Source organism: Lactuca saligna, chromosome 7 (genome assembly GCF_052625555.1).
Source record: "Lactuca saligna cultivar CGN05327 chromosome 7, ASM5262555v1, whole genome shotgun sequence".
Classification (NCBI taxonomy): domain Eukaryota; kingdom Viridiplantae; phylum Streptophyta; class Magnoliopsida; order Asterales; family Asteraceae; genus Lactuca; species Lactuca saligna.
In genome coordinates, this window is record NC_136423.1 from 33,834,976 (window position 1) to 33,903,841 (window position 68,866).

The 68,866-nt window shown below is 37.0% G+C and overlaps 3 protein-coding genes across 4 annotated transcripts; 1 reads left to right on the forward strand and 2 right to left on the reverse strand.

Moving 5' to 3' along the window:
* Positions 1 to 2,212: 2,212 nt before the first annotated feature.
* Positions 2,213 to 3,735, reverse strand: LOC145005570 (high mobility group B protein 14-like). The gene is made up of 6 exons (XM_078964677.1): positions 3,604 to 3,735; positions 3,241 to 3,393; positions 2,872 to 2,929; positions 2,721 to 2,765; positions 2,553 to 2,633; positions 2,213 to 2,408 (listed from the first exon to the last, which is right to left on the reverse strand). The coding sequence occupies exons 1-6, from the start codon at positions 3,660 to 3,662 to the stop codon at positions 2,358 to 2,360; spliced, it is 447 nt and encodes a 148-aa protein (XP_078820803.1). The 5' UTR covers positions 3,663 to 3,735; the 3' UTR covers positions 2,213 to 2,357.
* A 421-nt stretch (positions 3,736 to 4,156) lies between these two features.
* Positions 4,157 to 8,325, reverse strand: LOC145005569 (uncharacterized). 2 transcript variants are annotated; one of them, XM_078964675.1, is made up of 11 exons: positions 8,022 to 8,325; positions 6,684 to 6,820; positions 6,527 to 6,587; positions 6,350 to 6,420; positions 6,030 to 6,094; positions 5,824 to 5,868; positions 5,657 to 5,737; positions 5,501 to 5,568; positions 5,350 to 5,398; positions 5,119 to 5,267; positions 4,157 to 4,513 (listed from the first exon to the last, which is right to left on the reverse strand). In XM_078964675.1, exons 2-11 carry the CDS (start codon positions 6,805 to 6,807, stop codon positions 4,444 to 4,446), a joined length of 783 nt encoding a protein of 260 aa, XP_078820801.1. In that variant the 5' UTR covers positions 6,808 to 6,820; positions 8,022 to 8,325; the 3' UTR covers positions 4,157 to 4,443. The 2 variants fall into 2 exon arrangements, with proteins under 2 accessions (XP_078820801.1, XP_078820802.1); XM_078964676.1 differs by lacking the exon at positions 6,684 to 6,820 and having other exon boundaries at positions 8,022 to 8,320.
* A 25,103-nt stretch (positions 8,326 to 33,428) lies between these two features.
* On the forward strand, positions 33,429 to 39,632 carry LOC145004737 (leucine-rich repeat receptor protein kinase HPCA1-like). Its single transcript, XM_078963719.1, has 19 exons — positions 33,429 to 33,637; positions 33,740 to 33,857; positions 34,061 to 34,132; positions 34,250 to 34,324; positions 34,428 to 34,499; positions 34,594 to 34,755; positions 34,838 to 34,912; positions 35,006 to 35,077; positions 35,369 to 35,440; positions 35,543 to 35,611; positions 35,702 to 35,776; positions 35,892 to 35,963; positions 36,207 to 36,341; positions 36,502 to 36,971; positions 37,290 to 37,439; positions 37,546 to 37,688; positions 37,855 to 38,074; positions 38,337 to 38,572; positions 38,969 to 39,632. The coding sequence occupies exons 1-19, from the start codon at positions 33,544 to 33,546 to the stop codon at positions 39,458 to 39,460; spliced, it is 2,874 nt and encodes a 957-aa protein (XP_078819845.1). The 5' UTR covers positions 33,429 to 33,543; the 3' UTR covers positions 39,461 to 39,632.
* The last annotated feature ends 29,234 nt before the right edge of the window (positions 39,633 to 68,866 follow it).

Here is a 68,866-nt window from a genome sequence, read left to right on the forward strand (position 1 = left end):
ACTTGGGCCCAATTGGGAAAATTGGGCCATAGATGGGCCATAGTTGGTCCTTGGTCCATTATTAGACTTTTGGGCCTTTGGATTGGGTAAAGTAGTCTTTTACCCCAAGCATGGACTTATGGGTATACACGTTGGGACCCAATTATTAATTGGGTGTTATTTTGATATTGACAGACCGGAAATCTGTCATCCAACAACTATGGTTTTTTCAGCGGGACTCCCGCAGTGTGAGGTAAGTTTCCTTCCAGTAGGAACGGGTCTACGGCCACAATGTCGGCCCATTTAGATAACAATAGCTCAATATGTTTGATGTCTTTGTGATTCAGGCATGTCTAGGTGTTATGTGTTTCGGGCCGTGGTCCGATGCAGTATGCAATATATGTGTTAGTGTTATATGTTATGATATGTTCAGTCAGTTCCGGACTCCGGTCCGATGCAGTGGTCAAGGCCCTAGTTAGTTCCGAACTTCGGTCCGATGCAGTGGGCAAGGCCCTAGTTAGTTCCGGACTTCGGTCCGATGCAGTGGGCAAGGCCCTGGTTAGTTCCAGACTTCGGTTCGATGCAGTGGGCAAGGCCCTAGTCAGTTATGGGCTCCGGTCTAATGTAGAGGGCGAGACCCTAGTCAGTTCTAGACTTCGGTCTGATGCAGTGGAATTAAAGCGTAAAAACATCATTTTATTACTTTTTAATTTTTATGTGATGTAATTTTTAAGGTTTGTCTTCATTTATCTTATAGTGATATATTTATTTTTATGATAAAAACATGATGTGTTATTATAAAAAATATGTTATTATAGAAAATAAAAATATTATATATATATATATATATATATATATATATATATATGTATAATGAGTTAAACATAATTAATGTTATATGAAATGGAATTAAACAAAAATAATATGACATTAATTGCGTTAAAAAAATATTTTTCATTAAATAAAATGTATTAAAGAGAATTTAATGTCATATTATTCATATAATTATTTATTTTAGCATGTGTAGCAGCGAACTTAATTATTAACTAATAGACATTTTTTAGTTTTGATTTGAAATGTTTTTTTCTTATTAAGAAATATAATTAAAATTTGATAAAACTAAATATTTTTTTAAAATTAAATATCAAAATTTTATATCAAAGCAATATAAAATTTATTGTACTTATATTATGAAATCAAAACCGGAATATATTTTTATCTTTAACTCAAAATTACATACTTATATTTTTAAAATAAAATATGTTATTACAGGAATAATAGTATTTTACTATTTTATTTTAAAAGTATACGTTATTATAGAAATAATAGTATGTTAGGATATGGATGATCCGAATTAAAAAAAAATTATTAGATACCAAAACATTAAGATAACCATAAACTATATATACCATCCTTGTAATTTACCCTACAATTAATTGCTCCTTTTTCCTTATAAAATTACAGTCTTCTGTTTTGAGTTGTTTTCAGAAACATCTTTTATCTAATTATATAATTATATTAATTTATGTAGTAATTATGAAATATGAATAGTCCGTATTTGACACTTCACAATTTGGTCACAATATTTTTTGAGTTGTCATTTTTGGTCCATGTCTTATTGTTTCATACAATTGTGGTCAAGAGTTACCGTTCATTCTAGAAGTTTTGCCATAACTTACATAAATAGTTCCTGTAATTTGCTCATTTATTTAGAAATTATCCACTTTTCGAAGTCAATAAAATGTAGAAATAATTACAGTAGACAACCGCATGTCTGGATGCTATTTCCTACAATTTGCCTCCCAAAGCTCTCACAGGCAAGCTGCATTTAGCAAAATCATTACTTTCTATATTCAATCAAATATCCATAACAATAATATGGGCATAAAAATAAAACACCATAAAAAAAACATTTGTATTTATTAAAAATCAACATATAGCACAAAACCGATGAGCCAAATTAAAGTTTAACAATTTCTAACAGTATGTTTTCTATGTAAAAAAAGGTTTTAAGGACCTATGTTGAACAAACTGAAAAATACATTTTAAATTTGCCTTTAACCTTAGTAATTTAAATAAAGTTGCATAAAAACATTACCACTAATACGAATGTAAAACAATATAAAAAAAATACAATAAACCATTTACATAAGAATCATTTTGGGGACAAAAACGACAACCAATGTAACATAAGGACCATACACATAAAAACCAATAAACCACAAGGACGATATTTGTAACTTTTCCAAAAAGATGAATTGAAATGATTTACATAAAATCAGTTTCAAAAAAACATGTTTTGAATTTTGATATTCACTATACAAAATATCCATCACTACTACCATTGTTCCTATGTCATACATCAAATGCAAACTTATTCATTCATCAAAATCCGAGTCTTCATCAAACTCATCATATTCTCCACTTTCCTGAAATTTGTTCATACTACAACATTACATTTTGAAAGAGTAAAATGCAAAAAATAATATCATACTTCTACTTCAACTGATTTGTTGAAAATACAATGCTATAATTGTTTAGATTAACAGAAAAACATTAAATAAAAAAGTTACCTTTTTTTGGTGATAGCAAGCCATAGCTTTCTCAAACTCTGCTCTTTTCTCAGTTGCTACATCATAATACTGAACTTTCTCCTATCACAACATTTAAGTTTTAATATTCTTTTTGACTTAATGCAGAAAGAATGACTTAATAGTTAAGACAAAGTACAAACTACAAACCTCATAAGTCATGATCTTCCATTTCTCTCCACATGCTTTGCCAACCTGGAAGATGGAAAATGAAGAACACAAATCATATATTTTTATGAAGAAAAGAAGGTGCATGAATCATGAAGAAGGATAAGATATAAGTTATATAGATAGTGCACACCTCACGCATTGATTTGACATCTGGATTCTGCTCTTGGAATTCTTTACGAAAATCCTCCCTTAAATAATTCAAGAAAAACATCAATTGTTTATGTTATGTAACCCTAAATGGTGAGAGACTATACAAGATATTTAGGGCTGTTTTCAATGATGATGATCATCATCATGAGGAGGAGGAGGAGGAGAGATTTCATATCTTTTACACAGGCTATGAATGCAAATTACATATTCCACCAAATTGCTAATCTATGTTCATGTAGCTTTTCCCCAATATTTTATGAAGCTCTATATTCAATTCAATTTGAATATCAAAAGTAAGAAACGCACATATATGCAGGAGATCAAATCGTAGAACTAAGAGAAGACATACAAGAAATAGAAGAACGCAGTGGGAGGTTTTTTGGGTTTATTAGCATCTAATTTGGATGCTTTCTTCTTAGCCGCCGCCGCCGTCGTCTTCGGCCTCTTCGCTGCACTGTTTTGTTTCACGGCCACCGACGATTTTGGTCTCAACGCCGTTTTCCTGGAAAATTGAAAACGAGTTACGATTTAGGTATCCATCAATGACTGAAATCCATAATACTCTTGACTTCAAAATCGACTGTATCTGTAATTCTTTTACAGTTGTAGGAGAGAAACTAAAGCGAATGTGTTAAACTAAAACATTCATTTTCAATTTGGAGTTTGAAATCGCTAGGTTTAGGTCGATTGAAATTATGAATTTGAAGAATACCTATGAGCAGTTTTTGGAGAGGTTTCAGCAGAAGCTGAAGCTGAAGCTATCTTCACCATGGCCAGGGCTGTATTTGCTTCGTGAAGAGGAACGCAATGAAGAGTGAATCCCTCTCATTTGTCACCAAAATTTCTAAATTAGTCCCTCAACTATGTCCATGTTTCAATTTAGCGACTGTATTGTATATTTTCAAAATAAAGAATACAAAATTACATGTTTGGTCCCTAATGTTTCTTTTAATGCGCTTTCCATCAAACTATGGAAAACATTGCAATTTTAGTCCTCATAACACTTGACACTCTCCTTCTTCCTGAACCTCTCTCATCCTCTACATGAGGACATTTTAGTCTTTTTACAACCATTTACCATATTAACCTAAAGAGAAGGGTTTCAACATTGATCGTGAATACTTGGAACCAAAAGCTAAGATGATCTTGAAGAACAAATTTATTTTACAAAATTGTTGTCAATGTGGAGCATGAACATTCAAGTTTCTGATAGTGATTTAAACGTGCAAGTCAGTTATGATAAGGTGATCATGGGGGAATAATAATTTGATAAACGATGTTTGTTATTTTAAACATACAAGCAAAGCATTATCCATGAATACAATGATTAAAAAGATTCATTAAAATGAACTATGATCATATTAGGTTTGAAGCTATAGAGATAATCTTAAAAATACATGTGAAGAATTATATCCTATCATGTCACATAACTACATTGTACAAATCGAATGAGAATGAACCTATAGAGAAATTTTTAATTTCCTAAAAACAATAAAAAAATAAATAAATCAAATGTAACTTTTGAAGTACACCATAGAACTTGATCCTTTACTCATTTGTTGATCTTCCTCAAAGTGTTGACATACGTATAACTAGAAAATGAAACAAAAAGTTTCCGAAACCTGAAAATAATGGTATTAAACATCTAATAAAAATCCAAAATCAACTTTGAAAATTTTACAATTTTTTTTTGACCTCAAAAATTGTATTATTATTATTATTATTATTGAATAAAACAGGACTACAATATACAAAACAATCTTATACTGAGCTTGACATGAATTGGAAGACAGGAACCAATGTCAGTGGGACAGGACTCATTCTCGATCTCTTGTCTGTATAAAAGACGAAAATGCCCTTCTCATCATCATCATCATCGAAAATAGCTTTAAAAAGCTTGCCCCGTCCCATCATGCCACATGTAACAAACGCGGCCCGCGTTTGTTACAAGCGACAAGGATGTATGGGACTGGACAAGCTTTTTAGGCGATTTTCGATGAAGAGGATGAGAAGGGCATTTTCGTCTTTTATACAGACAAGAGATCGAGTGTGAGTCCGTGACCTACTCGTTCCACTTTTTTGGGTGGGACAAAAAACTTTAATGTTTGTCCCATCAACATCAGTCCCAGTTCAATATCTGTCAAACACAGTACAATCTGTTTTCTTCTGTTGTGACAGATAGGACATTAAGGTGGGAGATGATGATGATGATGATGATGATACATACCATACCCATTGACTTAGGTGCTGTGACATGGCAGCATAGCTTCTAAGTGGATGTTCATTTACCAAACAATGCATTTCTCCTTTCAGAGTCCAAAAAGACAACCATATATCAATGGGCCCACTGTACTTTCGTACTATGTTACTACTCACCTGAAAAAAAAACATATCATGGAATGGAGTCACTCATTCCATTCCGTTCCTTACTAATTCCATACAGGAAATAAGAACATACCAGTTCCCATGCTTCAATGTCTTTTTCTGAAGTATCAAGTGTAAACCTTCTGATAAAAGAGAAAGAAAACAATTAATTTAAAATTTTTATTCTTATAATTTATCATGAAAAATGTAACTTTTTTTATTAAAAAAAAAGGACTTTCACTTACCGTACTCCTTGGTGTACATCGCGGTGATTACAATGACCCGAAACACCATAATTATCAAAGGTAATAATCTGGAAAAAATTAAAAGAAAAAACAATTTATCAAAATACATAATCTTATAACATAAAAATACTAAATTTTAGTATTTTTATATCTTACCATGTCAATTGCATGAGCAAGAATTTTCTTTTCCAAAATCTTTGATAGTTTACTACTATTCCATACTTTACCAAAACCATCCTTGTATAAAAAAAACACAAATATATATTATTCATGTATTTAATATAAACAACATATAATGATTTTTCAGATGAAAAAAAAAAAACCTGAAAATCTGGATGATCAATTGTTGTCACTTGTTGAAGAGGAACCTGCATGATCAAATACAATGTGTAGCTTTATACATTATACATTATTTAGTAGAAAGTATTAATCTTTTTATCTACAAAAGGTTAAAATTTAAACATATTTAAAGCTCATAAAATTCCCAAAAGAAAATAATAAAGAATCAAGCAGATTATATTTATATCACCTTAAGGATTACAGAAGCCTTATAAAGCTCTTCTTTTCTAACATCTCCAATACCATCTGCATTACCTACAATCAAATAGCACAAATTTTATTTCACTAAGGTTTATTTTTATATAAAATAGTGATATGAAAAAACTGTGCTTCAAATAGTGATGAAATAAAGTTGCTAAATTTATCACTTAGGCAAAAAGAAAAACAAATACATGAAACTTGTATGTAAGATTTACGTTCACAGTTGAACAATAGATCTTTATTAATTTACAACTAAAGCTCAATTTATGTAATGTAAAAAAAAAAAAAGTAAAATTAAGAAATTGTTACCAGTTGACATGCACAATATGTGAATGTTATGCCCTCTTGAAGTCAGATGATTAATTGTTGGAGAAAAAAACCTGCCAATTACAATCAATAAGAAAACAAAATTAAAAGTACAAATGCTATAATTGGGTAGATTTTTCAAATAATAAGAAAAACATTGGAAAGAAATAAAAGTATTACATGGATTCATCATCAGGGTGTGCAATGACAAACAATACATTTTTCTTCTGAATAGATCCAGCTGATTGATACATTCAGACAAAAGATATTAACATTAACACCAACATAATTACATATAAAAATAAATGACATATTATAAATATTATATATTACTAACCATTATTATTATTATTATTATTTAAGAAGGAAGATTGGTGTGGATAGAATGATGAATGGAGAATTTTGCAGAGAGAAGCCAACCATACAACAGCTACAGATACAAATATCAGAAACCACTCCATCTACTATAGTCTCCTACATAAATAAAATAAAAATTATATATATATATATATATATATATATATATATATATATATATATATATATATATATATATATATATATATATATAAAATAGTTTAAAAGGATTTGGAATCTGTTAAAGGAATTGGAGTATGTCAAGGGAATTCAATTCTATGATATGTTTCTGTTTGGTTTGTAACTCTTTTACCGGATTTGCAATGTAAATACTAACTTCGGACAAATGACACAATTACCCTTTATTAACTTTTTGTTGTAAATTATTTTTAAAATCTATTTTCTTGAAATATATAATGTATCTAGTTCTCAAAGATCAAAACATAGGCAAATAATCTATTAATTCTAACATGCAAAACAGCTTGTTCATGAAATTTCCCACCTTCAACATATTATTCAAAATCATGAAACAAATAACAACTAATTAACTACATGACTACTTTGGACATATTGAAGAAGTCCCCAAACTTGCACTAAAAAGCTTCTATCTTCTTAATTCGTGAACTAATGCAACGTCTTCCATAACACTAACTTACAGTGGATCTTGTGAAGCCACGTGGTTTAGGGTTTAAATCATTTTAATTTCAAAAAAAGTTTAAGGTATAAAACCATTATAATCGCATTTATCTAATAAATAAAAATGGACATTTTGAAGTAGATAAAAAGGTGAAGTTCTGGATTCAAATATGGTAAGAATGCTAAATCACAAACTAGCTTTAGAGCTTATTGTCAATAGAAATGTCAATTATGTGATCTAATAGTAGCCATGAAATGGAATATAATCAACAACAATGAGAAGTGTAGATATTTGCATACCTTGTCGACTGAAAATAGGAATCACAGTAGCAAAATAATAGTTTATAACAGGCAACATAGTTTATTTTTACAATTAGCCAAACTCCAAGGATTTCTGAACTATAACATAAGATAAAGAATGATTTTTTTTTTTTCACATTGCACTACCATGAGATAATTTGCATCCTTTATCTACTGAATAACAGGTGAATTGACTTGGTAACTTTAGATGTCCTTTATAAGATATTCTCACACAATCAACTTGGATTCTTAAATAGGTTGTTTATGTTGGGATTCAATTTTGGTCTTTCTAGCAGAGAACGAGTAGACTACGTAGAGTAACAGAGCAATGTGAAAGAACTTTTATCGTGAAATCAACAAAAAGAAAAGTGAAGGAACTAACCTGGTATCGATAGAGCGCGCAGAGGAAAGAAATCGCAGCAGTTCCTGGATGTGAGGGTTAAATTAGATGCGGGTTAAAAGCATATGCGGCGGCTGTCGATGATGTAGCAGCGTATTCGATAGAAATTACAGGAGGTAGTTGGTTGATTGAGGGTTACAGTGTATGCAGTAGCAGCAATTTGGGATCGAAGGTGAGAGCATCGATAGAGAAGACGATGGAAGTCGTTTTCTATCTGCGGTTAATTGTTATTAGCAGCGTGATTGTTTGAGATTAAATGGATCCCGATCCACCCGACAAACCTGTAATTTGATTATTTATGGAACTCGACCCGTATAAGGAAATCGGTTATGGTTTGGTTACGAGTACGATGCGGTTAATCGGATTTATAATTGTTTTCAACTAGATTTAGGGTTTTGAACCGGGTTGGAGCCGGATTTGGATTATGAAACCGAATCTACTATAATAAATAAAGGTTTTTTTGCCACATGTCCTCTTTTCATTCATTTGGACACATGGCATTTTCTAGAATTTTTAAATATTCTATGAAGGGTTGGAGCCGGATTTTGACATTTATTACTATTTTTATCTATATATATTTTTAAATATACCGACTGTGGTTTCCACAGGTTATAACCTAGTTTGCTAACATAAAAAAGTTTATCTATCTCTTTAATAAATGAAATCTAAAAATGATACATATCAGTTTTTTAGAATGTTTCTTTGACACGCGATATTTTTCTATGATTTTTATTATTTTCTTTTTTTGGTAACAAATCAAATTCAATTCAAAATTTGAAAATACAAAATCATATCCTAATAATATTATTATGTTTATTTTGCTTAACAAATTAATTTATAATTACTTACAATCGATAAGATCTTGGTTTATTTTGACATTTATTATTTTTTTATCTATATATAAAAATTTTAAATATACTAACCGTGATTTTCACGTGTTATAACCTAGTTTGTTAACATAAAAAGTTTATTATTAAAAAAACAACTTTGATACACTTTCGTCGTGCAAAATAATGAACTATAAGAAAGGTTGTTTAAGAAAAAAAAAACAACTTTGATACACCCTTTTTAAGGGCATGTATATATATATATATATATATATATATATATATATATATATATATATATATATATATATATAGAGAGAGAGAGAGAGAGAGAGAGAGAGAGAGAGAGAGATGATCAAATGAGAAAACCTAAAAGGTTGAGAACGCATATGTAACATCCCAAAAATCACAACTAAAATTTTCTTTTTAAAACATTACTAAAAACCATATTCATAAAAACTGTAACATAAATCATAACATAATTTCGTAGCATTAATTCGAAATACAACTTATTATCAGAGTAGAACATCCCATACTAGCTGACTATGGTGTGTGCACTGCAATCTTTCCGAGCTCCTCTTTTGAAAACTGAGTACCTGAAACCAAAAACTAAACTGTAAGCACGAAGCTTAGTGAGCTCCCCCAAACTACCACATACCATACAATAACATATAAAGCACATACTGGGCCTTGCCCACTGCATCGGACCGAGGTCCGGACTAACTGGGGCCTTGCCCCCTGCATCGGACCGAAGTCCGGAAACTGACTGGGACCTTGTCCCCTGCATCGGACCGAAGTCCGGACTAACTGGGGCCTTGTCCCATGCATCAGACCGAAGTCTGGAAACTGACTGGGACCTTGTCCCCTGCATCGGACCGAAGTCCGGACTAACTGGGGCCTTGCCCCCTGCATCGGACCAAAGTCCGGAAACTGACTGAACATAGCATAGCATAACATATCAACTAGCATAAACACATATATTGCATACTGCATCGGGCCGTTGCCCGGAACACATAACACATAACACATAACACATAAATCCTGTCTGAGCCACGAAGGCATCAGACATACTAACTACTGCATCGGACTGAAGTCCAGAAACTACTGCTAACTGAACGGGCCGGCATTGTGGCCTTAGACCCATTCCTACTGGAAGGAAACTCACCTGAACTGCTGAATTATGTTGGTAACCCTCGGACTGCTAACCAACCACCGTCTGAAACGCTGCTCCTCTAACTCTCCGAGCTACCAATAACAAAGAAACACTTAGCCTGTCAGACCTCTAAAATTCAACTAACTCAACTCCGATCAAAGTCAAAGTCCTGGCCAAAGTCAAGCTTCCATGTTGACCCTACTCGCCGAGTCAGTCTACTGACTCGCCGAGTTCACTGATTTCCGAGTTCTGACCTGTCCAACTCACCGAGTCCCCACTCAACTCGCTAAACTGAGCCTTGACTCGAAGGGTTTGGGGTTCGCGACTTGACTCGCCGAGTCCAAGAGCAGACTCGCCAAGTCCAAGGCAAATCTTCAACCGACTCGCCGAGTTGTTCATCCAACTCGTCAAGTTCGCCTCCATCTTTATTCTACTCGCCGAGTCCCTCAAAGGACTCGCCGAGTCTATTCAGTCCTTAATCCATGCAGTGGCTTTTCGAGCCAAACAGGGCTTCCAACTAATAGATCCATACTTCTAGGGCCTATCCCTCACGTAAAGTGGCAAACTTTACGTGTAGATCAAGAGATCTAGGCTTAAAACAATCCAAACTAGGGTTTAAGACAAAGAGGCTTCACTATCAACCTAAAAATAGATGCTTTATGACTTTTTAGGCCAAGATACACTCAGATCTGAAGTAGCAACTTCAGATCTGGGCTTCAAACTCAAAATAGTTCTTAAGCATGGCATAAAAGCTCCAAATCTCATAGCCAAAGTTGATCTATTAAACAAAAGAGGGAAGGTAACGATTTATTACCTTTAAATGCTCAGAAATACTCCACCAACTCTGGATCCAAGGCCCCCTTCTTGCTCCACAATGACTATCCTCTCTCTCAAGCTCCAAAAAGCTTCACCAAGGGTTAGATCTTGCTCCAAAACGATTATAGCGGCTAGTGTTTATTGTTATGAGTGATAGAGGCACTAAAGGAGCCTTAGGGAAGAGAATGAGGCATTTAAATAAGCTCCAAGTCCTGGATTTAGGGTTTTCCTTGCCCAGACCAGACTCGCCGAGTCACCTAAATCGACTCGCCGGGTCGGTCGCTTACACCTCGACCCGGATCCCGCTCGGACTCGCCGAGTCCCTCCTTGGACTCGCCGAGTCTCCCCTTAAAATTGGGGTTTTCTTTCTTTTCTTGGATTTTCGAACTTTGGGTGTTACAACTCTCCCCCACTTAAACTAAACTTCGTCCTCGAAGTTTGCTACGATCCACCGACTGCGATCTGCCTCCAATACCCAACCGCTCATTCTAACACCAACTGCCTACCTTCGCTGGCCTTCCGCTCAGTTATTCAGACCAATGATAATCCTTACCGATAATAATCTCGGGTCCATCCTGACCCTGAACATTCTGGAAACGCAACTCACTCAACCGACAATCTTTTTGATACTCTCCAAATACTACACTGACCTCGTAGGGGTTCACCCCTTCTTTCCTTGCACAATTTCCTTGCCTTCCCAAGGCGATGCTCCATAAATACCTACCTCTTCCGTCACTATGAAGACCCTGTCTCCACCAAATCTATTACTCCCGCTACTCCCAGTACGGGTCATCGTCGCCAGTATCCACTGGGCATTCTTTCTACTACCATTTGGTGTCGCGCACCCCACGAACAACAGACTGAAACCTACCATACGCTGCATACTCGCACTGCTACCGACTGAAAGTTCTGCTATTCCAAATCTGGCTTCCGGATGAACTGAGACCACCCAGGTCCAACTAATAAGGCTGAACTTGCAGTCTGACACAAAATTATACTGTCCAAAAATACTGCAAACATCTGAAACACTGAACCGCCTGAAACACTGGACTGCCTGAAACACTGGACTGCCTGCAACACTGAACTGCCTGAAACACTGATCTGCCTGAAACACTGAACTGCCTGAAACACTGGACTGCCTGCAACACTGAACTGCCTGAAACACTGATCTGCCTGAAACATTGAACTGCCTGAAACACTGGACTACCTGCAACACTGAACTACCTGAAACACTGGACTGCCTGCAACACTGAACTGCCTGAAACACTGATCTGCCTGAAACACTGAACTGCCTGAAACACTGGACTACCTGCAACACTGAACTACCTGAAACACTGGACTGCCTGAAAGAAACCTTTCTTTGGAACTAATTTCCACTAGTCATCCTGTTATTGTGGTCCTAACGACCTCCCGATTCAACTGACCGGGTCCAAACGTCAACAAATCCAAGACTATAATGATGGATCCCAGGCTAATGGTAGTCCTTAACATACATGAATCCCAAAGGTTCACTGCTTCCCTGATCTCATGACTGTGTTGACGATCCATCTGTCGCATGGCTGGCTCAACTATGACTAAACTCTGGAGAATTCGAAATCCAACCCGTGGATTTCTATATGCTCTTTGTTGCACACGAACTGGTGGGTACTACTGCTCCCCCCCCCTTTGCATCCAAAACAACGTGCTCATTCTGACTACTAACCTGGTGAATGCTACGGCTACACCCGCAGACTTACAACACCCTAATACTGTCTGGCTGCTAGAGAATGCTACGGTTACCCCCGCAGACTTACAACACTACTACTACTATCTGACTGCTTACCCATCACTAATTCGAGGACTTCCTGTCTATCCCTAGTTCTACTGGCAATCCCTCATCCTGACTTCTCAAATCAGCCCTCAATCATCGGATGCTTCATTTACCTCGACATATTATATCCTTGAAGAAATTAACGTTCCGTCGTGAAATTCTTCGACTTGGTCCCTACAAAGCACAAAGCAAGCAACATTCGGATAAAGGAAACTACTCAAGCAAATCTATTCTCATAACGAGATACTGTACTAGCATCCAATGCTAAGCTCATACTATCAGGCATAACCTAAACAGACTATCCTACTACTATCTACTCAATACTAGCATGCAAATCTTGTAAAGCTGAAACACATAAAACAGGCACATGAGGCATCCTCCTTGATCCTTAGTCCCTATACTAGCATGTTGTTCTACTGAAACTGAAACTGAAACTGAAACTGATATTCATCACATAAACTTGCATGGGTAATTTGGGAGTACTTACTTGAGCTCGGCTGATTGCATGCACCACACCAATTTCTCTCTTTAAAGTTATTTTCTTTCTAAAATTTCTTTTTGCTTTTTCCAAAAACTCTTTCTTTCCTAAAAATTTCTTTCGAAATGTCTTTCTTTTGAAAACCTTTTACCATTTCCTTAGTTTGAGTTCAGACACATTCAATGTGTATCCGAATCCCTCAAACCAAGGCTCTGATACCAACTTGTAACATCCCAAAAATCACAACTAAAATTTTCTTTTTAAAACATTACTAAAAACCATATTCATAAAAATCGTAACATAAATCATAACATAATTTCGTTGCATTAATTCGAAATGCAACTTATTATCAGAGTAGAACATCCCAGGCTAGCTGACTATGGTGTGTGCACTGTAATCTTTCCGAGCTCCTCTTTTGAAAACTGAGTACCTGAAACCAAAAACTAAACTGTACGCACGAAGCTTAGTGAGCTCCCCCAAACTACCACATACCATACAATAACATATAAAGCACATACTGGGCCTTGCCCACTGCATCGGACCGAGGTTCGGACTAACTGGGGCCTTGCCCCCTGCATCGGACCGAAGTCCGGAAACTGACTGGGACCTTGTCCCCTGCATCGGACCGAAGTCCGGACTAACTGGGGCCTTGCCCCCTGCATCGGACCGAAGTCTGGAAATTGACTGGGACCTTGTCCCATGCATCGGACCGAAGTCCGGATTAACTGGGGCCTTGCCCCCTGCATCGGACCAAAGTCCGGAAACTGACTGAACATAGCATAGCATAACATATCAACTAGCATAAACACATATACTGCATACTGCATCGAGCCGTTGCCCGGAACACATAACACATAACACATAAATCCTGTCTAAACCACGAAGGCATCAGACATACTAACTACTGCATCGGACTGAAGTCCGGAAACTACTGCTAACTGAACGGGCCGGCATTGATCGACTCGCCGAGTCACCTCGATCGACTCGCCGGGTCGGTCGCTTACACCTCAACGCGGATCCCGCTCGGACTCGCAGAGTCCCTCCTTGGACTCGCCGAGTCTCCCCTTAAAATTGGGGTTTTCTTTCTTTTCTTGGCTTTCCGAACTTTGGGTGTTACAACATATGTGCGTAAAATGAATTTTACAATATAATTAAGGGTTTAGGTCATTTTTGATCACTTAACTTTTGGTTTTGTGCTCATTTGGTCACTTAACTCTTTTTAAGTTTTAAAAAGTCATCAAACTTTTGGCTTTGAGCTCATTTAGTCACTTAACTTTTGGTTTGGTCACATTTAATCACCTAACTTTTAAAATTGTACTCATTTAGTCACTAAACTTTTAATTTTTTTCAAAAGTTTAGTGACTAAATGAGCACAATTTTAAAAGTTAGGTGACTAAATGAGCACATGATCAATGCACGAATGAATTAGTTTTACTAAATGATTATTCTTTTGATCATAAAGTTTAGTCAACTTAGGAATCGGTAAGCAACAATCAACTAAATCCATTGCACTATTCCAAGAAATCAACCATCAGAATATTGTGAATTGAATTTAAACGAAAGTCTCATTAATATTTGGTCTTAATCCTTAACTTGAATTGCTTGTGTTAGTTTAGTGGTTTTTGGTAATAGTAGTTTTAAGTTTATAGACTTGCAAAACTAGAAAAACCCTCTCTTTAATTAATTGATTGAATTAATGAACATTTAGTAGTATTTAGCTGATATTTATGTTTCTTGTGTTCGATACCCTACTTACCTAAACTATCCTGCTATCTGATTAGGTACACCACCTATTAGGTATTAGTTAGTCTAGATTAGTAGGTTTATTACTTATTACATGAAATACGTATCATATTAATATGATTATTAGTAATTAAATTCAACTCTTGTATTTAATTAGAGAATAGTTATTGTTTTATGAAAATAATAATAGAATAAAAAACCAAACTAGTTATTAGATCATATGGTATGATTAATAATTCATATACAAATATTTTGGGTACATTGGTCACTTTATGACTCAACTAGTTGGTTAGATAAACTAGACAACTTTTTTTTTGTCTCTTTTACCCTCACTTTGGATGCCACTTTCACAAGATATTGGAGGTTGCTTGTCAACCTCCCCCCTTTGTTCCCCATGCTTGGTATCTAGTCATTACTTTACATTAGTTTGTATAGCCTTTTTGACTTGCATGGATTATATAAAAACGTGTGTTGCTTTCATGAAAGCTAATCTTTTTCCCTTCGAAGAGCTCCAAAACCATAGCTTTCTTTCTTCCCTTCCTTTAGATTTTCTTTTGAAGTTTGTTGCAAGTGTCGGTGTCTTCAATTTTTTCTCTTTTAGTGTTTATTTGAGATAAACAATTAAAGGCTTAAGAAGTATTTCATACAAGATGAGAACTAACATTTCAAGTGCCTTACTCTTGATGGTGGATACATTGTAGAGAAACTATTTCTTGAGTTTTTGTTATCTTCATCAACATCCCAATTCCAAGTGGGATCAAAGACTATAAAGGTTATCTTCTTAACTTACTATGGTTGTTATTATCTTTCAAGTTTGTGTATTTGGATCCCCTTGGTGGTTTTGTTAAAATGATCTAAAAAAAAACTAGTTATTTTAAAAGTATCCTATTTGTCGTTAATTTTTTTTTTATAAAAATGATCATTTTTGTTATCAAAGCCCATCAAGTATGTCAATATTATCTTTGTTGTGAAGGACTATAAGAATTTGATGTGGGTTACACTTGGGTCCGATAGCATATTTTACCGGACAACGAAAGCAAAGGGCTTCTTCTCTTCTTCTATGAAAAGTTGCTAGTGAGAGTCTAGTGAAGGATATGGTGTTGTTGGGTTTTGGTGGACCAGTTAAGAGGGGTGGTTTATTGAATACTAATTGGATGGTTAATGGTGGAGTGGTGGTGGGATGGGTGGTTGTGTTATTGTTAGAAAATATAAGCATTATGATGGTTGGTATGGAGGATGGTTCATAGCTAATTTATCTTTGATTAACTTGGCAAATCCATATGCTTAGTGAAGGGATTGAGGGTTATGTAGGGCAGTTTCAGTTTGAATGTCATGTTGGAGCTCGAAGATCAAGCTTGTGCTGAGAGACCCGTGATAGAGTTAATAATCTTCTCAAACTTCGCTTGTGAGGCGGCTACGATTGTGGCTTGGTAGAGTTTGAAGAGTGTAGCTTGGTGATTTTAAAGGACGATGGCCCAAATTGTGTTTCTAAAACTTGTGAAAATTCTTTCCATGATCCTAATAAGTTATTGCTGGAGAGGTGCTTGTAACAAATAATACCATCGTTGGTGAAGTAGAACACATACAGTGAGACTTATTATTGAGGTGGTATGTGAAATAATTATTGGATTGGAAAATCCAATTCATTGTGTTTGTTCCGTCGAAGGTTGTAATTAAGGGGTATCTTTGGGGTCTTGGAGTATTGTCGGTGGGTGGAGGTTGTATGGGTTTATCATATTTGGGTAGGTGAGTTAGAGGTTTCCGGTTTGGAGAGGGTGATGATGAGGTTGACATTCTCTGTTTTAGCGATTTGGACATTGATAGTGTCATTATTCGTTTTGTTATGGACCGAGGAATTGGTGGTGGTCATAAGGATTTGATATAATAATTTCTCTAACATGGCAAATATTGTTTCTTCTACGTTTGCGGTTTCTTTTTGTAGAGGCATTAGGAGAACGGGGAATGAAAACACCAAATGATAGAGCCCTGTTAAGATGGGTAATCTCCTAAAAACTTAAGATAAAAGACAAAAGAGATTGGGGCAAAATTTTGGATATATCTCAACAATGTAATTACATGGAAAAAATGCAACTAAGCTCTATTCAAAGCATGGAAATAAGGATAAAATGACAACATGCTGAGAATGAGAGAAGGGGGCCAACGATATGAGAACGAAAGATAGGGAATCGACATCAAATTTCGTACACATCAAATTTCACAAATATAGATAACAAACAATTTCTATTTATATATATATATATATGTATGTATGTGTGTGTATATATATATATATATATATATATATATACACAAATACATATTATAAAAAAATAGATGAAATAAAGCTTACTGTAGGAATTGTGGGGATGGTTGCTGCTGGTGGAGGAATGCGATGATGGATAGGTGGAGGCTAACAGTGTGGCTGAGCAGTGAGAAGGGAAGTTTTGGTTGAGAGTGTTGGTGAAGCTCATTCGAGTTGGAGGCAGGAAGGAAGCAATCAACATTGTAAAAGGAATATGTGTTCTATTGGGAAAATGACTTATAAAGGTAAATAACTATTTAGGTTGTCCATATATAGGTAATGTTTCTTTTTTTTTTGTACACATTAATTGGACAAAGTGAAGTGGAAGTTGTTTACTCAAAAAAAGGCACTGATTTTGTTATTTGTATTGTATGTGAAAATGTTGATTTGATGTATTAGGGTTGAATGATGTCGTTCATGATGTATAATGGTTGGATGATGTAGTTCATGAATGAAACTTGATTGATATTAGAATGATGTAGTCCACCTGTTCTTGTGTATGCTTATATATGTAATTAAAGCAACAAACTTGTGTTACATGTTTTTGTTTCTGATGTAATGAGTGGAACTTTTGTAATAGAATGAAATATAATTAAACACTGTAATGGTATATAATTAAACATTGTAATGATATATAATGATACATGGGAATGTAATACAATCAAACATGGGAATGTAATATAATCAAATATTGGAATGTAATTAAAGAAAACATTGGATTCCCAGGAAACATTGTTTACAAAAGATGTGCCATAAGTTAGTTTTAACACAGTTACACATGCAATACTACCAAAAGTTACACACAAGATTCCAAAACACATATGACTAGACAAAAGTCCAAAAGCTACACATATAACTAGACAAAAAATTCTCAATCAATGATACCAAATTCTATTCCAATTCCATCGGATTTTCACCACTACTCCCTTGTTTCCCTTCCCACTTCTTTCTTATCTGAATTTCCGTGATTCTTTCTGAAGGTTTCCTTCTTCTCTTTCCCTGTAGAATTTGAAATGTTGGTACTTCTTGCATATGCTCCTGTTCCACTGGATCTTGAACTGCATCTTGTCCTTAGTCATCCTGTCCAACTGGATCTTGAAGTGCAGCAAGTTCTTCACCTTCTTGACCTTTACCATGTCCTTGAACTTTAACTGCAACCTGGTCTTCACCATCTTGAACTTCAACTTCAACCTGTGCTTCAACTTCAACCTGTTCTTCAATCCCTCAAACTACACCTTCACCTTGTCCTTGAGCTTTAACTTCAACCTCAGGTTGATCTACATCTTCATATCTATAACTATCCTCTTCAAAATCAACTTCATAAGACTCCACCTCACTATTAGGCTCTATTTAAACTTCACTATCACTATCACTTGCCACATAAACTTCTTGAGCCAATTCAACCTTCACTTTACCTGTTATGAAATAATTTAAATGTTAGCATTACAAACTGTTATATTGTAATCTAAATGTAAAGGACAACACATACCTTCTATTTTGGATTTTTTTTTACTTTGGTTTTTTATTTGACTTTGGCTGTGGATCAGATGATTCCCTAATTGGTTTTTGAGGACATTTGGTTTTATTATGCCCTGTTTCCCTATAGATGCTGCATCTCATGACCATACCCCTTTTTCAGACTATATGCTTATTGCCCTTTAGTTCCCTCTCAATTTGATCCGTTTTCCTTTTTGTTGATGGTCTTCATGACATCCTTCTCTTTTTAGGAGTCAATGGATTGATGTAATCAACACCAGGCCACATATCACTGCCATTTAGTGGCTTAATGGTGTACATATATGCATTACCAAACATTGTTGTGGTCAACCATGGTGACACATAGTCCTCTGGATCCCTATTGAGGTTTGAAATGGCAGCATATGCATGAACACAAGGGTAACCAGTTAACTGCCAAGCTCTACATGCACATGTATTCTTACCAAGGTCTACGGAATATGCATCATATCCAAGTCTCACTTCAAATTCTTGATAACTAGATGGTACAACTCTCCAAAATCTATCCACACACACATATAAATGTAAGTATAAACAATTGATTGACACACACACACACACACATATATATATATATATATATATATATGTAAGTATAAACAATTGATAACTAGATGGTACAACCACTAACCTTTGAAGCGCCTTAATCTTAGACAATTTCAGTCTAATGGAAGGACATATGTGTAAGTCTCCCCAAGAACTTTCCTTACTTTTCTGTGTACAAAGTCTCTCCATAACATAAATTCTAATTTCCTCTAACATAGTGATCAGAGGTCTCTTCCTAGCATCATCAATGACTGAGTTAAAACTCTCAGACACACCATTTTTATATGCATCACATGCCCTATCAGTCTCAAAGAATGTTTTACTCCAATTTTTAGGGTCCCTCTCCATCAAATGATCATAGGCAAGTGATTCTAGCTTCTTGATTTCATTCATATGTTGCTCAAATTTAGCCTGGGTAGTAGAAGTAGCAGTATACCAGAAAAGTTTAATGAACTGTTGCCCTTTAATTTTTTTCAAAAATTTAGCACATAGCCTGACACATTGTCTATGCTCTGCTGCAGGCACCCTTTCTTTGACAGCTGTGACATCCCCGATTTCACGGCCAGAAAAGACCGATTTGTTTATGCTTTGTTTTATAAATCAGAGTATTTGTTTAAAGAAAATGGTTGCAGAATTTGTTCCCAAAACAAGATATGATAAAAACTTATCAAAACATTTCCCAAATAGGATGTATTTTCATTAAATAATAAAACCTCAGGATGTCATGTTCCGATATAGACACATAAGCATAAACAGAACATACATTCATTTACTCTAGTGATTTACATCTCCTTTAATCTCTCAGTGCAAAGCAACTTCGTATCGATACCTGTGATACAATTAAACTGGGTCAGGCTTGGGACCTAGTGCGCATATAGGGTTTTCAATCCACAATAATATAATTATTATATTTAATCATCAAACAATCAACCCAATTACCCATCCCCGTTATCTTCTTTATTTCTTAAGGTTTTACCCTAAGAATCACCTATCCTTTATTCATTCATTCCTAAAATTTGACTTTAAGGAATAGACACGAATTCCACTGTTATTTAAGGCGCATCTACCAACTTTATCATTTAAGCGCCTCTGCCAGGATTACGACATTCACTATTAGGCGCATCTGCCGACCTTATCCTATAAGCGCATCTGCCAGGATTATCCTATAAGCGCATCTGCTAGTATTATGACATTCTCTATTTGGCGCATCTGCCGACATTATGCTTAAGTGCATCTGCTAGCATTATGACATTCTCTATTTGGCGCATCTGCCGACATTATCCTATAAGCGCATCTGCTAAGATTACGACATTCACTATTTGGCGCATCTACCGATATTATTCTTAAGCGCATCTGCTAATATCATTCTTAATCATCTTTCATACCTCATCATTTTATCACATACCAACTATCTCATCTACCCATGTTCTACCCAACATATTTGTAGATATAAAATACATATACAGTTTAACTCATTTAAAAACTATATAAAACATCCATTCCACACTCATCTCAAATAAGCAAACAATGTATAAACACATAGCATGTATTTCATAGCAAATACTTAATATTTATGTGTTAGAAGAAGGTAACTACACACTCACCCAAAACATATACTTAATACATTCAAACAATACTTGTAGTAATATCGTGTTTGTGAAAGGGACTATACACTCACACATATAAACAACTTTATATTATAAACATATCACGTATTTCGTAGCAAATACTTAATATTTATGTGTTAGAAGAAGGTAACTACACACTCACTTGATTAGAAGATGATCGGACAACACTACAACTCTTCAAGTAGATATTCTTCGGTGAAACTAGGATCACTTCACACACCGGGTTTCTCGTGGGTAGAGCTTCGGCTCAGAAACTCTTTTCTTCTCGGGATCTTCAGGCTTCGGGACTTCCTTCGGGTCTCGGGGTTGATACCGGGGCTTCGGGGGGTTAAAATTGCATGTACAACGATGTAATATGGGAGAGAGAAGAGAGATTTGGCAACCACAAACGGCTGCCCCTTCAAATCTATTTATTGGGCTGTTTTCACATTTTCCACGTCGTGGGCACTTCTCCCACGTCGTGGGCTTGAACGTCATTGCATACGTCATCTCAAATTGCATCTGGGGGACTCCCGGAGGTGTCAGAAGACTTGCACCGTCGTGACACTGCTTGCCACGTCGGGGTCTCTGACACAACTTTGGGGTTCGCCCACCGAACTTCAGAAATTCATAACTTTCGCATACAAACTCCGTTTTTGACGTTCTTTATATCGACGCGAAGGTGAGATTATGCTCTACAACTCTCATTTAGACTCCATTGGCTAATTTTGAATTTATTTTTAATATATTATAAGTATATTACTTATATATTATCTTTAGTAGGTCGGTACAGGAAAACTCCGTTTGAAATTCATAACTCCTTCATCTGAACTCCGTTTTCATCTGTCTTTTTATTGTTGGACTAATATCGAAGAAATTGTCACACCCCAAAACCAAGAACGGCGGAAACGTTATGGGGCGGAGGACGTCATGTACAGTGCACAACAATGAAAAGTAGTAAACAAGCAACAACATCATCCATTGCATTAATAATATAATTTTAATACAAGTGTGTTCTGTCAAATTATAATAGACACTAAAGTATAAACAAAATGAAAGATGAGTCTTGAACGAGCTCCATCTTCTCTAAACCTTGCATCGGTACCTATCTATTGATGACCTGAGGATACAAGTAATTTTGAAAGATAGTGTCAGCTTTAAAGCTGGTGAGATCATAAGTATTTTAGTGTCTTATTTTGTGTGTAAGTACTTGTATGTATTTGAAATGTAAGTATTTGTATGAATGAACTGTAAGTATTTGTATGTATACGAATTGTAAGTATTGAAAATGTATATGAACTGTAAGTATAAAAATGTTTGTAAAACAACTGTAAACGTTTGAAAAACCCTAGAAATCCCTATGATTCCTACTATTATAAAAGAGAGTCTTCTACCAAGACCTAACTGCTCTGAATGTAGCCTTCTACCAAGACTTAACTATTCTAAATGTTCGTTTCTTGTAAAAGTGTGTAATTTTCCCAAGTGTAACTATCATTAACAAAATTTAGTTTTTACATTTAATGTTTAAGTGAAAAGATCATTAAATATATGTAAAGGGAAAATTAATGTAGTACTATAGTGTAGTGCTATAAGAACTACTGCTGTACTAACTACCTTAAACAGGATTTATATTAAGGCATCATGTGATTAATTGTACCATACTATCGACTGGGTAACAACGACAAATGTAGGTCGTAAAAAGGTATGACGTTTGGCACCCGCAGACCTGCAGGTCCGACTGTAGCTAGCAGCAAGGTGTAGGATAGTCAATCCAGTATAGATCTATACGCAAACTCACGCTCTCCCTCCAAGAGACTCTGGCTACAACTCGGGCCATGACATTGAAGGCATGCTCCGATACAGTGGATCACAATTTATTAACGTATTCATGTATATGTAATGTATTGTTACTCGTTCTAGTATCGTTGTATATGTTCTCTTTCTAGTATAGTTGTATATGTTCTTCTTCTAGTATAGTTGTATATGTTCTTCTTGTAATGTAATGTATATGCTTTCTATCTAGCAAGTATAGTAATGTACTGTAATGTTCTAGCTGTAATGTATGTGCTCTCTATCTAGCAAGTATTGACTCATGAATGAACTGACTCATTGTATGATATCGCGTTCTAGTAGTAGTTCTAGTATCTTCCTAAACTACCCATATGGTAGCTTACTAGTAATCTAACTGGTACATAAGAACATGGATGTATACCCTTGCTACCAAAGGGCATTGGATGAACTGGAAGGACATTTATGACTATATATGTACACATGATATATAACTAATATTTAACCGACCTTCGGACGGGTACCCGATATCCCACCAGACCACATCTCAAGCGCGAAAAGGAAATAGGGTGGATAGCCTTCCTAAGTCTTTTAAACATTCCTCATATAAATATAAATATATAGGCATGCAATTTATAATATAAAAGCATAAAATAAGTTTTGTAAAACCTTTGAACATAATTAATATCTAAGAAAAGATCGACTTGTTGTCAATCTAGAAAACGGTTTGAAGGCATGGGTTTGATAAAACAGTTTAGTATAAAGAAACATTTGTTTGAAACACAATTGTAAATGAGTTTAAAATGAAACATATAGAGTAAAATGTACAGTGTAATAAGGAGTTTTAAACACATAAAGTGTTTATGAAAAACATTTGAAGTAAACTGTTTGGTAAAACGGCTAATGAATAGCCAATCATTTGAATGCTGATTACTAATCACATGTGATTGATATAGTAACTAGCATGATTCTACTTTTATCCCCCCCATAAAACATTTAAAAACAGTTAAAACATTGATTAAGGGGTATGAACTCACATGTTGTAAGTGGCACGGATAAACTGAAGAGGTAGGACTACTAGGTGTCAAGTGAAGACTTTAGACACACACGATGGTCCTAATTACATATGAAGACATATTTATATAAACAATTAGTGATTATAACACTAATTAAACATGTATAAACATCCTAATGCGAGGAAAACACTTTGGTCAAGTGCTAGGAGGCTAATGGGTTGCAACAAAGGAGTGCAAGACCTCATACGAAAGTTTATGGTCAAAAGACCATGTGTGTTGGAGTTTACGGCCCAGGGGAGTAAACTCCTGGCCGTAAACTCTATATTGGGTCATTAAATGAAGCTTAAAGTTATTACAACTTAAGTGGTGAAGTGCTTCAAGGCTTACTAGGATGTTAGGGCTTCGTTTTAACTCCTTTGAGGAGTTCACGACCTTGGGATCATATCCCTTGGAGATTACAACCATAATCTCCCTTGGGAGGGTGTTTGTGGTGTTTTCAAGTCCCTAAATTAACTAGGAACTAAACTATGCTAGTGTACAAGGCTTTAGAAGAGTTTATAGCACCATTTGGCACTATTGTTTAGAGTTCACGACCCTGGAACTTCTTGGGTCGTGAACACCTTACTCTTGGTGTTATAATGGTGTTTGTTAGTCCTAAACTCATTAGGGTACATGTCTAAATTCAAGCCTAAGCCTTAGGAAGTATTTGTGGCATCAAAACACCCCTAACTTGAGTTTTCGAACCATGGACCATTTGGTCATGTGTTTGCGGCTGTGAACACCTATGGGTGTTGGTATTTTGATTGTTTTGGGTCCTAGACACATCAAGGTAATGTGCTATGCTAGTCTCTTGGCTTAATGAAGGCATTTAGGGCATTTTGGCAACCTAAAATGGAGTTCACGGCCCAAGAACTTCCTTGGCCGTGAACTCACTTTAAACCTTTGATTCTTAATGTTTTGGATGTCTAAAAAAGCTATGGGTAGTCTCAAGGTTCATTTCCAAGGTTTGGAGGGACATTGGGCACACTTTGGCCCTTATAAAAGAGTTTACTCTCCAAGTGTTCTTGGGCGGTAAACTCCCAAATCTTGAGGTTTTGATCCGATTTTGATGTTATTAGGCACAATCTAAGCTATATATTACAACTAGATAGAAGTACTCATGATTTGGGATGAAAACCCGAAGATCTGTGAGAGAGAAAATGGCTTTTCTCTAGTTGGAAATGTAACTAATGAAATAATTATGGTTCAGAATTCTATATATAATCCTGGGATTTTTGGCAGAAAATATTTTTATTCCCAAAATGAACTCTAATATCATAGAGTTTTGGAATAATAGTGTTGCACAAAACCCTAGTGCATCCACTCTCCTGATATCTCCTTGAGTGCAAATCCTGAAAAACTGTCAAACTTATACCCAAAAGTCTGGAAGTTCACTGTAACTGTTCTAACTTCTATTGACTTCATATGGTTTGTAAAGAATGGAAATTTCGGGTTGTCACAGAAATCTTCGACTCTCGTTTAGATCACTAAGGATAGATATCTATCTACCTTAAATTCACTATTTACGTCGCGCTGGGTCGCACTAGGTCATGTCGGTTCTGTCGCGAAACTTCGACATGTCATAACTTCTTCGTTATAACTCGGATTTTGGCGTTCTTTCTATGCACGAAAACCTTATGACATATACTACAACTTGGTTAAGATTAATCCTTCTAAATAATCTTCCATCAAAAAGTCATTTTTGATGCTTATCGTCTCTAATTTGACTAGCCCGGATCTATGGGCATTACAACAGCCTCAAGTAATCCCTGTAAGCATTATAAACAAAACATAAGCTTCATATAAATTGAGGGTTAAATAAAGAGAGTAGATAAAATCATTACTTTGTCTTGGTCTGATATTAATGTCAATCCATGCCCACTTCCCATTTCAATGTCATCAAGGAGAAGGTCAACAAACCACTTCCATGTTTCTTCACTCTCCACTGCAACCACAGCCCAAGCAAGAGGGTAGATATGATTGTTTGCATCCCTACCTAAAACAGTAAGCAACTGACCTCTACAAATTCCTTTTAAGAAGCAACCATATAGTCCAATTACCCTCCTACAACCTTGAATCCATCCATCCTTCACACCCTTTAAACATACATAGAACTTTGAGAAGTAAGTGGTTCCATCAGGCATCACATCTACATCCATCTTCACTGTTGATCCAGGGTTAGTCCTTCTTAGCTCCTCTCCATAGCTCCAAGTTTTAGCATAGTGTTCCTTTAAAGTACCCTCTATATCCTTAAATGCATGCCTCCTAGCATTTCTGCACTGTCCCACACTTGCAATCAAATTAAATCTCTTGCTAGCTTTAGCCTTTAATTTCCTCACACTCATCTTTGGTTTCTAGAGTATCTTATTCATGAAATGATTCCTTATCCATTTATAGCTAACAATGGGCCCAAATTTGAAGACTCTTGAGCAATTATGGTTATCAATTAAAGATTTAATCTGGAATGAACTTTCATTGGTCATCTAGGTTGCCCACAACCTAAAGGGACAACCTTTATTCTTCTTATTCTTCTTACCTTTGCAACATTTCACCAATAACCTGTTATGATCACTTTTTTTATACCATAAATCATACCCATTCTTCACTGCATAATTGGTTACACATAGCTTCAATTGCATTGGGTTAGCAAACTTCATACCTATAACTAGCACCATCTTATCCCATTCTTGTTTCTCATCATGGACAGGGAATACAACCTTATCGTCTATCCCATCATTAGGTTCATCATCATCACTGAGGTTACCAATACCTAAAAGTTTCTTTAAAAAATCGTCACCAATAGTTTTGTTAAAGGTATGGACTTCTTCATCAACTTCATGTTCATATGCCATAATATCATCCAAGTTATCATCTTCATCATTGTCATCCTCTTCTTCCTTATCATCCTCTTCTTCCTTGTCATCCAAATCATACCTGTTACCATCTGATAACACCTCATTGTCAGCCCAATCAAGGATTGGTTCTTTTTGGTGGTCAATGTAGACATCCAACTCAGCTTTAGAAGTATAAGTAGCTTCAACAAACTCCCAATAATTAGCATCACCGTCGATTCTTATAATACCCTCAGTTGAGGTTTCCTTTTTACTACAATAATACACATTATTACAACTTCATTTGGTTAAATCCCTAAGCCACAAAAGAAACTCTTTATATGTAAATCCTCCAAAATCAACATCACGCACTATTATTGTTTCAACGGATTTGGGGCAAATAGTCCCATGTAATGAACATCTATGGTTAAATACTTACCTGTAGATGATGGGGACGCCATCTTACAGTCGACTTCAACATGTAACTTCAACTCCAAACTCTAATCTTCAATTTGATGAATCGATACTAATCAGGAGGTGATTTCGGACAAATTGAACTTGTTGAACCCTAATTAAATGAGAAACGGGTGTAATGTCCACGCTATGCAGTCAATAGCGGTGGGATAGCGGTGAGATAACAGTGGGATAGCGGTTATCGGTAGCTAGTAAAATATCGGTACTAAATAGCGGTACCATAAATAGCGGAGATAGTGACCGATATTTGACCGCTATTTGACTGATATTTGACAAATATCGGTGGGATAGCGGTGAAATAGGGTTTATAGCTAAATTTTTTATTAAGTCACTTCATTTATTATTAAAACGTAGATATATGGTGGGGTTTTTATGAGATTGATAAACATTTGCTTCAAACATTTTCTAATTTACTATACGTTTTACTTAATGACCATGTATTCATCCAATAAAACACAAGGTTACAAAGGCCCTACATAACATAAAAATACCGATGACCCACCGTGATAACCTATATATCGAATATCGTTCATTAACTGATATTTGATTTTGAACCGCTATAACTGTATAGTGTCCACGTAAGAATCCATACATTTCACTTTAACTGAGGTTAATCGATGCTACCGGGTAAAGCAGGTGAAAACATTAATAGCTGGTCATATTACTTAAATGTAAACAAATAAAACAAGTTAGTTTCATTAATGTGTACAAGAAAAAGAACATTACCTATATATGAAGAACTAAAATAGTTAGTTAGCTTATAAATAATTTTCCTGTGTTCTATTTATCATTCGAATTCTTTTTTGGGAGGACACGATAAGATACATTTGGGCCGGGTAAAAGGGTAAACTTGCTAATATCAAACATTTTTAGTCATCCGAGAAGTAACCTCTCCGGTGAAAGGTAAATCAAAGAAGCCTTAAAAAGAAGGAAGGAAAAAGGCTTTACTCTTTAGGCTTTGAAAAAGAAGGTAACAAGCTTTGACTCTTGACTCTTTTGTTTCTTGCTAGTTAATAACGAAAACAAGCTTTCTTTCTTGCAACTTAATAACAAAAACAAGCTGGGACCCTAATTGCTCTCCTGGGCCTTATGTTAGTGATTGGACCTTAATTGCTCTCTTGGCCTTGTGTTAGTGAATTGACATATCCTAATTCTAATAAATAAGTAGAACTCGGCCACGTGGCATTCTCCCAGCCCCCCAAAATAGAGTTTTCCCGCTCATTTTTTCTTCTATATTTACGTAAATGCCATTGAATCCGAAAATTGAATAAAAGTTCAAACTGATGCAATATATCAGGAAATTTTAGCTGTCAACTGCATTCAAAATATTCATGCATTAATTTTAAATGAATAAAGATTATGAAAATAATTTGAAAAAATATGTTAATGAATAATCAGATTCGAAAATCACGATTAAATTTGAAAGTTTGTTTATTTTGATTGCAAATTCAATATATTGCAATCATTAAATCCCTAAAAATCTGCAGTATTTTTCAGCAAACGTAAATATCATTTATACGGTTATTTTGTTTTTACCATTCTGCTCCATAGAAACCACAGCAAACGTATTCTTCTTCATTCTTTGTTATTCTGCAACGCTTCAAGAATTAAATATCAGGTTAGTGTATTCAAAAATCAGAATTACCAATATTTCTATTTCCTCCATGTTCTTATTTATCTGTATCTATCACGTTCTCATTGTATGATTTCTATTCTTCTTCTTTTTTGTAATTCTTCTTAATCGTCTACTTCTTCTACCTTTTCAGTTTAAAAGACGAAAAACTAATAAACATTACAAGTTCATTTTCTTTAAATAAAAATAAAAATAGTCTTTTTAAGATGTGCACAATAACTTTTTTTTATGGTATGAAATTTTAAAATTTGTTTGTTTTTATCTAAATACAATCTCAAAAAAATTTAGAATTTTAAAATTTATGAGTACATTAAGTCAGTTGTTATTGTTATGTGTTGATTTTTAATTTTTCTGTTTTACTCATTGTTATGTTATCTGTTAGTGTTAGTATGTTGCAGGGGCATTTTCGGTATAATTGTCGTTTTCATGTTTATTATATATTTGTGTTCCATCTTATTATATAAACTTTTATTCAATCTAAAACATTATTTCATATGAATTATTTGTTTTTGTTTGTATTCCATTTTATTATAAAATGAATTATTCAATTTAAAATTTTATGAGTACATTAAGTCAGTTGTTATTGTCATGTGTTGATTTATAATTTTTTTGTTTTACTTATTGGTTAGGATGTTCTATACATTTTAAAAGGTTGCTAAATTTCCTTACAATTCTATAATGATTAAATTTATTGCAGAAAATGGAAATAGGAAATAAGGTTTACCTAAATAACATTGACCAGATAGATGAAAAATCGCATATCAAGGTTCGGGTGCTTAAAATTTGGAACTTTGTCAGAAATAATAAAGTTTGTTCCATTGAAATGATCATCATGGATGAGGAGGTTTGTTGTATTTGATATATTTTTTATTCATCATTCAATATTAGACATGTTTCATGAACATAATAATTTTTAATTTTTTTTTAAACAGGGTACACAATCCCAAGCTCGTGTCTTCAATCAGAATTTCTCCAGATTTCGTCATCTTTCAAAGGAAGATGAAAGTTATATAGTTATAAAACCCAATATGGCTGCTGTTACTAATGGTTTTAGTTATACAGGTCATAAACAGACCTTAACTTTGGATTGGAAAAGCATCCTAAAAAAATGTGATGATTTCTCGGGTCCGGTCAATGGATTTATGTTTGTTGACTTTAATTCTATCATAGAACAAACATGCCCAATAGACACATTCTATTAATTTTGTCAATCTTAAAACAACACTAACAATGACATAATTATTTTTTGTTTTAGGTATATAATTCCAATTAACGTACAAGATTGTACTGGAACCATTGGATTGACTCTTTTTGATAGGGAAGCAAGGAGGTTGTTAAATATAAGTGCCTACGAGTTGAAAAAAATACATGATGCGGTATATTATTCATACCTTTAAAATCAGAAAACATTTACTTAATTTTTTTAATTTATTAAAATATATCTTACAGGCCGGAGACAGTGATGCCCTATTTCCAATGCAACTTAACGTGTTGAAAAACCGCAAGTTTGGTTTTGTTGTAGATATTACAGAATACAATGTTAACAACTATAATAACATCTACACAGAGTTACATAATATATGTCCATTGTTTGTGAATTGGAAAGTAAAATAGAACTTATGGTATGTAATTTTTTATTGTTGAAAATTTACAATTCTTTAATGTTAAAGTACATAACGATTAACATATTTCCATTTTATTTTTTAGAGTATTCAATCTGTCTCCTTAAATCAAGTTGCTTTGGAATCCGATGATGTTGTACAGCCTGTTCAAAAGGTTTTTCATTTTATTTTATAAACTTTTAATTATATTAGTTATTTTTTTTAGGAATCAAACATTTTTTTTTAAAAATTAGGATGTGATCTCACAAACAGACGAAAGTTTTACACCCTCAACAGTTGATAAGTCAACCGCAACAAGTCCTTGCAAAATATCAGGTGATTTGAAGCGCAACCTCCAAGAAATTTATGATGTTGATTCTGGATATGATTTAAGTTCAACTAAGGCTAAAAGAAAGTCAACCGCAGAGGAAACTCCACTCTTGATTCCAAAAATTGAAAAGTGAGTTTCTATCGGTTATAAGACACATTTAATATATTTTGATCATTTGTTTTGGTTATAAAGATATTTTAATTGCTTGGTATGATTTTTATTTTGGGGTATTTAGGATGTCAAATATTATTGGTTTTGAATATTTTTGGATACTTTTATTGTTTTAAATTGGACAAGTTAGTTGATTTTGGTTATAACTCAAATAAAATATATTGCCACTAACTTGATAAGTATTTCATATATCGCAATTAACAATTAAGACAAATCAATCAATCAATCAATTTGTATAATAAAAATGCGAAATTCTTAGCTTTCTTCCCCAATTCGCATTCTACTGTAAAATTCACATTCTTCATTCACCCTCTTTCTTCGCATGTTCCAGTCATTTTTTTTTTTTTTAAGTTCATTCGCATTTGAGTTGTTTGTCTCACCAAATGCGAAATTAATATTAACCATAATCACCTTCGCATCTTTAACCCCAATCCATACAACCTCATATGTGAAACCCAATTTTGATTTGTATTACCAAATGCGAACATTTTTGCTTTTACACGTGAACTGCATTTGACTCCAATATTGAACAAATCACATTTCACAGTCCTTCTTGACTTCGCATTTTTCTTCACGAATCGTCCCTCAATCAATAACCCAATTAACCCAATTGCGAATCCAAAATCAAAACTTATCTGTTTTCATATGCGAACCCAACTGATTGGCTTTTCAAAATCAAATTCGCAACTCCAAATCGTTCGATTATTCGCCCCAATTCCAAAATCAAATAACAGATCCTTCGTATGATTCATTTAATAACCAAGGCTTCGTTCCAGAAAACATCGAATTTAACAGTTATTCGTTCCCACAATCTTTAACCTCCGTTTAAAATCGATCCCTGTATACAAACCCAATAACGAATCGAACACATACCATTCGAAAACAATAATCATTACACCCTTCAACAGATTTGACATCGCATTTCAAAACAATCGATCTTACTTCATCTGCTTGATATATCGCAATTAACAATTAAGACAAATCAATCAATCAATCAATTTGTATAGTAAAAATATTGCTATATATGTAAAGACCATATTGGCCCTAACTTGATAAGTATTTGATATATCGCAGTTAACAATTAAGACAGATAAATAAATCAATCAATTTGTATAATAAAAATTCGAAATTCTTAGCTTTCTTCCCCAATTCGCATTCTACTGTAAAATTCACATTCTTCATTCACCCTCTTTCTTCGCATGTTCCAGTCATTTTTTTTAGTTCATTCGCATTTGAGTTGTTTGTCTCACCAAATACGAAATGAATATTAACCATAATCACCTTCGCATCTTTAACCCCAATCCATACAACCTCATATGCGAAACCCAATTTTGATTTGTATTACCAAATGCGAACATTTTTGCTTTTACACGTGAACTGCATTTGACTCCAATATTGAACAAATCACATTTCACAGTCCTTCTTGACTTCGCATTTTTCTTCACGAATCTGTTCAAAAGGTTTTTCATTTTATTTTATAAACTTTTAATTATATTTGCTTGTAAAATTTATGTTTGTTGACAAATCAATAACCCAATTAACCCAATATTGAACAAATCACATTTCACAGTCCTTCTTGACTTCGCATTTTTCTTCACGAATCGTCCCTCAATCAATAACCCAATTAACCCAATTGCGAATCCAAAATCAAAACTTATCTGTTTTCACAAGAAGACAGTTTCCTTTGGCTGTATGTTTTGCAATGACTATTAACAAAAGTCAAGGACAATCGTTGTCAAAGGTTGGTCTGTTTCTGAAAGATCCAGTTTTTTCACATGGACAATTGTATGTTGCCTTATCTAGAGTTCAGAGTAGAGAGGGATTAAAATTATTAATTTTAGATAAAGATGGCAAACTCAAAAATAAAACTTCCAATGTTGTTTATAAGGAAGTTTTTCGAAATTTGTAGCCAACTTTTTTGTAACGTCGTTTTATTCAATTTTAGGAAATCACACTTAATCCATCATATTACTGTATTTTTTTATAATTACGTATTGTTGTATTTTATGTTAATTTTATTACACACATTGGTATTGTATCATCTGCATATGTCCAATTAGAATGATGAATAAAAAAAAATAGTTTTAAAAAATCTTCATTCCTAATTAAATACTTCCCATTTAGTTAGTAATTAAATAATTACCAATAAAAAAATTATTTAAATATTAAATATTACAATTTATAAGTTATCAGAATTATTGATATAATATTTTATTAAATAATTAATTTTTAAAATTCAATTCAAAAACAGCACCCGTAGGTTCTATGGGTTTTACCCTAGTACATACATATACTCAATGAGACCGCTTTTTGTTTATTTATTTATTTATTTTTTTCAGATCGCGTAATTAAACCAATACTCTATGAGGTGAGATGCCAAAAACAATTCAGTTTTTTGAAATGCGATAGAACAAATAGTTGCCATAAATCCATTTCTAGTGCTCATCCAAACAAGAACAAGACAAGAAAACGTTAAAGTTTATGATTGTTCGGCCAAAAAATATTCTTCAAAACAAGGTGTTTCTTGAGATTTATGTTGGTTAGGCGGAGCAACCACCAACACTTTCCATCTGTCAATTAACTATTCAGGCTTAAAATGGTGGCAAACTGCCGACAATAATTCATCATCCTGTTTTTCTGTTGGATTCCATGTGTCTTCTTATCTAAGCTAACCAAAACCCTAATCATTTAACCACAAAATCTTTCTTAATTCATCGCTCAATAACTTGCCTGAGAAGCCATGTAAAGATAGTATCAATTAACCGCATGGATTCACAGTCACGAAGAAATTTTTGTTAAACTTGCGATCGAGTTTTTTCGTCAATGGAAGTCAAAGTATGGCTGTTGTTATGGTGTTGTATGTTTCTTTTCATCTTGGAAGTTAATGTGATCTTTGCTGATACTAATCCCGGAGATGGTAAGTAATATGGTGTGATATACCTGGTTTAATCTTAAACCACATTTTCCGGCAACCATGTTTTCATTAACTGATCATGATGACTGCTTATTGCCACCCTAGCGGAGGTGCTCCGAGCGTTGAAAGACCAGTGGCAAAATACGCCACCAAGCTGGAAAAGATCGAATGATCCATGTTCGTGGGAAGGTGTCAACTGTACAGACACCAGGGTGATTGGACTGTCTGTCTACTTTCCCTCATCTTGATTCTATTATTCTCATCTTTATCATTAACATAACTGAAAAACCTTATATAAGTTATATACGTATACAACCCAATATTCATCAAGATGTAAGTTGATATATACACTAATAAAAGAAACCCTAACAAAACCAATGTACGTATTAAATTCCTAGCCTTTTAACAGTTGAACCTTCTTTCTAGGGGCTTGTCGAGTATGAGCTTAGTAGGTCAACTCGTTGGCGACATCGGTGGCCTCTCTGAACTAACATCGTTGTGAGTTCATAACTTTTTTATGATTATGACAATTGTCATTCGTTGTTTGATGTATACATTGGATTTCTAAATTCTAATGATCAAGAGACATTGATAATATTCTGATGTTCACGCCAGGGACTTATCTTTTAATGGCGGACTAACAGGTCAAATCTCTCCGAGGGTAGGAGATCTCGGGAATCTTGACACACTGTAAGTTTATAATTTGTTCCTTCCATCTGAAATTGGAAACATATAATACGTACAAATTAAGATTATTTCATACCCTTAATTGTTAAAATACTTGTATTTTCAGGATTCTATCTGGGTGTAGCTTCACCGGTAACATTCCATCTGAACTTGGAAACCTCAAGAAGCTATCTTTTCTGTAAGAATCTTTGAAACAGTGATCTCTTGATCGATATGTTTTAACTTCTTGACGTAAATAATATGATCCATGCATGATTGATCGATGTATATAGGGCTTTGAACACAAACAATTTGACTGGTCAGATTCCTCCTTCGTTGGGATATTTATCGAAACTTTACTGGTTGGACATCTCGGAGAATCAACTGACGGGATCACTTCCGGTTTCCACTCTCACGAATCCGGGGTTGGATATGCTAAAACATTGTAAACATTTGTGAGTCGACGTCGTTTTGGCTTTCTTTCTTGCTTTATTTGGTGAAAATGTTTGACTGATGATCATGTTTGTGAATTGGCAGCCATTTCAATAAGAACAAGTTATCAGGAGGAATTCCTTCCCAACTTTTCAGCTCCGACATGGTTCTAATACATATGTAAGTTGAACGAACTTGTAAATGCGGATTATTTTCTAGTTAATTAATGATCATGTTCTGAATAAATGAATGTTTTCGATCTTGCAATCACAGACTTTTCGATGGGAACCAGTTAACCGGAGAAATCCCCATTACACTTGGATATGTCAAGACCCTTGAGGCCCTGTAAGTACATATTCTAGAAAATACGAATCATTGTAAAAAACAAACATTATATTTTTCAGTGAAAATACCAAAGCATCAAAGTTTGGTTGCTTTAGCAATGGAACTTTGGTAGCAAAAAGCGAAACCTTTTGTCATTTTTAACAATTCTTGGCTAAATTGACAAGACTTCTTAACTCTAAATTGTCCGAATCTTTGCATTTGTCCATCTTTTTGTATAAACTAAGTAGTACAAGAACTGCCTCGAAAATACATAACTTATGATCATGTTATTTCGTGCTTCAATTGCAACAGTCGACTGGATCGAAACGCCTTGGAAGGTGAAATACCACCAAATCTAAACAACCTCACAAGCCTTGGTGAATTGTGAGTACATATCTTTGTATAATGATAAAAAGATCATACCCATGAAATCAGTTATGGACCTTGACTTTGACTTTTCGTTCTTGCTTGATTACCTACATATAGAAATCTAGCCTACAACAATCTACAAGGAGCTTTGCCTGATCTAACTGGGATGAGTTCACTCACTTATGTGTAAGCAAATTAATTATCAGAAACCAAAAGCTTCCTTTGAACTTTTAGAGTTGGATTAACGACGATCTGACTTTTGCGACACTTATTCAGGGATTTGAGCAACAATTCATTTCAAGCATCAGACCCTCCACGTTGGTTTTCGACCCTACCTTCTTTAGGCACACTGTAAGTTTTTTGTGACACTTATTCAGGGATTTAGCCCTTTTCAATGCCTAATAAGTACCGACTTCTCTTCCTCATGAAAATTTTTCTTATGATTTATTCTTTATATCGTTATCAGCGTTATGGAATTTGGATCACTTCAAGGAAATCTACCACAGGCCCTTTTCGGTTTATCAGGAATTCAACAAGTGTAAGATTCGATTCCCATTATTTTGACTTTTTAGGTCAAACAGAAAAACGGTTGAACTCTTCCTTACAACTTACCTGACAAATTTGGCACTAATCATCTCTTACATGTACCATGCTTTTTAATTCACTCAAATGTTTATCAATATGTATGGTTATCCACGAAACAGTAGATGGAAAAATTTTCTTTTTGATGATACTAATGAGCTAGAAAATCTTATAGTTTAGCCATGATACCATTGAATAGGAAATTCAAGAACAATCTTTTCAATGACACGTTTGATATGGGCGACAACATCAGCGATCAATTACAGCTTGTCGATTTGCAAAGCAATAAGATTGACAATGCAACACTCAGTAGCCAATACAAGAACACACTGGAGTAAGAACAAATTTTTAATATAAACATCAATACAAAAATACAAACAATAAGATTGGATCTAATTAATCAGTCACTAAACGACTGAAGCTGCTTTAGCGATCTTTTTTTTTTCTTCAACTTATTCGGCAATATTTATCTTCTGTTTTTGTGAAAACTTTAGACTCTATGGGAACCCCGTTTGCGATACTACGCTTGAGAACTCAACGTATTGCCAACTTCAAACATTGAGAAACTCATACTCTACAAGCTCAGCTGATTGTGGGAGCAAATTATGTCGACATGATTCAAAACTGAGCCCTCAAAATTGCGAATGTGCTTATCCATATGAAGGCACGATTTTCTTCAGGGCGCCTTCATTTAGGGATTTGTCTAATGTTACCATATGGCATTTGCTAGAAACAAGCCTTTGGACAAAATTAGGTCTCACTGAGGGCTCTGTTTCACTACAAAACCCTTTCTTTAATAGTGATGATTATCTTCAAGTGCATACAGGATTCTTTCCATCAAAGGATAAGCATTTTAAGCGATCGGAGGTTCAAATGATGGGGTTTTTCTTGAGTAATCAAACGTATAAGCCTCCAGCTGGATTTGGACCATATTATTTTATTGCATCACCTTATTCGTTTCCAGGTGAATGATGTTTAAAGTTTACATCATAAATATTTACATTACTTGAAAATGGATAATTAATCTTCTTTGTTAATGTGTTGCTAAATGCTTGTTTTTTTGTCGCCTTTTAAACAAACTAGCAACGGAAATTCCTTTCTGTTGCTAATTATAAAAAATTATCAGGCCTTTTTAGCGACATTATGTTTAACAAGTGCAAATATGATTAGTTTCATATTCAATTCATTCATATTCCAGTTTCTTTGATTAAATTCCATTGATTCCAAAAACATTCTATGTAATCAACTACCCACTAAATGTTTAAGTTATCATGTGTCTTAGATGGCCATGGAGGAAGTATTGGAGTTGGTGGTGTGATTGGGATCTCAATTGGTTGCACCCTTTTGATTCTTGTGCTTATTGGGCTCGTGTTCTATGCTGTTCAACAAAAGAAACGCGCTGAAAGAGCAATAACTTTAAGCAAACCTTTTGGTAATTTCTCGTTGATTTCCTAGTGTTCATCATCTATACTAGATTCTAGTTAGGTTTCCACCAATTTTACATCTTGTCAATGGCTAATTTTAACTTTTTTGAACAGGATCATGGGCTCCAAGTGCTAAAGATAGTGGAGGAGGTGCACCACAATTGAAGGGAGCTAGATGGTTCTCTTATGATGAACTCAAGAAAAGCACAAAAAACTTCTCTGATATTAATCAAATAGGATCTGGTGGCTATGGCAAGGTATAGATATATATACAAGCTCAAATAAAACACATTATTCGTTGCAATCTGATGCGTCATTTTTTTCTAAATACACATTGAAAACCAAACTTTTGGAATGATATTGTTGGTTTGATCGTGTTTTTGGTGCTAGTTTTGATCCATTTTTGTGATCTTATATCGATAGGTTTATAGAGGTGTGATTCCAGGAGGGCAAATGGTTGCAATTAAAAGAGCTCAACAAGGATCCATGCAAGGTGGGCTCGAATTCAAGACAGAAATCGAGTTGCTTTCAAGAGTTCATCATAAGAATCTGGTTGGGCTTGTCGGGTTTTGTTTTGAACAAGGAGAGCAGATGTTGGTATACGAGTTTATGTCCAAAGGAACCCTTCGGGAAAGCTTGTCAGGTAACTGAAAAACCAAATTGTTTTTGAAAAACTTTTTTGTTTAAAATCGGAAAATAAAAAATGAACTAATTAAACCCTATCTTGATACAATGACATAATGTCACTTTGTGTTACATACAATATATAGAACTTCTTGAAAATTTGTCTAAAGACTTTGTCGTTTTCATTCCACTCTTGTTAACTGTGTGTTAAATGTACATTTCTAAATTAGTTTTTTCTAACGTATATGTTCTCACCCATAAAAAAAAAAAACTCATTGCAGGGAAATCAGGAATTCATCTAGACTGGAAGAGGAGACTTCGCATCGCTCTTGGTTCAGCTAAAGGAATAGCTTATCTACACGAGCTTGCAGATCCTCCTATAATTCATAGAGACATTAAATCGACTAATATACTCTTAGACGAAAATCTCACTGCAAAAGTTGCAGATTTCGGGTTGTCAAAGCTAGTCTCTGACAGCGAAAAAGGTCATGTGTCCACTCAAGTTAAGGGTACCCTGGTATGTTACCATTTCAAAACTCTTTTTAGCGCCTTAATGAAATCATAAGGAGTATGTATATATAGGAATATTAGCAATAAATTAGTGACAAAAGTAATAAAGACAGATTGACAAAATGTAGTGACAGTTTAACGATGGACTACAGTAGCGACGGTTTTAATATAACTGATTCACTTTTTTAACAAACTGAATTTACGTCATAAAACTAGTGACCTACTTCAAATTTGTTGCTAATCTGTCACTATGTTATAATGACTGAATTAAATCCATCGCTAACTGTTGCTACATCATAAAACTGATGAAATCTTGAAAATTCAAGTTAATCCATCGCCAATCTGTCTCTTATTTTAGCTATTCTTCGTGCCTCAGACCTCTAACATTTCTATATGTTTACAGGGATATCTGGATCCCGAATACTACATGACACAACAATTGACTGATAAGAGCGATGTATACAGTTTTGGGGTGGTGATGCTTGAACTAATAACAGCTAAACAACCAATTGTAAAAGGTAAGTACATTGTGCGCGAGGTGAGACTAGCCATGGACAAAACTGATGAAGAGGAATATGGGTTGAGGGAATTAATTGATCCTAATCTCGAAGACACAACATTCTTGATTGGTTTTGGGAGGTTTATACAGCTAGCGATGCAATGTGTGGAGGAATCAGCTGCAGATCGTCCAACGATGAGCAATGTTGTGAAAGCACTTGAGTCCATTTTAACGAGTGATGGACTCTGCACAAATTCAGATTCGGCATCATCATTAGGATCAGTTGGAGGTGCTCCTAAGCATCCTTATAATGAAGGTGAGCTTAAAAGGAATACTAGTAATGCCTTTGACTATAGTGGTGGATACAATATCACGACAAAAATTGAACCCAAATAACGTATGTTTATAGTACCAAGCGAAGGACTATTGTCACAATCTTTTGTTATTTGAACATACTTACATCAAAAACCACTTTAATGACTCCTTTTTGGGATGTTGAAGTAATAATGTAGCTACTTGCCCTTGATTCCGATATCAATGTTGGTTTGTAGTGGAAACTTTAGAATTATTAACTTTTATAATTTTTTTAATGACTATTAACTTTTATAATTAATAAGATAATTAATTAACTGGACAAATGAAATACATACAACCATACTCTGTCTATGTTTTGGTTTAACCATTCATGAATATATTTTCTAATTTAACCAACTGAATTTGAATGTTTAAGGGCCAATCTTGTCAATTATGGAAATTAAGTATGACTTTGACTTAACTTAGTAAATTAGAATTAGATTAAATTTGTTAAGTTAACATAGTAGGGTTAAGTTAGAAATTATAAAGACTTCTTTGAAGTCGGAGTTGTTTGGGAAACAAAATTGAAAACTAGAAAATATAGGGACTTGAACTGCAAAAAAAAAAAGATTATGGTTTGTAATGACTGAATTTTATGAGTAAAGTTAGAGATCAGGTATTCGGTATTAGAATCGGTCTTGATGGTTCCAATTTCTATTTCAGTTCCAAAATATAAGAAACCGGTATAATCGGTTTTGGTTTCGATTCAAAAGTTTCAAGAATCGGTGGTTCCGGTTCCAAACAATAAGTGTGTGTACCCACTTATGCTTACCGGTCACCCCTAGTTTCTAAATGTTAAAATTGTAACATTCCAAATTTTTTTAAAGTTATGGTTATAAAATCTTTTTCATGAATTAACCCATATTTAATAAAAACTCGGTCCCATAAGAACATTTATAATTAAAACATTGGATGTTACCATTAAACATCAATACAAACCATAACAAACAAATATGAATTGCATCAATATCATAAATAAGGAACTCGATAAGCTCCACTTCATTCTCTATTTCGTAACTTCTAAGTTACATTTATCATATTTTCTCTTTAAGTGTAACCTGAGATATATGTCATATAAAATAGATAACTAAGACAATAATGTCTCATGAATTACGTGAGTTTTAGACCATAAAACATTTCAAAGCATTTTCAAAGAAAATCATTCCTTACATAACATAAAATATCATATCTCATCATATCATAGATTTCGTTTCCAATTTCAAGGTCAATGTGGAAATAACAATTCAATCCATCAATGTATCATGTTATAGTTGGCCAAGGTGAAAAGAACCAAATCAGTCCAACAAGGTATCATAATATAACTGGCCAAGGTGAATAGAACCAAATCAGTCCACCAAGGTATCATAATAGGATATCTACTTCATGAAAGGAAGACACTACCCCTAATAGATTCCTCTAGGCCTCTTATGAGGTATCATGGTTTGAATAGTTTTCATTATTTATTTTTACTTTCTTTTTAGTTTTCACATTCCACATTATCATTACTCATATAATCATTTACAATAGCATAGGTGTTAGGAAGAAAAATGAAAAAAAAAAAACAAGAACAAAAGCACACAATAGATTCCTCTAGGCCTCTTATAAGGTATCATGGTCTGAATAGTTTTCATTATGTATTTTTACTTTCTTTTTAGTTTTCACATTCCACATTATCATTACTCATATAATCATTTACAATAGCATAGGTGTTAGGAAGAAAAATGAAAAAAAAAAACAAGAACAAAAGCACACAAGACACAATATTTACGTAGTTTGGTCAAGGCGACCTACGTCCACGGGCAGGAGGGGAGTATTCTTTATTTATAAGCTCTCAAACAGAGATTACAAGTACAATTCAACAGAGATTTGCTTATCACTTTAGAATCAAAGACACAAACAAATGACTAGTAGACATCCCTATTTATACTGAAGAGAACATACCTAATACCCTAATGGGCCAAGCCTATTGGCCTATAAGCCATAAATGGAATCAACTAATCACAATCTACCATGCAGTAGCTTCTTGAATCTTTAACCTCATGAGCATCGAACATGAGCGTCATCCATGAGCATCATCGATGAACATCTTGATAGGTTTAGGTTAAAAAAACATGTGGCGGAAAAAACTTAACCCTAAGTTCACATGCAACCTAATGGATCTATGTTTTCACTATTTATTTGCATCAAACAATTGAACATCAAGAACCCAAGGAGTTGTAACATCCCAAAATTTGAGGCCAAAAATTTCATTTTTATTTTAAGTAAATCATAAAATATTTTACCAAAACGTTGTCAATATTACATTACATTTAAACCACAATGTCGTGTCTCAAAATCATAACATTATAAGTGATGGAAATCAAAGTACAATCCCAGAAGCTCATTGCCGAAATCATGTGTGAATGTGTGATGCGCTACTACACCGCCGACTCCTTCCCCTTAGACGAAGAGGTACCTAAAACCAAAACTGAATCTGTAAGCTCAAATCTTAGTGAGTTCCCCCCATCATACCACATACCATATAATATCATCGGTATCTTTCAACCGGTAACTATCATCGGTGTCTTTCAACCGGTATCTGTCATCGGTATCTTTCAACCGGTAACTGTCATTGGTATCTTTCAACCGGTAACTGGGGACTGTTTCACCCCTACCACTATCATACAATAACATGATATAATCATACAGTCAGGCATAACTAGGTACTGACCTACCCCTCGATCCTAAAGACCGATGTCAGGGAAAGACTAATCCTTACCACTACCATTAACACACATAACATATCACACAGGCATATCTCATGACCAAAGCACATAACCTTACCAATATAATTATCACAAAGACAATTATCTACCAAATACCCTGGTTGGTGGGCCGACATTGTGGCCTTAAACCCACCCTTACCGGAAGGTAACTCACCTCGAATGAGTAGCTGCTGATAATCTGCGTGGGAAATCTCTGGCTGCTGTTGCTCCGGAAATCCTCCGACTATAATCCCCACAAAACACTTACTCAGAGTTTGATATCTATTCTTAGGGTAAAATAACCATTTTACCCCTGACCAAGTCCATGTCAAAGTCAATGTCAAAGTCAACCTCCAGTTGACCTGACTCGCCGAGTTAAGCTGCCAACTCGTCGAGTCCCTATCCCTTTAACTGTCCTCATCCACGTCTCTACTCTTCGAGTTTAGCAATGACTCGACGAGTTCTCCTTCTATAAAAATCATCGAAGGATCCTTCATCCGACTCACCGAGTTTATCCTCATCATATGAACCAGTCCTGTCCTAGACTTGCTGAGTTGTAAGAACAACTCGTTGAGTTCATCTTCAAATGTTGGGAGATTGCCTTGGACTCGCCGAGTCTGATCATACACTCGTCGAATCCCATGGTTCTCAGGTCCTTTTTCGCGTCTAAAAATCCACGAGACTCCCCTCCCTAACAACTGGTCCACTCACAGAGTGGATTTGGTGGTCATTACGCCTCGAATCGCCGAGTCCTAAGAACAACTCGGCGAGTCCATCCTTGACCAATACTATATAGTCGATTTAAATGGGTCTCAACACGTTAAAACCATAGATCTGGCCTCCTAATGTCCATTTTATACGTAAAGTTCCGAACTTGGTGCACATGCATGGAGTTTTTGGCTTAAAAATCCATAAAAGGTGCTCTACAATGTGCATGGGGCTCTCATGGCCATAAAGTTGGCACCTTTATACCATGAGACCCCTCCAATGACTCAGATCTGAAAGTAGAACTCCATGAATCCCATCATAAATCCGGAAATGGCTTAGAAAGCTCTAAATGCACCCAAAATCTAAGCCCTAAAGATGAAAAACCACAAGAAAGACCAAGATAGGGGGCATTTACCTTGATTGAGCTGAAAATGGAATAAGATCTCTGGATCTACAAGCCCCAACTCGAATTTCCAAGCTTCCTCCTTCCTTCCAAGCTTCACAACCAACCAAAAGCACCAAAAATGGCCTTAGATCACTCAAAGCGGATAGGGTTTTGATAAGAGGTGTTCTGGGAGCATAGGGGACAATGGAGGCTGCAATAAGACGTTTAAATAGGGTGCAAACCCTCAAATTTCAGGTTTCCCTCAAACAGCACCTACTCGTCGTGTTAGTCTCCCGACTCGTCGAGTAGGTCACTTAAAATGCCTGCGGATCGCGACCCTACTCGACGATTTGGGCCACCAACTCGTCAAGTCCTAGAGGAAATACAAAATTGCTTAAATTAAATGTGTACCGGGAATCAGGTGTTAAAAATCTCCCCCACTTATTTTAGACTTCATCCTCGAAGTCTGCTTCTTGATCTTGAAAAAGGTCAAGGTAATGCTCCTTCATCCCGTCCTCCGGATCCCAAGTCCATTCTGAGCCCTTGCGGTGTTGCCACTAGACCTTTACCAGCTCCACCTTCTTGTTCCTTGGATCCTTCGACTTCTTGTCAAGGATTTCCACAGGCCACTCGATGTAGTTCAGGCTGTAATCAACTTGAATATCCTCTAAAGGCACCACTGCCGAATCGTCCACCAAACATTTTCGCAACTGGGAAACGTGAAAGGTGCTATGAATTTGACTGAGCTTAGCTGGCAGATCCAATCTATATGCTAACTTGCCTACCCAGGCCGTAACCTTGAAGGGTCCAATGTACCTGGGGTCCAAATTGTCGCGCTTCCTGAATCGGATGACGCCTTTCCAAGGAGACACCTTTAGGAGCACCATCTCCCCGACCTGAAACTCCATGTCCGAACGACGCTTGTCGGCATAACTTCTCTGCCGACTCTTAGCAGTCTGAAGCCTGCTCCGGACTTGCTGGATCCTCTCCGTAGTCTTGAGTACCACTTCGGTACTCCCTATGACCCTCTGCCCAACCTCTCCCCAGCATATTGGGGTCGTACACTTTCTCTCATACAACATCTCGAAAGGAGGACGATCGATGCTCGTATGATAACTATTGTTATTGGAGAACTCTGCCAATGAAAGGTATGTATCCCAACTACCTACGAAGTCTATAACACACGCCTACAACATGTCCTCCAAGGTTTGGATGGTCCGCTCACTCTGACCATCTGTCCGCGGGTGAAAGGTGGTGCTAAAATGCAGACGACTACCTATCTCGTCATGAAAATTCTTCCAAAACGTGGAAGTGAACCCCACATCCCTGTTTGAATCACCGAAATTGGCACCCTGTGCCTCTCCACCACCTTCTTGATATAGATATCGGCCAACCTTTCGGCCGAAATACTCTCCTGAATCGGAATAAAATGGGCGCTCTTGGTCAATCGATCGACGATGACCCAAATCGAATCTACATCTCGCGTGGTCCTGGAAAGCTTTGTGATAAAATCCATCGTAATATCTTCCCATTTCCACAGCAGGATATCCAACGGCTGGACCTTTCCATGAGGTCTCTGGTGCTCAGCCTTGACCTTTCTGCAGTTCAGGCACCTCTCCACAAACCAAGCCACATCCCTCTTCATATAGGGCCACCAATAATCAAGACGAAGATCCCTATACATCTTCGTCGCCCCGGGATGAATAGAGAACCTAGATTTATGTGCCTCTTCCATCAACGTCTGATGCACGCCTCCGTAATATGGGACTCACACCCTTCGGTGCAAAGTCAACAATCCCCGACTATTGATATTTGCATATTTAGTCTTATATTAAGCATAGATTTTTATCATTTATTAGCTAATTTATTGCATATCATGGACAAAAGATACTTAAAAGTGTTTGAATTACGTTTCCAGTCCAAATGTGAAGCTAGGAAGCAAAAGGAAGCAAGAGAAGCGGTTGGGAGCTCGGGAATTGAACAAAGAAGAAAAACCACCAAAAACAACACTTACTCGGCGAGTAGGGTCGACTACTAGGCGAGTCCGGTCGAAGGATCGAGAAGATAAGGAGAAGATAAAGACTCCGTGACTTACCGTGCACGGGAATTAAGTGATGGACTCGACGAGTCGGACATGGACTCGGCGAGTCGGTTCGCATCTATAAAAACGGATGCCCATATCGACATTGAATATTCGAGAACCCTTGGGGAGAAGTAAGCTGTGAATCAGAGCCAGGAGAGACCTGAAGAACGAAGATACAATCTAGAATTCAATCCCGAAGGAGATTTGAGGCAAATCTACATCATTCTACTTAATCTTTTGTTTTCCATTATGGCTAGACAATTAGAATTCGTTTTTATGTTGTTAATCACCTCAATCATGAGCTAAAACTCTTAAACTTCTGTTTGGGGATACAATATTGATACTATGGATTGATTATTTATGGTAGGATTAATTCAGTGTTGGTGATTTTGTTGATTTTAGCTTGTTAATGTAACGACCGAAAAGTCCAACTAATTTAAATTTTTCAAAAACAATCAGATTTCATTAAATTATTACAAAAAGGTTTTCAATACATTATTTATCAGAATATTCCCAGGTCCATTTCATAAAACATAAACGCGAGGGATGGTACGATCACGCCTTTGCCTTGCCACAGTCTCCCGAAGAACCTGAAAAACATTAAACCACAACTGTAAACCCGAAAGCTTAGTGAGATACCCCCAAAATACCAACCACATATACGCCCTTCCAGGCTACGACCTTCCGATCCAAAACATATTGCCTTCCGGCCCATAGCATAAAAAGCATACATAACATAACAGAACATAGAACAGCCATGCATATCGGGTCTACTGTGTGACTGGTCCGCCGTATCGGGCCTTCAGTCCACCGGATCCACCCTCCGAGTCTAGTCATGTCCTTCGAGTCTACAGTGTGGTTGGTCCGCCCTCACCGGGCCTTCAATCCACCTGGTCCACTCTCTGAGTCTACAGTGTGACTGGTCCGCCCGCATCGGGCCTTCAGTCGGCCTGGTCCACTCTCCGAACCTCGGCATGTCTGGTCCGCCCTCGTGGGGCCTACAGCCTATCCGGACCGCTCGCTGGGCCTTCGGAATAACCGGTCCGCCCTGGGTATCTTGGCTTACAGCACAAAGCAGGACCTGCCTCAACCCATCTCCAGTCCAAACAACCATGTGCACATAACATACATTCATATAACAGTCATAGTCAACAAACCGAGCAAGCAGATCACTTAGCATATCATTACCCTAACCAGGTTACCGACCTAACCGGTCACTAGCATAGCATCACTCTACATATCGGGAAACTGACCTTAACTAGGTCTCCAGCATATACCATCCTAGCTACCAGGATGCAGACATATCAAACAATAACATAATAACCATATCCGAATCTCAATCCAATAAAGGGCCGGCCTTGGTGCCTTAGACCCTGTTGATATAGTGAGGATAACTCACCTCGAAACTGCCGGCTGAAAGGATAAGATCCCGCTGCTCCGAACTCCGACACGAACTCCGACACTGAACACCAAAACACTCAACTCAATATATACCCTTATTTACCAAAATACCCCTGGAAGACAACTAGTCAACCCTTGGACAAGGTCAAAGTCAACCCCTGATTGACTCTACTCGCCGAGTCAACCCGATGACTCGTCGAGTCCCCAAGTTCAGAACTTCCCTCAATCCGCGACCTGACTCGCCGAGTCACCCCGAGACTCGCCGAGTCCAACCACTCTGAGTCTACTCGCACCCAACTCACCGAGTCATCCCTTGACTCACCGATTCTCGACTCAACCAGAAAATATTGGGACTCTTCGACAAGACTCGCTGAGTCCAAGAACAAACTCACCGAGTCTAAGGCTATCTTCAACCTACTCGCCGAGTTGTTCATCCAACTCGCCGAGTTCCAGCTCATCTTCAAGCAACTCGTCGAGTCCACCCTTGTGACTCGCCGAGTACCACCGGTTTGAATCCATACAGAAGCATCCCAGGCCATGCAATTGATCCAAAACATATATCTAGCCTCCTACAACCCATCCATCACGTAAAGTGGCAAACTTTACGTGAATCCATGAAGATCTAGGCATAATACACATTAGGGATAAGGTTTGGGACAAGATAGCTTCACTACATACTCAATCACAGGGACTTTCAGGCATTCCAACCCTTCTCTATTCCAGATCTGAGGTAGCAACCTCAGATCTAACCTCTAGACTCCAAAACACCAATAGATGTGATCTCAACACCCCCAAAAGTGAAGAATCTAGACAATAGCAGCTCAAGAACGAGATATTACCTTCAAAGAATGCCCCAACAACAATGAAACTCAAATCCAAGCAAAACCCTTTGATCCAAGTCTTTTCTTCTTCAAGATTTCTTCAACTAGCACTTCTCCAAGCTCCAATTTGCCCAACAATGGTGTTCCTCCACGAAATTAGGGTTTCTGGGGCTCAAGGGGAATCAAAGAGGCTGGGGAGGAAACATAATGTTCTTTATATAGAGCTCAACCCCGAGAATTAGGGTTTTTCTCCACTCAACACCTACTCGCCGAGTCCATCTTTGGACTCGCCGAGTAGGCCACTTGACACGCGACCAAAGTCGCGACCCTACTCGCCGAGTCCATCCATGGACTCGCCAAGTTGCCCTCCAAAACTTACACTTTTAGCCCTTCAACTCTACCCTTGCTATTCCGGGATGTTACAGTTAAAGAACCTTGTGTGTGAATAATAACTATTTTTCTGTTAATAGGAAGATAATTAAATAGTATGAACATCTTTTAATTATCAACCTCATATGCTTATGTGACCACTTTATCATATGACTAGGATTAATGAACATGAAACTAGAACTAATAAGAAAATAGGTAAATTCATGCATGAGCTTGTGCGATGACCATAACCAAGAAGTTAACTAAAGGACCAAATTAGTTAGCTATTACAAGTCTAAATTAACCCGAATAAATAATCTAGTGAATTAAATTAAATTAGACAACTGATCACTATTTGAGTTAGTTTGTTCTCTAAGGATTAGTGCATCGAATGTGAATCTAATCACTTGAATCGGTAACCAATAGAAGAATTAATCCATTGCACTATTACCATAACATCAACCATAGGATCAATTGAGTTGAACTAAATAGAAGTCCTTCTTATTATTGAATTTAGTTAAATCTTTGCTTTTCTAGTTTTTAGTTTAAGTGATAGTCAGTAAGTTTCTAGTCTTGTAAAACTAGAGAAAAACCCCTACTTATTAATTAATTTAGATAAAATTAGTTTTTAGTTTTAATTTACCGTTCCCTATGTTCGATACCCTACTTATTTAGCTTTACCACAATTGATAGGTCCACTGCCTTTGTGTGTTTATTTTATAATTAAAAGTAGGTTTAAAACTAGTTGAGTCCACACACATTAACTATCATAGTCGAAGGAGGAAACCTAACCCACGATCGGCCCGCTTTTCCGATGTTCCTCCTTCATGGCCTCCTGTTGGGCCTCCCGAATCCGCTCCAACAGCGGAGTCACCACCGTCATCCTCATACAAATATCCCTGATCGATGCTTCCTTGCGGCTAAGCGCATCGGCCATAACATTGGCCTTCCCCGGGTGGTAGAGGATCTCACAATCATAATCCTTTACCACATCAAGCCACCGACGCTGCCTCATATTCAGATTTGGCTGGTCCATGAGATACCTCAAGCTCTTTTGGTTCGTGAAAATGGTATAGTAAACCCCATAAAGGTAATGACGCCAAATCTTGAGGGAGAACACAACAGCCCCCAACTCCAAATCATGCGTTGGATAGTTCGCCTCGTGAGGCTTCAGCTGCCTTGAAGCGTATGCAATAACATGCCCTCTCTACATCAATACCGCACCCTATCTTAAGATGGACGCATCATAATAAACCATAAAATCCCCCATGCCCACAGGTAGGGCTAAGATTGGCATCTCACAAAATCTCTATCTCAATGTCTCGAATGCGGCCTGCTGCTCAGGCCCCCAACGAAAGACCACGACTTCCCTCGTCAGCCTGGTCAGGGGCACGACTATCTTGGGTAAGTCCTGAATGAACCTCCAATAGTAGCCTGCCAGTCCTAGGAAGCTCCGAATCTTGAATGGAGACCTCGGAACCTCCCACCTCATCACGGCCTCCACCTTGGTCGAGTCAACCGAAATCCCTTCCTGGTTGACGAGATGCCCAAGAAAATGCACCTCGCGCTACCAGAACTCACACTTAGAGAACTTGGCATACAAGTTCTCCCTCCTCAAGGTATCCAGAACCTCCTGCAAGTGCTCCTCATGCTACTCCCGCATATTGGAATAAACCAAGATGTCATCAATAAAAACTATCACAGACCGATCCATCATCGGTCTGCACACGCGGTTCATGAGATCCATGAACGCGGCTGGAGCATTGGTATGCCCGAATAGCATCACCACGAACTCATAGTGACCATAACGCGTCCGGAAAGCAATCTTCTACACATCCTCCTCTCTGACCCTCATTTGATGATAACCTGAATGCAAATCAATCTTGGAGAACCAAGATGCTCCCTGAAGTTGGTCAAAGAGGTCATCGATCCTCGAAAGTGGGTAACGGTTCTTCACCATTACCTTATTCAGGCCCCGATAATCTATGCACATCAGATGTGACCCATCCTTCTTCTTCAAAAACAGAATCGAGGGTCCCCAGGGTAAACTGCTCGGTCTAATGAATCCCTTGTCTAATAGCTCCTACAGTTGTGTAGACAACTCCTGCATCTCAGGAGGAGCCAACCGATACGGTGCCTTGGCTATCGGAGTTGAACCAGGGACTAGGTCGATCCTGAACTCTACCTGCCTCTCCGGAGGTATCCCATGCAACTCCTCGAGGAATACATATGCAAACTTTCATACTACTGGTACATCGCCCACCATCGCCCCTCCCGCCTCCCGGGTCCCCATAATATAGGTGACATATCCTGTGCAACCCTACTGAAAGTAGCGCCTAGCCCCCGCTACCGAACATAAAGCTGGTCCTTGTTATGGCCTCTCGCCCTGAATCACCAGCTCTCCCCCATTTGGGGTCCTGATCCGCACCAACTGTTGCGTGCAGTCAGTCACTGCCCCCATTGGGGCTTAGCCAATCCATACCGATAATAACCTTGTTCCCCCACAAAGGTATGGGAACCAAGTCTACTCGGTAACGTTCCTCGAACAGCCTCAAAACACAATCCCATTAGACCTCTGATGCTTGTACTGACCGGTTGTCCGCATTCTCGACCTCTAGAGGGCAATCTAACATGCCAAAACACTCAGGAAACTTCTTGCTAAGCGCAAGAGAGACAAACGATCGGGTAGCACCCGAATAAAAAAACACCTGAACTAGAATACCAACTGGAATACCGTTCACATGGAACGATCCCACCGCTACATCGGGTGCAACGCGTGCCTCCTAGGCTGTCAGCTGAAATGCTCGGCTTCGTACCACTGGAGTCTCCGAATTGACCTTCCGGTCATCCATAACCCGCGCAATCGCTGGAGTTGGCGCCACTACCGGCGCCGCTGCATCTGTCGTTAATCTGGGGCAATTGGCCTTCTTATGCCCCTCTGATTGCAATGGAAGCAAATTAGGTCTGATGTCTGAACCGCAGGAGTAGGGCAGTACAATCTCTACCAAAATGCCTAGTCTTGCCGCACTTATAGCAGCCTGAACCCGGCCCAGTGCGGCAAAATCCCTCATGTGACCGACCGCATTTTCCACAGTGGTCCCAGCTCTGCTGGCCCTTCGACCTAGAGTCGAATCCCTTGGGTTGCTTCCCCAAAACCCCCGTAACCTGCACAGTCTCTGCCTTCCTCTTCAAGAGGTGCTCCAAATCGATCTTCCTCTCTCGCGCCCTGGAAATCATGGAGTCTAGGGTCGGACATGCCGAGAAGCTGATGTGCTCCCTGGTATCGGCTCTCAACATGTCGTGATAGCAGGTCCTCCTCATATCCTCATCTTTTGCGTACTGGGGCACTAATAAAGCCCTCTCCCAGAACTTGGCTGTAATCTCTGTCACAGTCTTCGTAGTCTGCCTCATATCCAAAAACTCCCTGGCCAGCTGCTGAAGCTCTACAGCTGGTGCAAACTCGGCTCTGAATCGGGTCACGAAATCTGACCATGTCATAGCCTCGATGGTTGGGGATCCCAATGTATCACGAATCAACTCTCACCAATATCTAGATCGATCCCTCAAACAACCTACGGCAAAACGGACCTTCGACCCTTCCGGGTAGAAGCTCGTCAACTGCATGGACTCGATGTATGTGATCCATCTCCTAACAGCAATGGGGTCCTTTACCCCATGGAATTCCGGCACACCACTCCCTCTGAAGTCCTTAAAGGACAGTGTGCACGTAGCCATCTGGCTAGACGCCAGATCACTCCGGAATGCCCGAAGGCGATCCTCCATCAGCTCCACGGTCCCCTCCTTAATCGACCCGGAAATGACCGGGGTCGCGTCAATGATGCCTATCATAATCTCAGATGCGATGAACTCATGCAACCCATCATCAACTTGCTCGGATCCCGCACCCGCACCCGAACCTGATCCTGATCCTCCTGATCCATGACGTGTGACCACCATTCTGAAAATAAACACATAGACGTCAGGATCATACATACTCTCGAGAGGTCTCACACTCTCTCCAAGTTTCCTGGTTCCATCTCACCCCTACTTGACTCAAGTACGAATCCTCTGCTTCCAATAGTACGGGCCCATACTACCTTCCACATCTATCCGTACTTTCCTCAAGGATTGCTTCGACTTCACCAAGTCCCTTTACCGATACCCTTTTTCCACTAATCTCATCCTAGGCTTTCTGAGGTACCCTCTGACCTACTCTCCGCCATCAGCTACACTAAGAGTCCTTACCATCTCCCCCTAACTAGCTTGCGGATACTTCTACATATCTGTTCGCTAGTTAGTTAAAGTTGGCCAGGATCCCTATAGCATAAAGCAAGCAACATTCGTGCATTGATTAACCACATCAAACATAACCTAATCAGGTTATCCTACCGCTGACTAAATAGTCCTAGCATGCAGCTCATACAACAGGCATATAAGGTATCCTTCCTAGATCCTTATCCCTAATCTAGCATGCGGTTCTCAGAATCACAGATCATATAACATATCATATCAAGTATGGGTATCTTGGGGAAAACTTACTTGAGCTCGGCCGGTAGCACGCATCACACACCTTGTTCTTTCTCGAAATTCCTTAATTTAGATTTTAGGAAACCATTTTCTTTGTAAAAAAAGTCTTTTAATCCATCGGTTTGAGTCTAGACACCCCGAGGGTGTGTCCGAATCCCTCAAACCAAGGCTCTGATACCAACTTGTAACATCCCAAAATTTGAGGCCAAAAATTTCATTTTTAATTTAAGTAAATCATAAAATATGTTACCGAAAAGTTGTCAATATTACATCAGAATTAAACCACAATGTCGTGTATCAAAATCATAACATCATAAGTGATGGAAATGTAACACCCTGTTCCTGGTACATATTTATTTTGATTAAATGTTCTTTTAGGAAGCGATACTCGGCGAGTTTTAGCCCTAACTCACTGAGTAGATGTCGAGTTGGATACGAGTTTTAAGTGATCTACTCGGCGAGTCCACGCATGGACTCGGCGAGTAGGTTAATCAGGAGGAGACCCTAATTCTTAGGGTTTGCAACCTATTTAAACATCCTTATAGCCCCCATCTCAGCCTCCATCACCCTCAGAGCATTCCTTATCAAACCCTAGCTATTTTCTAAGTGAGTGTGTGTGTGTGTGTTTATTGCTTGTGAAGGCATCTTTGGAGTAAGAAGGAGAAGGAGAAAGTTGGAGAGTTCAAGGAAGAGGAAGTAGATCCAGAATACACACTCTATTGATCATCTTTTCTGGTATTAAATTCTATACCTTTCTCATTGATCATATAGATCTATTTTGATCCTAAATTGTGGGTTCTAAGCCTAAAAACCCTAAATCCCTTATGAATAGGCCTTGTGGTCGGGTTATATCTTAGATCTGGACACTCATGGCATGCTAGAAGTATAAAGTTTTGGTTGTGGTTGTGATTAAGTCCCCATTGAGCCTAGAACCTCATTAAGAGCTTATTTTGGTCATATGGAGCCTTTAAAGCCATGCATGCACGTAAAGTTAGCAACTTTACATGAAAAACATGCCCTAGAAGTCTGGATCCATGATTTGTAGCAGCTGCACGGCTCAGATCGGACCTGTATGGAAAACGGGCTGAATGAACTCGGCGAGTCCACAGGACGACTCAGCGAGTTATATGAATTTAGCCGTCGACTCGATGAGTTGGAAGAACAACTCGACAAGTTCGTTGAAGTTTGCCTTAGAACTCGACGAGTTGTATGAGAAACTCGGCGAGTCGGACGAGTTTTCCCGAGCAAAGTGGTGTTTGAGTAGGGAGGCTTCATTCCTTCGTAGTTACACGTAAAGTTAGCAACTTTACGTGTTCAGATGGTTCCAAGATTTCAGATCTATGAGTTAGGAACCATAGAGCGAATTCGAATGTAGTTGTATGGAATCTACTCGACAGAACTCGACGATTAGTTCCTCAGACTCGGCGAGTAGTTCCTTAGACTCGGCGAGTCCGGTCAACTGGAGGTTGACTTTGACCAGGGGTAAAATAGTCATTTTACCCTCAGTACAGTTATCAGTAATTGATTGAGTGTATTATGGAAATTTGTAGTCGAGGAGATACCGGAGCAACAACAGTCGGTTTCCAGAACATTTCATTTAGCCGCCAGTATACGAGGTGAGTTTCCTTCCAGTAGGAACGGGTCTAAGGCCACAATGCTGGCCCGTTTAATTAGTAGTAGTTTCCGGAGTTCGGTCTGATGCAGTAGTCAGGATGTTTGATGCCTTCGTGGCTCAGACAGTGTTGATGTGTCAGCTGTTCCGGGCTACGACCCGATGCAGTATGCAGTTTATTTTTCCGTATGCAGTTTATGTGTTCGGGATAGTAGATATGTTTATGCTATGCTATGCTATGCTCAGTTAGTTTCCGGACTTCTGTAGGATGCAGTTAGTTTCGGACTGCGGTCCGATGCAGGGGACAAGGTCCCAGTCAGTTCCGGACTTTGGTCCGATGCAGTTAGTTTCGGACTTCGGTCCGATGCAGGTGACAAGGTCCCAGTCAGTTTCCGGACTTCGGTCCGATGCAGTTTCCGGACTTTGGTCCGATGCAGTGGGCAAGGCTCAATATGTGTTTATATGTTATTGTATGGTATGTGGTAGTTTGGGGGAGCTCACTAAGCTTTGTGCTTACAGTTTCAGTTTTGGTTTCAGGTACTTCCACAAGTAAAGTGAAGAGCTCGGGTTGATGGCATCGCACACACCACAACTTCAGTTTATCCTGGGGATTGTTTTAGCTGTCATAGATATGATTTGACACAGTTTTCTCGTATTACTTTGCTATGGTTTTGAGATATTGACGTATGAGTTTTACTTTATGATATTGACATGAAGTTTTTAGTAATTATTAAACAAAAATTTTTGGGTCGTGCTTTCGGTCGTTACAAGAAATCAGAGTACAATCCCAGAAGCTCATTGCAGAAATCATGTGTGAATGTGTGATGTGCTGCTACATCGCCGACTCCTTCCCCTTAGACGAAGAGGTACCTAAAACCAAAACTGAATCTGTAAGCTCAAATCTTAGTGAGTTCCCCCATCATACCACATACCATATAATATCATCGGTATCTTTCAACCGATAACTATCATTGGTGTCTTTCAACCGGTATCTATCATTGGTATCTTTCAACCGCTAACTGTCATCGGTATCTTTCAACCGGTAACTGGGGACTGTTTCACCCCTACCACTATCATACAATAACATGATATAATCATACAGTCAGGCATAACTAGGTACTGACCTACCCCTCGATCCTAAAGACCGATGTCAGGGAAAGACTAATCCCTACCACTACCATTAACACACATAACATATCACACAGACATATCTCATGACCAAAGCACATAACCTTACCAATATAATTATCACAAAGACAATTATCTACCAAAATATTTTACCAAAACATTGTCAATATTACATTACATTTAAACCACAATGTCGTGTCTCAAAATCATAACATTATAAGTGATGGAAATCAAAGTACAATCCCAGAAGCTCATTGCCGAAATCATGTGTGAATGTGTGATGCGCTACTACACCGCCGACTCCTTCCCCTTAGACGAAGAGGTACCTAAAACCAAAACTGAATCTGTAAGCTCAAATCTTAGTGAGTTCCCCCCATCATACCACATACCATATAATATCATCGGTATCTTTCAACCGGTAACTATCATCGGTGTCTTTCAACCGGTATCTGTCATCGGTATCTTTCAACCGGTAACTGTCATCGGTATCTTTCAACCGGTAACTGGGGACTGTTTCACCCCTACCACTATCATACAATAACATGATATAATCATACAGTCAGGCATAACTAGGTACTGACCTACCCCTCGATCCTAAAGACCGATGTCAGGGAAAGACTAATCCCTACCGCTACCATTAACACACATAACATATCATACAGGCATATCTCATGACCAAAGCACATAACCTTACCAATATAATTATCACAAAGACAATTATCTATCAAATACCCTGGTTGGTGGGCCGACATTGTGGCCTTAGACCCACCCCTACCGGAAGGTAACTCTGTAACAGCCCGAAATCCAGGTTAGCTTTATAACCCTTCTATTTTGGAGAGTTGGCTAATTAGTCCCTTAAAGTGAAAGGTGGATTGGTGAGTACGCTGGGCATACTGGGGTGTATGCCACGCGTACTCGCGCGCTTAATTTGTACGCGGGTCATCCGGGTACGCTGGGCGTACCCAAGGTTACACCGGGCGTAACCGGCCCAGATGCAAAACCCTAATTTCTGGTCTTGCACTATAAAAGGAACATGTAGTCCCTTGCCCTAGTCGCCATACATCCTTGAGTGAGTCCTTGAAGAGTTGAGATTCGTGCTTTAGCTTGTGTGTGAGTTTTTGAGCTTGAAGTTATCTTTTCAAGGTGAAGAAGGAGAAGAAGGAGCCATTGTTGGAGCTAGAAGTTGAAGAACAAGTGTAGATCCGAATTCTACAGTGGTTGGAGATCCTTTCTAAGGTAAAAAGCTTAAAGCTTTCCTTGTTCTTCATAAGTTTTGCTTGTTGGACCATTTTTAGGGTTTTTGGTTCAAAGTTGGAGACTTTATGTGCAAAGAGTCTCCATAACCTTAGATCTGACCTTTTCTAATGTAATATGTGTTGAGGAGTCATAAAAATCGAGTCTTGGACGTGGATCTTGTGTCATACATGATTTATAGTCTCATTATGGAAAGTGGAAAGGTGTTTTGAGCACAAAGGACCTTTACAACCATGCAAAGGCTTAAAGGTTCCAACTTTATGGATTAAGACATATTAAAGGAGTCATATCTGAAGTTTGGATGCAAGTCTTAACCGTTTAAGACCTGAATGTGTTAGACAAGGAAACTGGGCATTACGTTGGGTGTAATCCTAGTACGCGCCGTGTAGGGGTCGCGTACCCCGTTTCTGGAGTGCAAGAGTACGCCCCGCGTACAGGAGCTAGTACGCCCCACGTACTGCTTGCTGTTAACTTTTGTTGACTTTTAGGGTTTTAGTCAACATGTGGACTTTTGGGTCAGGGAGGGGTAAAATTGTCTTTTACCCTTCTGTGGAATTTTAGAAAGGAATATAGTATAGCCTTGAGAGCCGTTAATGATTTAGAATGATTATTTGATGTGATTAGGTGAGGCTAGGTCAAGGTTACGAGATTCGCAGATATCGAGCATGTGAGATTTTAAACATCATACGAGGTGAGTCTTCTCACTATATTGTACCTGGAAGGGTACCTATGTGTGACCGGAAGGTCTGGTATGCTATAAGATATATGCATTGTATGTTAAGTTGCCTGTTTTGTATGCGTTATGTATGCTATGCTTGATATGGGACGGAAGGCATTATGTTATGGGCCGGAAGGCATTATGATGTAGACCGGAAGGTCAGGGAGTTATGGACCGGAAGGTCGACACGGGTAGGACCAGAAGGTTTAATGGGTCGGGACGGAAGTCCCCTAAGACACATGGACCAGAAGGTCATGGCCTGGAAGGGCGTATGTGTGTAAGTGGTATATTGGGGAACTCACTAAGCATTTATGCTTACAGTTGTTGTGTTATGTGTTTCAGGTACTAGCGAGGACCGTGGGAAGGCACCGACATGACTCGTACACACATACGCAGGCGGATTGGGATATATTTGATCTTGGGATTTGACATGTTTTGTATTATGACTATGTTACATTGGATTTTTTATGGTTGTTTTGAATGAAATTATGTTTTAAAGAAATGAAAAATGGTTTTGAAAAATTACGTTGTTACAAACTCACCTCGAACGAGTAACTACTGATAATCTGCGCGGGAAATCTCTGTCTGCTGCTGCTTCAGAAATCCTCCGGCTATAATTCCCACAAAACACTTAATCGGAGTCTGATATCTATTCTTAGGGTAAAATGACCATTTTACCCCTGACCAAGTCCAAGTTAAAGTCAAAGTTAACCTCCAGTTGACCTGACTCGCCGAGTTGGGCCGCAAACTCGTCGAGTCCCTATCCCTTTAATTGTCCTCATCCACGTCTCTACTCATCGAGTTTAGTAATGATTCGACGAGTTCTCCTTGTATAAAAATCATCGAAGGATCCTTCATCCGACTCGCTGAGTAGTATGAACAACTCGCCGAGTTTATTCTCATCCTATGAACCAATCCTGTCCTAGACTCTCCGAGTTGTAAGAACAACTCGTCGTGTTCATCTTCAAATGTTGGGAGATTGCCTTGGACTCGCCGAGTTTGATCATACACTCGTCGAGTCCCATGGTTCTCAAGTCCTTTTTCGCGTCTAAACATCCATGGGACTCCCCTCCTTAACAACTGGTCCATTCGTAGAGTGGATTTGGTGGTCATTACGCCTCGACTCGCCGAGTCCCAAGAACAACTCGGCGAGTCCATCCTTGTCCAATACTATACAGCCGATTTAAATGGGTCTTAACACGTCAAAACCATAGATCTGGCCTCCTAATGTCCATTTTATACGTAAAGTTTCGAACTTGGTGCACATGCATGAGGTTTTTGGCTCAACAATCCATAAAAGGTGCTCTACAATGTGCATGGGGATCTCATGGTCATAAAGTTGGCACCTTTATGCCATGAGACCCCTCCAATGACTCAAATATTAAAGTATAACTCCATGAATCCCATCATAAATCCAGAAATGGCTTAGAAAGCCCTAAATGCACCCAAAATCTAAGCCCTAAAGATGAACAACCACAAGAAAGACCAAAATAGGGGGCATTTACCTTGATTGAGCTGAAAATGGAACAAGATCTCTCGATCTACAATCCCCAACTCGAATTCCCAAGCTTCCTCCTTCCTTCCAAGCTTCACAACCACCCAAAAGCACCAAAAATTACCTTAGATCACTCAAAGCAGCTAGGGTTTTGATAAGAGGTGTTCTGGGAGCATAAGGGACAATGTAGGCTATAATACGACGTTTAAATTGCATGCAAACCCTTAGATTTAGGGTTTCCCTCAAACAAAACCTACTCGCCGAGTCAGTCTCCCGACTCGTCGAGTAGGTCACTTAAAATTCCTGCGGACCGCGACCTACTCGACGAGTTGGGCCACCAACTCGTCGAGCCAGAGGAAATACATAAATGCTTAAATTAAATGCGTTCCGGGAATCAGGCGTTAAAGGAGTATTCTACTATTTTCAAAATTCATAATGTAACATCCCAAGTCTAGGTATACCTTGAAACCCTTGATCTTTTGAGCGCTTTTCAATTTTAGCCCTTATTGAGAAAAAGTGGTAAATGAGTACGCGGGGCGTACGCGAATGTACACTCAGCGTACTCATATATGTGCTTTTGACGCGGAATCCACCTAGTACGTTGGGCGTACCAGAGGGTATGCTGGGCGTAATAGGCCCATAGTGAAAACCCTAATTTAGGGTGAGTCCCCTATATAAAGGATATGATGGCCTCATTCCTGGCCACCATTCTCAGACAATAAACCCTGTTGTGCCCTAAACCTTCGTTCTTAGAGCTTGTGAGTGCATTTGAGAGCCTTTAAGAGTCTTTGTTTGTTCTTGAAGTGAAGGAGAAGCTTTGGAGAAGAAGGAGTGAGAGTCCAGCCCTTGGATCTGCGCATATCTGTGCTGAGAGCTTCACATAGAGGTATAAAGCTTCAAGCTTTCTTACTCTTTTGATTTGTGCATCATAGTAGAGTATTTAAGGGTTTTTGTCCCAAAAGTTAGAGACTTTATGATATATTGAGCTCCAGAGACTATGATCAACCACTTTGAGTGTATTTAGTGGTGTAATGTCATAAAAATCCAATCTTGGATGTTGGAATCAAGTCATGCATGAGTTACCAGATTTTTGAGATAAGAGAGTGAGTGTTTTGTGTGTTTGTGACCATATCAGCTATGCAAAGGCTTAAAGTCACTGACTTTATGGAGTAAGAGCTATTAGGGAGTCCATATCTGTGATATGAGCCAAGGTCTTAACTGATTAAGACCAAATGAGTGAGAACAGTAAAACTGGGACGTATGTTGCGCATAATCCCAGTACGCACAGCATGGGGGCCGAGCATCCCTGATGCCTGCATGGCAGCTGAGTACACCCATCATAGAGAGCTGGTACGCACAACGTACTCCCTGCCGTTGACTTTAGGGTTTGGTCAATTTGTGGACTATTAAGGTCATGGAGGGGTAAAATGGTCTTTTACCCTTCTGTAAGTTTGTAGAAGGGTTGGTCTAGCTTCATTGAGAGCCGTTATTAATTAGGGATAATTATCGTATTGTGTTAGACAGAGGCTAGACCGGTGATTCGAGTTCGAGATTATCTGAGGTTCTTACAAGGTGAGTGTTCTCACTATACTTTACCATGAGTGGTATCTCTGTGTGACCGGAGAGTCTTATGTGCTTATTGAGTTATGTGATATTATGCATCTTATCTGTGTGATATATATGTTATATTTGTGTTTACTGAGATCGGACCAGAGGGTCCAACCCGAGTCGTGGGACCAGAGGGTTTCCACCGAGACAGGACCGGAGGGTCCAAACCGAGCTGTGAGACTGGGGGGTTCCACTGCGACAAACTGACCGGAGTGTCTTACTGAGTTATAGCCTCGAGTGGCTAATAAGATATATGTGGTATTTTGGGGAACTCACTAAGCTTCGTACTTACCGTGTTATGTGTTATGTGTTTCAGGTACTTCTGAGGATTGCAGGAAGGCACCGGCTTGATTGTACACACACCTAAGCTAGTGATATATTTTTGGAGGATCCTAGATTGTGATAAACAATTTTTGAAATATGTGTTGATAATTGATACTTGAGATTTTTGAGAAAATGTGACATGTGTGTTTTTTTTTTTTTTGTTGAAAATGAAAATTTTAGTTTGAAAATTTACAATGTTACAAGGCATGTTTCTTCTATTCCCAATTGACGAGATCTGCCCAGTTTGTTGTAAGACATGTTTGGACACTTTTGGGGAACACGCGGTTCATTATAGAGAGCTCCCTAGTTTCAAGTTCCGACATGATGTGGTTAGGGATGTTCTCTTTGATGTTTGTCGCGTGCTGGTATTTCCGTGAAGAAAGAAGCGTTAATGAACTTTTGTACGGACCCACAGGATGGAAGATCCACACCCAGACTGGCTGACATTTTGGTATTTGGATGAGTAGGAGGGAAGCACATATGTGTGGATCTTACTGGGGTCTCTCCTCTCGTCGGTTTGAGGAGCGGAGGTTTTACAGTAGAGCATGAAGTTTTGAAAGTCGTTGCATGTAAAGTGGCAAAACACGAGAATGCATGAATAGAAAACAAAATGCATGAATAAAATATCAACATGTGTTTGTACCCTTTGTATTTAATACATTTGATTTTCTCGCACCAGAGACGGTGGAGCTCCTCAACAGAGTTCAACGGATCATACATTCTAATGTTATATCTCCTAGATGTTGTTTTCAAAAGAATTAGTTTTGCCATCCAGAAATGACTAGTGACGTAGCTTGTTGTCCGGTTACCTTCTATATTATATTATATATTATCTAACTTAAATAAATAAATAAATAAATAAAGGGTATCAAACACAGAAACAAACGAAGACTTGGAAGGAAGAAGAATGGAATCGTGAAAGGGAATGTGGCAACTGGCAGATTCCGACAATCCGAGTATCCGACCCTTTCCACTTCCACTTTGAACGTTGCATTCCGCCTGCTTTTCCACACCTGGCCCCACAATCAATCTCAACAGCTCTAAATCAATACCACATTGGACCCACTAGTATCAACGGCTCTAACACAATTCTCGTATTCTTATAAAGTTTGGCCCCCAAACTCTTCAAACTTTCATTTTCTACCACATATAAAAGTCATATTAATAAAATGATCCTTTTTCTTTGTTAATGTTAATTAATCTTCTTTCAAAATCATTTGCAATACATACATGGTGAGTAGAAAAAGGTAAATACGTTCCAATAAATGGTCTCATCATCTCATGATGAATGTTGGAAAGTAAATCACGATACTAATACCCATATTATATAAAAAAGAATATTAGTATGTTATATTGATTCTTATATCTTTATTTTTGTAAAATATAATTGTTATATGAAAATTAACTTAGAACTTATTTTTAGCAAGATGTATGCATTTATATTTCATTTGTTTATTCTTCTTTTGTTTCTAAAAAAATTACTTGTTATATATTTATTCATTTTTTATTATATAACATGACACACCATTTTTCTAACGTTTTCAACTCTTATCCACTTCTATTGTTTTACCAAAGACAAAGTTCGAAACATGGAGATGCATGTTTAAGTGTGAGTTGCAAAGTACTCTCTTATTTCCTTTTAATTAATAAAAGACGTTAACAACAATTAATATATCCAAAAAAAAAATTAATGATGCCATTATAAAGTGTTGAATGTTGATGTACTAATACGTACAAATTAGGTTATGTAGATATGCTTCTGATAACAATAACAGGATTAGATGTGCATAAGATTTGCTATCTTCAACAATGTTAACTAAAATAGATAGCATCAAACACTAATTATTTTTTAACAAAAATCGATCATTGCTCAATTTAGAAAGTTAAACTTTGTTAATACTAAACTTTACACATATGACTTAGTCTAGGGGGTGGTTTTGTAAACCACTAAAAGGGCAGTCTTCCTGGAAATGAACCAGCTTCACGAGGACCCACTTCTGCAATCATTGACCCAAGAAGACGCGGTACCGTAAGTGCCCTCAACATATCTTTTTCAAATATTCACTAATACCCCCTACAATTTTCTAAATTAACATTTCGTTTCTTTTTAATGAAGAAATGGTAAAATAATAAAATCTTAAGGTTAATTTAGGTAATTCTTTTGTTCTTTTATCATGCATATATTTTCTTGTTATTTTTTCAATTTCAAACGGATCTCATTAAAGAGTGAAAAATTAAATCTAGATAAAAACTTACAAATAAATTTTAAAAAAAATAGATTTAAAAAAAAAAAAAAGATATGGTGAATGCCGATATTTGAGGTAAAAATCTTGGTGTTGCAAGTAATTTCGATGATTTTAGGATGAATGATATATCTTATAAATAAAATTTGAATATATTACGAATAAATATGGGATGTTGGTGATAAACATAATTAATAAGAAAACGTCACGGTTTTTTCAATAAATAACTCAAGAATAAAAATATTTATTTTTTTAAAAAATCAAAGAAATAATCATTGGTCAACTTTAGCTACCTAACATTTAGGACTTGATCAACAAACATGTCATGACATCTCACAAACTCAAGGACTATAACCATAACATAACCAAAAACCCAAGGGGCATAATCGTCAATTCATCCATCTTTGTAACCTTCAACGGCTCTTCTTCGAGTTACCCTACCCTCACAAACCAATATAAATACCTCTAAAGGTGCATCCACCTTCCAAACATTATATAACAACTACAAATACAAGAACATATATAAAGGCTAAAAAAATGGAAGAAAAAATTGAAGAAAAAAAGCCTTTATTTATGTTCGGTTTCAAGAGGTTGCAAGGGAAGAATCGAAAGGGAATATGGAAGAGATTGGGGAACTCAGGGCTTCGATGGAAGAGCAAGTTCAATGTGCATCGATGGTTTGTTGATCGTTTTCTTTTCAAGATTCTTTCGGGTGTAGAAGCAGTTGTTTTGGTATCCACACTTGTTTTCTTCTACCTTTGTTGTGGATGCCATATCTGATTTGTTAACCATATGTCATCGGTTTAATTGAGTCAGTTACTGATATTGATACTCATTGATGAAAATGATGAATTGTATCCATGGAGGTTTCAAGATACACAAGAAGAATTGATGATTATGGTTTTTGAGGAACCAGAAGTATTGCCTTATTTGTTTATTCTTTTGGAAATATATTTACTTCAGTATAGACCAGAAAATGAATTAAGTTGTTGTTCTTTTTTTCTTTTTTTTTTTGGTATAAATCTTGAAAATTTACAATTTCTTTCCCTTCTTCTTTGATTTACATGGCTGAAAAATAATAGTAAAGATACCGTAAGTTTAGTGGTTAAATGATACCATTATCTTTATCTATAATTACTTACATGTATAGTTTTTTTTTTTTTTTTTTTTACCGATGGTTAAGTTTATTTCACATTTTTCTAAGTTTTTAAACAAATAACAAAGTATTCATATAAATATGACTTGAAGAGCCTAAATACTTAGGGAGGAAGGCGAAGACAAGAAGTTGAAATGACCTTTCTTAAAGACAGAAGACCTATAAAAATATTATTTTGAGGAATTTATCAAGGCATGTAAAACATATATTCGGTACTTCCTATGGAAACATTTGCCTATTTGTTTAAATAGATAACCTTTGTGCACTTTGTACATTTGATCGAGTAGATAAAGTCGGTTTGTTAATTTGACCGATGGGATAAGGTTACCAAATAGATAGGATTAATTGGTTATGAATCAAGTTCAAATAAGAATCGAAAAGAGTGTAATAACTTGATAATTAAAATTAAGCCATATGATGTTCTAGAACGGATTGCCAATTAATAATTAGGAGTGTCGATTGTTATTTTCATTATAGGTACCGAATAACAAGATGTTTGGTACATGGATTTGGTTTAGTACGTAGTGGGCAAGAAGCACTACTTTCTGATCCTTGAACGAACCCACACCAAAACCAAACCGAATATTTGTAAATGGTGTGATACAGTTCCAGGTTTTCTAGCCCACAGCCTCCAAGATCATTGTTGCTTCGTTACCTCTATTGAAGATTTTGAAGTAAGTTTTATATGTTTACTTATTTACTATGCATGTATGTTTATGTATGTAGATAGTTAGATGTTAAGGATCATAGGGTCGAATGATCTTGACCAAATTAAAACAAATGTATTAGCTAATACCATTTTTAAGCTAGGAAACTATTCTTTTATAAAAACTTAAGGCAATCCATAAGACCTTCCACCCACATAATTACAAAGTTTAAGAAATGAATGAAAGAGTGTGAATTAGAATCCAAGAAGTTCTTGTGCGATGATTTCTTATTTAAAACAACTTATGCTTGCCAATGTGGGACTAGTTCACTTGGTAGAGGTTTTGTCTCATAGATTGGAGGTCTTGAGTTTTAATCCGGGCATTGAAAATTTCGTGAAACTAACTTCTAACTACTAACCATGCAGTTCAAAAAAAAAAAAAACATCAAAAAAAAAAAAACAGCTTATGCTTATTTCTAAAATACTTATTACGTTATGCGGTGACAAAATGAAGTTTAATAAAAAGTTTTGGATTAGTTTATCAGGTACTAAAATAATAAGTTGATAGGTTATTTTTAAATGTTTGGAAAAGTCTACTTATACTTGTAATTAGGAAGTAACTTATCACAAACTCTTTATTTAAGGCAATAAGTAATTTATGATTGCCCATGTTGAACTAGTTCACTTGGTAGAGGTTTTATCTCTTAGATTGGAAGTCTCGAGTTCTATTCCGGGCATTGACATTTCGTGATACTAACTTCTAACCACTAACTCAGTCGTTAAAAAAAACAACTTATGTTTATTTCTAAAATACTTATTAGGTTATGCGGTGACAAAATGAAGTTTAATAAAAAGTGTTTGGATTAGTTTATCATGTACTAAAATAATAAGTTGATAGGTTATTTTTCAATGTTTGGAAAAGTCTAATTTTACTTGCAATTAGGAAGTAACTTATCAAAAATTCTTTATTTAAATCAATAAGTAATGAATAAGTAACTTATCAAATACTCATTATGTAATTCAATAAGTTTTTTAAATATATATCTATCCAAACACTTAAAATAGCTTATTATCAGTGTCAACCTACAATAAGTTAATAAATACTTCAAATAATAAATCATAAACACACTTACAAGTGTTTGAGATTTCTTATTTAAAACCATTTATACTTATTTCTTAAAGTACTTATCAGCTTATCCAGTTCCAAAATGACGTTTATGAAAAAGTGTTTGAATTATCCATTACCAAAAAATAATAAGCTGATAAGTTACATTTTAGTGTTTGGCAAAATATGCTTATATGTGTAATTACGATTAACATATCAAAAACTCATTATCAACAAGTAAGGAGAAAGTAACTTAAATACTCATTATTGAGTTAATAAGTACTTTAGAGAAAAGTTATATATATTTTATAATTGTCAAGGTCAAAATTAAATCCAAAATTTGAAATTAGATCTTATATAGCTAATATTCACTTCCTAATATAGCAAATGACCAATAGAAATCCCTTATTTCATGCAATATACCTAAAAATATAATAAAATAAAAGCTAGAAAGATGTTGAAATTCAAAAAAAAAAAAAAAAAAAAAAAAAATGAATATGTTGGTCTAAATGAAGTTTTTATTGTTGGATCAAACCATCGTATCTTTTGAGGCTAGGATAAAAAAAACATCACTAAAGTTTTTTGTTGTCGGTGGTAAGGCTTTTATTGAACGCACTAGTGCTTTAAATTGGGCAGATTACTTTTCCTATCATGTCACAAAATATACAGGGATGATGGGAATATTAAATAAATGAAAATGAGTTAACGGCTTATTTAAGTAATCCAACAAACATGTTCACTTGACTATAGATACTTGGACATCTTCATGTAAAAAGGTTAACTATAAGTTGTTACAGCTTATTTCAGAGATGATGATCGGGTAATGCATAAATGTATTATTAATGTTAGACCAAGTGAAGTGATGCCCAAAAGGGGTATTTAAGTAGTCCACCAAACATCTTCACACTTGACTATTTTCTAGATGGAGGATGGGGAGGGGAAGGGGTCTTGAGCCATAAAGATGAATATATAGTGCTTAAACCCTAAATGATTAGGGTTTGGCTTGGCCGGAGTACGCCTATCATACTCATGCAGGCACACCGCTTCCTAACTCCCCACTTGGGACCCCCTCCCCCTTTTGCAAACAATTCTCACTCCATGGGTTACTATGTAATGTTTGAAAATCCAGGTACTATATAATTATAGTTACAGACTTATCCAAATGAGAGAATGTTAGATTAAAGTATCTAAGCCAGTAATTAAATTGATATATTCTTGAACTTGATTATAATGGCATTTATAGAGAGAAAGATAATTTATTAGATTATTATATGATTAATAAACGAATTGAAAATTGTGGTATATTATATAATTATTATATTAATTCGAAATAGACAGTTGGTTTATTAATTTACTAATGTACTTCTAATTTTGGGCTTTATGATTTTAGTATATTGCATTTTGGTCCATAGGTTGAGAAACGGTGAGAAAGGGCTCAAAGTGGCTCTTGGTGGATTTTGGGTTGGATGAGTATGCTATGCGTACGTGTGTGTACGCTAAGCATACTAAGGCACGCCTTAGTACGTTGGGCGTAAACTTCGTATGCTGGGCGTATGAGGGTGGCATGCAAGTCCTACGTTCGGGGACTTGACTCATATTTAAGCATCTTTATGCACATAAACCCTATACTTATCCAGCCTATTTCATAGATTTGACCCTCAAGCAACCCTAGAGCAAAAGGAAGCCAATTTGGGAGCCTTTAAGAGAGTTTTGTGTTGTTTTGAAGAAAGAAGAAGTTGGTATAAAGACCTTGGAGTGGAGTACATTGTAGATCTGGGATTTGTAGCTTGTTTCCAACTACAAAAAGGTATAAAGCTTGCATCTTTTCCACTCTATCTTGTAGATCTGGGTTTTTTCTCTTTAAAGTCTCTTTTTGGTCCCAAAATAATGATTTTTGAACAAAGCATGTTCTTGACCCATTAAGTCGTCCTTTAGACCTCTGGAAGGATCTTGAGTCATAAAAATGGGTTCCAAATGGTTAGTTTTGCTCCATGCATCATGTAAAAGGTCTCAATGGATTAAGACCTTGATTTAAGCACTTATTCGACATGCTAAGTCATAAAGTCGGAAACTTTATGACTCCTAGGAGTGTTTTAGCCATGGATCTGCAACGTGGACGTAAGAGATTTAGCCATTAAGCTCTTAATGGAAGTTTTCGGTTTTTGGGAGTACGCCCCTCATACTTGGAGTACGCCATGCATACGAGGTTAACCACCCCGATGGTGGTCAACATGGGAGGACGTGAGTATGCCCATCATACCATCAGTGTACGCCCTGCGTACTCACTCTGAGTCGATTTGGCTAAGTTTACTCGGTAGGTTTGACTCAGCTAACTTAGCTGCTTCTACTAGTTTGACTTTGAGTTTGACCAAGTTTTATCTTAATGGTATTTTGGGATTTTGATTGAGATTGCTCATTTGGTTAGGATATGATGCGATTAGAGCTGAGATTCGGAGTCGAGACCTCATCAACTTTTGTCCAGTTTGCGAAGTGAGTTTTCCTCACTGTACTTATGAGTCGAAGGCACCAAGGTCGGCCCATTGGTTTGATATTCACAGATATGTTGGGTATGGAATTTATATGCATGATTATGCTAGTTATTGATATGCTAGTCTGGTAGATTTGTAGGACTACTTGTGATTCTTTTTGCATGATTATCTGATATATTGTGACAGCCCAAAATTTCCATTCTGTACAACATACTAAGTCAATAGAAAGTCAAACTCATTCCTGCTATTATTCAGCACAATTTAGAGTCCATTTGAGAGTTCTGAGCCTTGTACACTTAAGGAAGAAGTGTTGGGGTTTATCTGCTGAATTTATAGCACAAAGACCGAACCTTAAACACATTAACCATGAGTTCACGGCCACCACATGGGAGTTTACGGTCGTAAACTCCATGTGGGCTGTAAACTCACTTTATATGGTGAAGATGAAAGTCATCTGTTCATTTCTTTCATTTCCTTGGCCCAAATTCTCTCAAGTACCATCCCGATCTTCGTCCCCGATCTTCAAAACTCGTAAGTTTCTTACCCTAACGAGTTGATATCTTAGATGATCTAGTAATCTTACATGATTTCATCCGTGAAATCATTCGATTTTGTAGATTTTCAAGATCCAC

Coding starts and splice junctions, on each gene's coding strand:
- LOC145005570 (XM_078964677.1), bottom strand. CDS start 3,662: ATGGTGAAGATAGCTTCAGCTTCAGCTTCTGCTGAAACCTCTCCAAAA. Junction 2,930..3,240: donor ACTGCGTTCTTCTATTTCTT/GTATGTCTTCTC, acceptor GAATTATTTAAG/GGAGGATTTTCGTAAAGAAT. Junction 2,634..2,720: donor GGAAGATCATGACTTATGAG/GTTTGTAGTTTG, acceptor ATGTTGTGATAG/GAGAAAGTTCAGTATTATGA.
- LOC145005569 (XM_078964675.1), bottom strand. CDS start 6,807: ATGGAGTGGTTTCTGATATTTGTATCTGTAGCTGTTGTATGGTTGGCT. Junction 6,588..6,683: donor TAATAATAATAATAATAATG/GTTAGTAATATA, acceptor TGTATCAATCAG/CTGGATCTATTCAGAAGAAA. Junction 6,095..6,349: donor CATATTGTGCATGTCAACTG/GTAACAATTTCT, acceptor ATTTGATTGTAG/GTAATGCAGATGGTATTGGA.
- LOC145004737 (XM_078963719.1), top strand. CDS start 33,544: ATGGAAGTCAAAGTATGGCTGTTGTTATGGTGTTGTATGTTTCTTTTC. Junction 33,638..33,739: donor TGATACTAATCCCGGAGATG/GTAAGTAATATG, acceptor TTGCCACCCTAG/CGGAGGTGCTCCGAGCGTTG. Junction 36,972..37,289: donor ATCACCTTATTCGTTTCCAG/GTGAATGATGTT, acceptor CATGTGTCTTAG/ATGGCCATGGAGGAAGTATT.